This window comes from Amyelois transitella, chromosome Z (genome assembly GCF_032362555.1).
Source record: "Amyelois transitella isolate CPQ chromosome Z, ilAmyTran1.1, whole genome shotgun sequence".
In the NCBI taxonomy this organism is placed as follows: Eukaryota; Metazoa; Arthropoda; class Insecta; order Lepidoptera; family Pyralidae; genus Amyelois; species Amyelois transitella.
In genome coordinates this window covers 9,000,486-9,072,574 of record NC_083535.1, presented here as the reverse complement: position 1 = coordinate 9,072,574, position 72,089 = coordinate 9,000,486, and the positions used below count along the sequence as shown (strand labels likewise).

At 34.3% G+C, this 72,089-nt stretch overlaps 1 protein-coding gene across 2 annotated transcripts; it reads left to right on the top strand.

The window, feature by feature from the left end:
* The first annotated feature begins 16,125 nt into the window (after positions 1-16,125).
* LOC106134059 (homeobox protein caupolican) lies at positions 16,126-58,872 on the top strand. 2 transcript variants are annotated; one of them, XM_060953726.1, is made up of 5 exons: positions 16,126-16,571; positions 31,222-31,538; positions 35,273-35,382; positions 55,910-56,208; positions 56,337-58,872. In XM_060953726.1, exons 2-5 carry the CDS (start codon positions 31,254-31,256, stop codon positions 56,849-56,851), a joined length of 1,209 nt encoding a protein of 402 aa, XP_060809709.1. In that variant the 5' UTR covers positions 16,126-16,571; positions 31,222-31,253; the 3' UTR covers positions 56,852-58,872. The 2 variants fall into 2 exon arrangements, with proteins under 2 accessions (XP_060809709.1, XP_013189469.1); XM_013334015.2 differs by having other exon boundaries at positions 16,127-16,571; positions 31,206-31,538.
* The last annotated feature ends 13,217 nt before the right edge of the window (positions 58,873-72,089 follow it).

Sequence of the window (72,089 nt, the reverse complement as noted above, 5' to 3'; positions counted from 1 at the left end):
TTCGAATTCAGTGAATTTCTGTCAGGAGCTCAAAAAGTAGTAAGTAAATCAAGCAACTTCCTAAATGCTATTTCAAATATCTGAATTACTTACTGAAAGATCAAAAATAAGTATTTGAATTTTCCAAAGATGTTATCCAAATACGGGATTTGTAAGAATGGAACTTGTCACTGTTGCACTTTCATTTGTACTGTCTTAAAATATTAGGGCATCGTTTTGTATCCAGATACGAGTATTACCGGATTCCGTCTGGCCTATAAACTATTTTGAAATTAGTTTGTAGCCAGTTGAGAGTGCCTAAATATAAATACTAGACTTCATACTGTACCTTCGTAACTTCCTCTAACGGTTTATATTGAATAAATACAATCATTACCCGGAGAGGTAGACAGAAACTACAACTTTCCATTTGCGACGATCCCTGCATACTCCTTTTACTTCATACACAATCATCAGTATTTTCATTAACGCCATTTTTAATTGAATAAAATATTAAAATCAATTTTATTTTTCTTCCGTTTTCAAGTACAAAAGATGACATTAACATACCTTTGGTTTTATATTTTAACGCTTAATACAAAAACTCACTTCAGTAACATTATCATAACGATTCAAGTAATTATTTAAATAGGAAGTTGAACGCGTCGTATGATTTCTTTTTCGGGCCACACAAGAGAACAGTAGGAGCGTAGTTATCTCAAACTGATGGGGCCAATCTCAGAACGATACTTTGCCGTGTGTCACTAGATGAATTGACTTTTGTTAGAGGCAGATAACAGCTATAGAAAGTTACGTGCATTTAAGTCGTAAGATACCGTTGTTTTAATAGTTGATATTTATGGATCTCAAAACGTAAATTAATTTGCGTTTTTACGTTCCGATCCGAGTTGGGAACGTCATAATTTCAGTTCGAGTTCGCAACTACCCTATTTTCCTGTGACATTATGTTTCCTTGTCATTTACTTCGCGTGACACGGAAAAGTAAGTCAGCCGAAGTTTGACTTGTTGCCCTAATTTCAGTGTATTTTTTGTACTAAATGTGAATAGCGTTTTTGATTTTTACTGGATTAGCATCTCGGCTGTAGAATGTTTCCAACATAATATCACTATTAGTAAACTTTGAAAGATTGCATGTAAACTAAGTTCACTAGAAAGATAATATACATGCAATCTTTCAAATCACCTAATTTATTCAATTTTTTACTTTTTACATTAAGTTAAGCTAATAAGTATTTTCTTTTATTATTTTAATTTTTACCATTTTCTCATCAATTATTATTAATTACTCAGTAGTTATCATATTAGATGATATACAAACAAAACTAATAACTACATTTCAAAACATTTACCGTGTCAAACTAATCAGTGTAATACAATATCGTCTAAAAGCTGTCATTGAAAATAATGAAGGGTATCTTTAAAATCAGTGGTTGGGATCGCCTATAAACATTCTACCACTATAATGTCCAAAAGTGGCTGTTAAATTTCTTGCTGTTGCCATTTTATTATGCTGCCAACTCCCAAGTTTAATATGTGGCCAAAAAATGTCGACAAAAAACAGGCGCCACCTTAGATTCAGCAGGCCCATTCTTATAAATAGTGTGTATTATTTTTTACATGTACCTTGTGGACTTTCGGGTTTTGTGTTAAAATACACACCTAAGTATCATTAGCTATAAACACAGTTCTTTGTGCCTACCTTCGGAAGAAATAAGGGCTATAAAGTGGAAAGATTGAGGTACTGACCTAACTTTGGTTCGATATGGAGTCGGTTTCCTTAAAGAATTTTCTGCTTATATGTAGGTTACTTGGCTTTATTTAATGCAACCTTAAAGTAATAAGTAATAAAAAAGTCACTTTTATTAAATAGTTGTTATGACTAAATCAAACCCTTTTTAGAAAATTATTTAAGATTGAAATAGAGAAGAGATGTCTATCTTTAAAATAAAATGAAAGAAAAATCATCTTTACTAAATATTAAGAATAGAGTCTTGCTTCTAGCCAACCAATAGGTACCCAAGTGACGGTCAGACTTGTAGGTACCTATATATAAAACCTACGATCATCTGTTCAATTTTACAACAAATTTTCAGGAAAGCCTCCTCCACACCAAGTTAGCTTATGAATCCTTTGAGCGACAAAGGAGTTGCGCCTACGCAGCCGGTAGAGGCAGTGACCCTCCCCCCACTCCTCTCAAGTCGACTCTGGCGCCTTATTATGTTACCTTTGTTTTCAAATTTAATTGGCCTCTCGCAGATAACGTATCTTGATAATAGACGACCAATAAACCGGAGGTTGGAAACAGTTGACTGTTCCTTAAGATAAGATTGTCGTTAGACGTTTATAAGTAGCTGAGTACATTTGGATGTCAGTAACATGTGGTACAGACTCGGGTACAATATGCTCTGATCAAAAAAAAAGATATGACGCCAGTAACCGTTGTGTATCATATCAGTAATTTGTAGGACAAATATCCTATCCGATTTGAATTTCCTATTTAAAGAATCATTAATATTAGGTCAAAAATTAAGCATTGCCATTAATTGTTGCAATGCGACCAGCCTTCTGGGCACGTACTGTCAAACGATTTATAGGGATTACGCAATTTATAAATTATAAGGAGTTTTTTTCCTCCTTATATTTATTATAATTAATAATGGTTTATAGCTAAAAATATGTAAATTAGTTAAATTTCGTATTTTAATATGAGTATCATTAGATACTTAAAATAATAACTCTGTTAGATAAAATACACAGATAAATGTCAGTGGCTTCTAAAATAATAGAATGGAACTATTTCTTACAATTCAAAGAAGAATAATCCTTTATATTCGAAGTTCAATTTTGGTCACACGTTTAAGTTCATGCACACACAAGAAATGATAAAAAAGAACGTTTCTTTTCCACGGATATTGAATATAAGTATGTAGTTAAAATATCAAAGACTTTCAGGAAATTAAAACGGGAGCGAAACTGCGGAAAGTATTACTTTAACCGAAATTCCTGTAAACCTATAAAAAAAAACATATTAACTTAGTTTTTAATAAAAATTAATACATCAACCGCAAACACCTGTCAAAGAAAACATCACATTTAACAACATTTCATAACCTACACCGAAACCCACTCATTCGAATATATTTTAGGTCATCTAGGTACCTATTTAATTTTGGCACAGCGGATTTAGTTTTCCAATTTAAAACACCAAACTGAAAGTTTTCATTTAACATGACCCAATTCATCCCAAATAACTTGTTTGAATATTCATGGTGACCTACTGAAGTTGATAGATCTGTAAACCTATTTTAAATTAAAGGAACAGCAAAAGGTTCAAAGTTATATCATGTAAATGGAAGCAAAGATTAAAGCAATAATGTATAGGAAAAAAAAGGTACTCGGATAAAATTTCTTGTAAATATTAATGTAATCAAAACAATTTGTTATTGGCAGCAGGATAAAGAAAAGAAGAAATATTAAAGATGAAGGCGAAATTAAAGAAGAAAAAAACATCACCATCAACATATCCTTATCATATCAAATGCTCTTCATCTAGAAAACTAACGCTAAAATGGAGCTTTAAAATAAAAACAAAGAGACAGAGAGACATGAGAAAGTAGATTCAAAGCGAGTATAAATGAGATAGATTCGGTGAGTATTCCTAATGTGGACCTGCGGATCCAAAGTATGAAATGAGACATTTTCCCCTGTATTTTCAACCACAACGTATCTAAATCAGTTTGTTAATTACGGTTATTACGAGCAATCAGGTGTCGGACACCAACAACAGAGGTCGCATACGTTAACCTCCCGGCTGTTCATTGTGTTTAAATTAGTTATACCAATATTTTAATATTCATAAACTTGTCGTTCGGTTTTGTAAATGTGTTTTTCGATAGTAATTGAATTCGACACGAACAATGTCAAACCTTATACAGCCGCGTCATTGTTGTTTTACAAATGTAAGTGATGTATTGTAATTAAACACGATAGTTACAGGTTTTGATCAGATTTGCGAATGAAGTCTGAAATTTCCTTTTTAATTATAACGTAAAGACTATTTCCAATTTCTATCTATATGTAATCTAAAACAAAATTAAGGAAATTTCAAATAAGTACCTCTACTTATAACAAAATTAATTTCACAGACTGAAAAATTGCACACATAACGATTAAATCTTGGATTTGTCTTTTATCGATAAATCTTTACTTTTCATCTGTCATTCTCAACAAACTGACACAGCACAATCAAATGATCCATAATATGTCTCGCTATTAAAATCAGTAAAAAATAAGTATAGACGGACAGAAAGTGATAAAACGTCAAACCCAAAAAAAAGTAACAAAAAACAATGTTCTGGCAATTTATTACCGCTTTTAGCAAAAGGTTTGTTGTTTACAAGACGTCTTTTATTTAAACCTTAATTTACGATTTCTCATTCAACAACATAAAGATAAGCTGGGTTTAGAACCCTAATAGTTGGGAACAAAATAAAAAGGTTGATTAACGAACGGAAATTGTATAAAGTTAATATCTGCTATTAATTGAAATAGTGTATGTAATTTACTTAACGCATATATTTGAAGATAAAGTTTTATTTTCTTGTTACATTATCTAGAGATATCAGTTAAGATCTCGTGTGTGATTTATTCATATTTAATACCGATTTTATAAGATGGGTTATGTTTTTGGAGCCAATTTCCTATTTATTATTACCTACTATGAATAGGAATATAGACATTTTTATTATTTTGTACCAAAGGCAATCGTTTAAATTACTATATGATTTTATTTGTTAAGAGTTTAGTGTCCTATGTTTCTTATAAATTGACATTTTAGTATTTACACATCCCTAACAAAATGGCAGGCAGACATCGATTTATATTCCGTTTACTTCTAGTTGCCTTAGAGGCTGATAGGCTGCCAAAATATAGGATGCTGATAATTTTAGCCTAGTTATAATAAGCTATCGTCAATAAAACAAACAACGAAGTATGCAAGTATAAGAAAATTCTTAAATACAATTTGCAGAAGTGCATAGACAATAATGGTCCTAACTTTGATTAAATAAATATATTATTATAAAAAATATTCCACTTCCTGTTTCTCTTATACCAAACGCCAATTTCATATGTAAGGACCTAATATAATAACGTCTTAATCGCAAGACTTGAAGGCCAATTTTAGCAAAAATAGTAGGAAATATTTCACTAAAGACATGAAATTAAAGCGTAGTTTACATACTTATTTCTATCTTTAATATATACTTATATCATTTGCAGGTTGACTAAGCATATATACAAGGAGAGTGTGGAGGGAAAGGACGAAGTGGGAAGACCTAGACGAACGTATCTTGATTAAATTAAGGACGTCCTGGTAAAGGGTCAGGTCAAAAGTACCCGAAACCGCCGAGCTTGTATGAAGAGAGTTATGAATGTGGATGAAGCGAAGGAAGTATGCAGAGATCGTGGCAAGTGGAAAGAGGTAGTCTCTGCCTAACCCTCCGGGAAAGAGGCGTGATTTTATGTATGTATGTATGTTGTATCATTTGCTTTAGAAGTAGGGTTTACCAAATAATGACTTGGTCATTACTGAAGTTCTGTAAAAAAAGTAATGGTACGGGTGTCTATTCAGTCTTAGCAATGCATCTTCATTTCTTAGCTTTTATTTCGCACATAAACAAATTACCATAACATTATAGAAAGAGTCCGAATCGCCATGAAGAAAAGGGAGGCCTGATTTTATAGGCGCTATGCGATCCGCGGCAAATTCTTGTTTGGCTGTGCAAAGATATCGCTCCTTATCTACTACATTGAAACTTAATTTGTGGAGATTTTTAGATTATTTCAAGTAACATGACCATAAATTTTTAAAGTGGACCGATTTTGATGAAGCTTTATAATGTTTAACGGCGGTAAACAAGGCGATTGGTGACAATTTTAAGAATATCAGTTCAGTACTTTCGGAGACAAGGGTAATACATACCTACAGACAGACGGATAAAAATTTTAAAATAAGTAAGTTTATTTTTTTTACTCATTTTTACGTACTTATATCCATTTCAGTCAAAAATAGGTAGGTACTACATTTAGGTACCTTACAGACAAAATGTTGAGTGACATTTAGAATTTATAGTTTTATAAAAAATCTAACTATAATAGTCCAATAATAACGTCGGTGGTCGAATCGGTGGTGTCCGGATCAAATGCGTGATGCGCAAAAAAGGCACAGGTTCAAATCTCATCTCGGCCATGAACCAATGATTATTTTTGAAGTTATGTACCTACATTAGTTTGAATACTAACCGATACTCTTACGGTAAGGGAAAACATCGTGAGGTAACCTGCATATTCGGGCAACTAGATGTGTAACCATGATCGATCCAATACGGGGTTAGGTTCTACTGCAAAGGTTGCGGAGGTGAGATGGAAGTCACTTCGTGTAGAAAGCTGACTCACCCAATCTAAGATCCATGGTCAAAGGCATACCCCAGGCTCCTCTCCAAAAAGGTAAGGTAAGGTATTTTTTTTGTTACAGAAGTATAATTAAGCGAAATAATTATATTTACTAATGAATGACATACAAACGCACAAATCATGTTTATTTATTTATAAATTTCAATGTTTTTACGGTTTAAGTATTAACAAAACAATAGACTGTAACCTTGTGATTGTTAACGACCGTTTCGTAAATTAAGATTATGCGTTTTTTCAGTAAAAGCCTACTATTTTACTATCAAAATAACGTTAGTTTGTCTAGAAATTTGTCTACATAGTGTATTTACATGAGTATCTCTGTAAGTTGTGGACTTTAGTTAGTTTTACATACATTTAATCACATCTATATCTCCTTCAGGGTAGACAGAACCAACGGTCTTGAAAAGACCTATTGGCTACGTTCAGCTATTTGGTTTAATGATAGAATTGAGATTTAAATAGTGCCAGCCCATTGCCTAAAAGAAGAATCCGAAGTTTATTATATAGTTAGTTTTCTTTTTAATAACACAGAAGCAATGGTAAGGTATGGTGAACAAAGACAACGCGAGGAAACTTGCACATTTGACAGAAATTTAATGTGTGAGTAACTATCTCGTCGCTTAGGGTAGGGTACTTTGTAAATGTCAATAAAGACGTAAATAAATAAATAATATGAAAAAAAAAATGCTACAAATTTGTATCGTCAATCTAGATTTTAATAATACATTCAAAGTAGATTACACAAAGGTATGTTAATAAAATGATAATTTAAACAATCAGTTAAATGGCTAACACATACACAGGTACCTAACTAAAACATGACATCACCCCGTTATACTTTGAACCGTATCGACGATGGCACAACAAAGTTAGCAATAGCGACCGTTTAATCAGTCTGCACAGACACGGTGTACACAGAACAGCTAAAGTACGACAAAACATAAATAATTTTAGTCCTTACGACGTTGACTTAAGGACTGGAAATACGTAGTACTTTTAGTGCCGACTGTACTTTCCACTAAATGACCATCCCTAGTCTGTACCGCATCCGCAAACAGTTGAGTCGGTGAGTGTGGCAAACAACATAGTATTTAGTAGCAAACAGAGGTGCCACATTATAATTTATTTACTTTTATGAATAAAGTTTATGATATACAAATAATTGAATGTAGTTATAACTTCCTATTATTCTTTAGCTATACTTACTATTACCTCTTCCTTATCTTTAAGAATTTTTACAATTTTACTTTCCTTAGGGATTTGGTCCAATTTCCGACATTTCATATTACACTTTGTCTGGTCTTCGACGTCCTCAGTAAATTTTTAGTCCACTGCCTTAAATATCAAGTCAGGATTTATACTCACTGTTTCTATTGGATTGAATATATTGTTGATACTTCTAACAATTCATCTCATCTGAAATTGTGAACCATGGCCATTCTATAAGTTGTTCGGTCTGCGGCCCGCCTCCCGTGTTGTTCCCGCGCCCTCTCCCGCCGGGGCCAGCGGAAGTACTCCGCCGACCGGATTCATTTCTGGTTTTCGCTTCTCTTTTGTCTTAAACTGTTTTTGCAACTTGTCTTCTCCCTCTTCGAGAAAATGTTTACCTACTTATTGCTCCAATTCAATCCCCGTCCCTAAGCCAAGTTCGCCGACAGCGGCGAAATTAAAAAGGTAGACTGTCATATTGCCGCAACTCCAAGTCTGCATTAGTATTTTCTGTCTCGAGCAGTCGCAGTATTAGATTTTCGTATTTCAGTCGCGAGTTAAACTTTTCAGGTATATTATTACCTACTTGTTTATATGTATTGCATACATTTCTTATTTTAGAAAAATTGGAATAGCTTTATTCCCACAGGGTATTCACATTTTTATTGATTTATGGATTACAAATTTCAAATTAAATGGTAATATACTCTATATACTTGTAAATTAACACACAATTAGGCTTCACCAATAATCAACCGAGATATTATTTACTAATTGTCCAATATACCATGACCAAAAGATATACCTCACCTCATGCAATTTCGCATGTTTGGCCCATGAGACTTCATGGCATTTAGTCGAAAACTGAAAAGAAATAATCAGTCAAAACCCAATTAGAAATAGGTAGGTAATATTTAAATAAAATAAAACACGCTTCTGGAAATAAACACAGTAACAAGTGAAAAATATCGGTAGTTCGTAGGTAAATTTCGAAATCGGATGGTAGTTTTCAGACCAATTAACATCGATACGACAATCCGGTAAACTTGTGTACTAGTGGAGTTTCACACTTTTACAAAACTATTTCGTCAATGTGTTTTAATGGAAAACTGAATGTTCGAACAACGTCCGATACTTGTACAAATTGATACGTTGTCAGTTGTTTCCATTAAAATTTGTTTGTGGAAAAATCAGTCTCTATAAATCTACTAAAATTTCCGTTTTTCCGTTCCTGTAGCAATTCGTACGAAAATAACCTACGTAATTTTCCAACCTATAAACTGTGCCAAATTTGGTTTATGATTCATCAAAATCAATATCATGGTTTTACATTAAAGAAGGTAAAGGTAAAAGTTTGCGCCAAATTTAATTTTGTCTGTAAAATAATGGTGTTAAAATAGTATGAAGAATTAACGTAGTACAATACAAATGTCACTCTACCCAGTATTAACCGCTATCAATTGTTTATATCTGTGGGTGTAGTTAAAACACAGACTTTCTTAATACTACTAATACTAGTATTATATGGGCGTGGGCGCATTTTAAAAGCTGACTTTACTGTGGTCAATCGAGTGATTCTTCATATGTATAAGTCTTTGAACTAATAAATTAGAAAAGCAGATATTAATACGATGCCGGATTTATAATTTAAGTTCCTAATCTACAGAGACCTCTGAAACGGCGAATAGAATTTGAGAAAAAATTGTAGGTAATAGCAATCGCGGGAAGTATCTATAAAGAATAATTTTACCTGAGAAAATCTGACTTACAAATTTGTTATTAGGTATATTAATATTAAGCAACATATTTGAGAATTGAGAATCTGCACAACTACTTCCTAAGAGGAAGTGCTAGCAAACATTATTAGGAAAATGTCTAATATCGCATGCTAAAAATGACGTTCATCAGTAAAGTATCTTTTGAACAAGCTGCCCAGTCTTCTCTTTGGAATTTTATACTTCGTGGATTATTACTTAATTATAAATTCTAATGTTTGCCTGAAGCTTATTTTTCTTCATAATCACAATAATTTTTAATTATTTAAAATTAAAATATTTAAACCATTCTATGCTCAAGGCAATTTGAGCCAAAGATCGATGTCATTCAACCAAATTTTTCATAATGTCCCAATTGGAAACCCATGGAAACGCCGCTCGCGAGGTCTCCCAAAATCAAATGCGAGGCTCAAGTTTGGCGTATTCACAGGGGCATATCAGCATCTATCTATATTCTATACTAGCCAAGTATTTACCGGCAATAATCCCGCTTGCACCCCCTTCCGCGCCCCGCTCAAACAACCTACACCCACGGACTCCATCTACTCATTTCGTATGCAATTTTATTCATTATTTGTAATCTACTTCAATCGAATAGGGTCTCAGTATAAATCACTTTTAGGATTCGCTAGGTAGGACGTATGTAGATTGACGCTTTTAGTGTGATATTTAAATGCGATGTGTCTTTGAGCGGTTAGGCACGGCTAATAAAGATCTTCCACGGAGTATGCATGAGGCGCGACCTAAGAAACTCATTTGACTTAAGCAAATAACACTCGCATTCCTTTTATTTTCCTACGCACGCCTTTTAAAAAGCCGCATATTGCGGATTGTTTTGATCTGCTGTCTGTGTGATGCCGACTCGTGTGTAGGTACTCTTATTTCCACCGGCATATGGTGAGCTGGTGATATATAAATGTATATATTTTTTATATTGACGGTGAATCATTGAACTCTATCGGTGTATAGCCGCCCATCTGGAATCTTTGCACATATGTGTTTCTGAAAACGCGTTTTATTTTTTAACAAAAATTCATTCAAAACTATGAAATAATCTCTAATGATGACAACATCAAACGAAAAACTTTTGAAGCTTTAATTTTTTACAAACTTAACTTTTGCTTCTTGTTACGAACACCACTATCAATATACTACCCTTGTGATAAGGTCCCTAGAAGTCCTTAAGTATAAATAAGTACTTAAAGTAGGTACTTAAGTAACTATCAAGCAAACATCGCGTAAAATATATGATTTTACGCGATGTTTGCTGGTAACCTTGATAGTTACTTAAGTGATAGTTACTCAAAGGCATTTCATTGCTTGACTTTTACAATCTGAAAATCGCAGGTCTATAGAAACATTTCTTCGCTACCTACAGTAGGAATTAAAAAATACAATAATACATTAATTAGTTACTAATTTAGTAGAAGCTAGGTATATTTAATTCAATGTTTATAGTTAACAACTGTTGTTATTTATTATAAACCTTAAACGGTATTTTCCTTATCTCGTCACGCTTTCTCCAAGAACAATGGCAAAGACCAATATCGAACACCGATACTGTGACATATTAAAATAAATGAAAATTTCGCATGAAAATCTGGAATTCTAACAAACAATACAGCAGTAAATGGCGTTTACAGATCATTTAGTATGAAACGCGCAAAATTATGGTTTATTCCTTTTGACACTAATTAAATAATGCTTTGCTTGAATAAAAAAAATGATACTCAAAAGTTTTTTTGGAAAATATAGATAATTTTACGAAAATAAAATAACATACTAATTAGGGACAAATAAGCAAGCGATTAACTTGGACTAAGTTATTTTAGTAGTGATGGTTTGATTAAAGCTTTAGTGTTAAGTAAAGCTTAATGATTGATTTTGATTGCTAAAAACATACCAAAATATGATTTTTTTTTCTAATTCACAGCCTCATGATAGAAATGTCTAGCCTAAAATCTGATCGTGCGGGACTAGTTTAAGACGGTATTTAATCGATGACTTTTTTGAGTTCTTAGGTATATTTTGTCAATAATAAACTTTCCTTTAATTTCAATTAACTTATGATCAATATTAGTGATAGTAAAATTATACATCGGATGATAGATACATTTTTCATCTCCATTACCTTAAAACTATTTTTAAAGAAGAAATAGATCTTAAAGATGTCTAAATTAATTGAAAAATTGTACTTACGAGTATAAGTTGCCACAGTTGTTATTATTGGTTTATATCAAATGGTCGGAGATATGCCACCGTACAAGATATTTGCTGTAGGCATAGTGTACTTCATAACAAGTAGGTAAGAACTTATTAATGTCTACATAATCAAAATCCCACTATATAAAAGACTAGCGACCCGCCCCGGCTTCGCACGGATGCACAGCCGATACTAAATATATATATCTCTATTAGAACTAACTAAAGGACCGCCCGCAAAGCGGCTAACTAAGTCTTGCTCACTTCGCAACGGGCCGTGCAGCAGAAATCGTAATATTTTAATTTCACCACAACTTCAAAACCAAACGTCCAATTTTAATCATTCAAAGACCAAATATTATCTACATAAACTGTACTTATTGATGAAATTAAATATAGATATTTATTTTGATAAGGATTAATAACATGAGTAAAAAAACGCGTTTAAATGTAGACCAAAAGAAAATCAAGATTTTTAAATAAAAATGTGGTTGTTGTGCCTCACTCGACATAGATAGGTATAGTGTGTCGCGGACTTTTTTGTAGATATTTATAAGATCTAAAATTAATTAAAACATTTTATGGTTCTATCTTTTGTAGTTTAGGCAGCGTACGCAAAATAAGTAACTTTTTGGTTGTTTTTTTTTTCAGTTTGTGTCCGAAAAATCCAAATATATTACGGAACCCTATTTTTTTCCAAAATGAAATATAGTCTATGTTACTTGTGGATAATGTAGCTTTCGAATGGTGAAAGAATTTTTAAAATCGGTCCAGTAGTTTTTGAGCCTAATCATTACAACCAAACAAACAAACAAACAAAGTTTTCCTCTTTATAATATTAGTGTAGATACAGTCATACCTATGTCATAGACAGTTCAAATCATATGCTCACTGAAGAAGAGTGACTAAATCCTGATCACAATGATACAGAGGACGATATAAATGAGAGAAATGTCGGATTAAGTTATCAAATTGATTGATGATAAGATAAGATGAAATAATATAGACTTGATTTTTATTAATATTCTACAGAAATTTCTCTTATTAAGCTTTAAACCGAGTCTTGGGTTAGATTTTTGAATGAAAGGGGGAACTTTCTGCTTCTGCCAAAAACAGATCAACTGACACTCATGTTAAATTCAAAATTAGGCATCTTACATTAGCTAAGAACTTAGATGGACCAATTGTACAAGTGCAATTAAGGATTTTTAAGGAAAATTAACGTTTTTTGCCACTTAGTGCAAGTGGAAAGTCCAAAGGACAACATTGGTTCCCTGTGTTAACGTAAGAACTTAAAGAAAATTGAATTTGTTTACGTTTTAAATTATTTATCGATGTGGTCATTATACTACCTACATATATAGACCACTGACTAAATAGAAAATGATTGAAAGCTTTCTATTCAGTGCGTTCTTTTGTAATTCAAAATTATAGTGTTCTAGATCTGCGTATAATGAAAATTATAATTGTAGAAATAACCAATTTCATTGAACCAACGAGAATGCATCAAAATTATCTAAGCGTAAAATTTCAAACAATAGTCTGATTTGATGGAGCGTGAAGGATAACGCGGCCATGGGGAGTGGCACCTTTGCCGAGTCTACTTGTTGGAAACGGTAGCAATTCAAACTTGACAGCATTACTTTGATCTTACATGAAAAATTCAACATAAACTCTCAGAGTGAGAAAATAGTCAAAAGATTTTGCTCAGATACCGAATTTTTTTAAGTCTTTCATCTATGGAAAATTGGTTTCTAAAACTGAGAATTTTAGTGTGAATACTAATATAACTTACTTATTAGTTTACATTTGATTTAGTTAGTACCTGGTTGTCCGAGCGGTGCCCGATGAATGTTACAAATACCAAAATAAGTAATAAATAAGGCTCGTAATACAAATTCAAGCTTACTTAAGCTTGAATATCTAATACGATTCTAACTTTATTTTATGATATACTATACTTATATTTTATAATAAAAACTAATATAGATAAACATCCAAGACCCAAAATAATAAAAATAATAAATAAAAGTACCTAAGTACCTATCCGTTGCTGGGGTTCGAACTCGGGTCCTCCAACTGAACGCTCTGACTACTACTACTCCAGTAACGCGCTCGCGCGCGGCGAAATTATCGTAATACCTACCTTAGTAGGTACCCATCATACCTATATGGAAAAATTATTTTGGGTGAAAATATAGGAAAAACTAATTTTCCCAGACATAGGACCCTGCTAAATCATATTTATTTTAACATTAAATGCTCCTAATTATTTCAACTACGAAATATTTAGATATCATTTAATTTTGCTTTAAGCATATTTTTGCAAATTACACAGAAAAATATTTATTATAGGTACCTTAAGTTAATCTTATGAACGTCTAGTCAATATAGGTATTATGTGTGCAGCAAAAGTCAAAATTTAAAAAAAAATCTAGTGTCATGAAATTATTTTTACTTAATTTCGATCAAACGTAGAGTGGAATAGTACCTAATAATAATCTATGCGTAGATAGATCACTTATACAATATTTTTTGATTTGACTATAAAAATAGATAAGTAAAATTATTCAAATTTTTTTTGCAAATTTATTATTTTTTAATTCCATCTAAGTAAATGCTATTCAATATTATCTGGCATTCCATATACAATAACATTTCAACAAATAGATAAATAAATGATAATCTAATCAAATCCTGAAGTAAATATTTGAACCTTAGCTTTGTGACCATTATTTAAATTACTTACAAATAAAAACTAAATAAGTACCTATACTCAGACCAGGAATATATGTATATCCAGAGGAAAATAAGTTATCGTAAAATTAAATAATAAGTAAGTATACCTATGTTTTATAAAAAAAAATATTTATTTTCAAAATAATTTAACCTAAATTAGGTAATATCAAATTGGTAAGTTACAAAGTATTAGGGGGTAGTAATATTTTTTTCCTCTAAAGACAGAAAAACTGAAACAAGAATAAATTTTTTATGTGATTGTTTATTTTTTATGTGATTAGTAACTCAGATTAAATAAAACAATGCTAGAACAAAAGCCTATAAATAACTGCATTATATCACAAACACTACTTAGGAAGCGATTTAAGTGTAGGTGAGCAAGTAATGAGATAAGTGATTAAGGTCAGAGCATTGTAATGGCGGGCAGTATCGCTAATCGCGTGAGCGAAGCGTGCGGCCACGGCAAGAGCGAAGCGGCGATTGAGAACACGAGAGCTCGCCGCCGCGCGCCGCCATACCCAATTGGTCGGTCGCTCGCGGCCCGCCCAGGGGAGGGGGCAACGCACACACGCTCGCACTCACCTAAGATAATTTATTTTATGTTATACCGTTTGAATATTTTATATCTGTGTGAGTTTTTTCGGTCGGTATGCGTTCAGTGTGAAATATTCGCGCGATAAGAAAGAAGAGGGGAACAGATCGATCGGGACGTTGCGCTTTTTATTTCGATACTTGCCGGTTATTGTCATAGCTTAATTGTACTCAGTTGCGATGGCTTCGGTGTAAGTACTTCGTTTTACAATCAGGTTTCATGACAAAGTTTAAACTTCTAACAAATAAGATATAATAATCTTGTAGACTTTGTTAAGTATCTTCTTAACTATTAAAATAAAAAAATAAAAAACAATTTGTATTTTTAAGCAGGTATGTAAGTAAAACGTTGAACAACTTTTGTAAATTAATTAATTCACATTTTCAAAAGATTTTTAAATAATTTAGGTTATGCTTAGCTTGTACCTATTTGTCAATTAAAAAATTCAGGTAGACAAGACAACATTTTAATATGGGTCTGAGTACCTATAGATATAGGTAGTTACTTAACTACCCAAGTCTAAAATTTTTCCAAATTTCTGTTTACCTACTAAATATATTGAACTTCAAAAATCTCCTTATTTCTCTAGCGCTCATCAAATACAGGTATTTGGACTTTGCCTACAGATACAGCTGCAACACATTCAAAGAGCATTTCAAACTGTCACCGCTAACATGTTTCAACCACTAAAGCAACCCCAGGAATATTTGCTATCGAGTCCACAACAGGCCAAAGTCGTATAGGTAGGCACTACACTGTCAGGCATCTAGCATAGACGACTACTTACCCACGTTCATTCTCTGTTGTAGGAAAATAAAAATTACAAATGTCGTGGTTACCTTTAATCAAATGCAAAGCTATCATTAAGTCGACGCTTCGGCAAACTCGCTCGTCGTGCGCAGCGTCACTGTTAATTATCACAATATATATGTATAATAAAATAAAATAAAAGAGACCGCTTCGTACCAATACTAACATAAAAAATACGAGAAAAGAAAGAGAAGCTTTAAAAAAGAAAGGAGTGCATCTACCCCCACCTCCAGTCGCCCCCACCGCGTCGTGCCGCCCCTGCGGCGGCGCCACCCACCGTACCGCAAAAATCGAGAGCGTCGACGACGGCGCGGGGTCAAACGGCGACGCGAGCGTGAAAAGAAGGAGCGGTGTGCGAGAACCACGCACACAAGTACGGCCGTGCGTGCGCGAGAGGGAGACGACCGCGCGGGAAGGAGACGGCGGCGCCAATTACTATCACCTGGCGGGCTGCTACCGCATTACCCACTGCCGCCGCGCGCGCGACCACGCGCCCGCTGCAACTCGCGGCCCGCTCCTCTTGTCACGGATAATACCCGAGTCTGCACTTCAATCGATATTCGCTGGCTACCGTCGCGAGTGCACCCCGAGCTACCCTGATCGCGATGCTCCCCGCCTGGGACCAGTGACTAGTACACAACATGAAACTGTGAAGTGTGTGCGGGCAGTGACAAAGACCTCATCGACGTGCTTATTTACAAGTTTTCCGACAAGTTACACTGTGAAAAATGACGTCCCAATTCGCCTTTAGAGGATCTCCCCCAAATCAGGTAAATATACTCTTTAAAAAGGCCAAATGACTTTAGACTTATAACTTTCAACTCTACATTCATATAACTTGCAGCGCGATAGTTATGTTATACATGTGTAATAATATATTTTTGAATTTGTTACACTCACGTGGTTACATTAAAATAAAAAAGAAAATGAAATTTAAAGTTAACATAACCAATTGAATAAAGCTTTAGCTTTAACAAATTTACGACTGCTTAAACATTTCAATAAACAGCTTTGTAAATAACATTGCTTATAAGTCTTACTTACCTACAATACTTAATTTTGTTTATAAGTTTTCATCATAAGTAATTAAATAAACATTCAATTTAATACCTACCTCATAAAACCTACCTATATTTAAAGTGCCTGTGACAACAACATCACTGAGCGACTCTACCAATTGAAGATTTTATTTTATCAAAAGAAAAAAAAATCAATTTAATTCAAGTAGAATTAAAGCTAATAAATAAACAACATTGTGATAGCTTTTGAAGAAATTTGAATATAACTTATAATGTATGATAGGTATCTACAATGAGCCTCATTAGATACCTACTTTTATTTTTATGGTTCGTTCACAACTTATAGTTTATGATTTTTATACATTACCTACTATCGATGCTTTTGTAAAATTTTGGCAACAGAGTAAACAAAATTGTATTTCTAATTAAATGATATTTTATTAGCGCACTGCATGAATGAACGAAGTTTTAAGTAGGTATGTGATGATAACTCAAAACAAGTGGGTTTATTAGGAAGAAGTAGTATAACTAATATATTAACTCTTAAATACATATATTCAGATATATAACCTACATAGTCTTATCATAAATAAAATTTAATTAATAAGTTTTGCCTTATTTATTTTATTATATTTCATATTAGCGGTTCCAATTAGAACAAGACAACAATTCATGAAGTAGATTCCAATTAAGACTTTTCATTACTATTACAACAAAACAAAACTGAATTTTGTTTGAGAACAGAATAATAATTAAGTAGGTATAGCTTATTGTTCGGTATACTTTTGTGAGATTTGAAAGCTGTGAGTGCGAATAACATCATAAAATGAGAAGTTTATAGCAAACAAAAGTTGGTAAATTTTAATTATCATTGTAAAAATACAGTCCCACAGACGATCGTTGAACGAATAGATTGAACGACTGATGTCAAATTTTTGTTTTATGAATTAAGTTTCACATCAACTAAATCATTGGTGAAATAATCGTATCAATTAACAAAAATCGGCCTGAGACATTATTTGGACCCCTCTTACAAAACGCTAATTAACTTACTTACCTATGACGTCACACATGAGTTTCATGTTCGCGTTATAAACTTATTTTTATATTACAGCTACCAACTGGCATAGTTGTTATTAACGTTATAATTTTGAACTTTAAAAATGGACTTTCCCATCGTATTTTGAATGAATATAAAACATTTATGGCGTCAAAATTAAAACTAATAATTCATTAAACTTAAACTAACGTTATATTAATTTATGTAATATCGTGTATTCTATCATGTAAATTATTGGCTAATTTAAGTATATTGTTTTAAGACCCTGTTATCATCCCTATTCGATGCAACGCAGGTAACCCTTACTGTTCCCATTAAATTTAGAGTCGGACGGATTCGGCGTTCAATGAATTTACGTGCATGTGCGTGCATCCAGCCAGCGTACTCTTAATAGGATAAATCGATGTGAAATTTGCAGTCTGTAATAAATTAACTGATTCTTTTATTTATACATACATAAAATCACGCCTCTTTCTCGGAGGAGTAGGCAGAGACTACCTCTTTCCACTTGCCACAATCTCTGCATACTTCATTCGCTTCATCCACATTCATAACTCTCTTCATGCAAGCTCGGCGGTTTCGGATACTTTTGACCTGACCCTTTACCAGGACGTCCTTAATTTGATAATCTTTTATTTATTTTTGAATAAAAATATTGATCTGTGTCAACTATTATATCAACCTTTGTTGTAACTTATAATTAATATTAAATTTAAAACCTCGGCACAAATTTTACATCTCATTCTTGCACCGGGGTTTAAGCTAAGAACATTTTCGATTAAATCATGATTCTTTACCAATGCACTGTCATTCGAGTATTCTTATTCGCCGACATTCGGCCTTCCTTCAACTTTTAACCGGCTCAACTGATTTTGATTAAACATGTCTATGACCACGTAAATCAAATTTTATAAACAAATAAAAAAAACTTGATATCACTTCATTCGTTTGTGAGCTATGATGCCGCAGACAGACAGACACGTCCAGTCCAACTTATAACACCCACTTTTTCCGTCGGGGGTTGAAAATAAATCCTGGTTGCACAATTATTTTTAAGTATAGATGGAGATTTATAAAACTTTTTGTGTGTTATAAAAAGGGTTTCACTGTATGTTGCCTTATATATCTAATTAACTTTAGATATATAGGTAGTACGAGTATCTAACAGCGTACAAATTGTTCACATTGATTACAAGATACCTATGTAAATAGGTACACAAAATTAGTTTACTTCGAAATATTATGTGGCGTTTTCATTATTTTAGTCTATCATGATTTTTCCAGTGTTAAACTTTTGCATATGAAGAATAAAAATTTCATTATGAAAAAAAAATGAACAGCTTTAAGACTAAGTAACATTAATTAACAAAATGGAAGCTCGATCCAGTAAATTTAATAAGATTCATGTTGATTCTCTATAACACATGGTGTATTAAATTTATTTTATTATAAAAGCAAAAAAAAATTTCAAATAGAATAACGACAATTGTAGTTACTTTTCTATCGAAGGTAGTTTGACTAATTTACAAATAAACAATAACATTATTAGGTATAGACTTTACTTAGGTTGATAACATGTGAAAACATGAAATTTTTTTAATATAATTTTACCATTTACCATTTGTCCACATGAAAAAATATTCTTGTGGTCAAAAGTCAATACTAATTAAAGTTTCTCTTGAAATGAAAAATGATTATAAACGTTCATGTGTTAGTTAAGTTAACCCATAACTTAACTAATATGTAATTAATTAGAAAAAGAAATAATAAAAGAAAAATACCTACATTAAACTGATTAATATTATTATTTTAAATTATATTATTTTTTTCTTATTTATATAAGTAAATACAAAAAAATACGGGATAAATCATACAGATTGTGTTAGCCCCAAAGTAGTTCGAGACTTGTATTAAAGTAACTTTACTAACTTAACGATTCTTACATAGGTACCTACTTACCTACCGCCCTACCTAGATACTTACTTTAGATTCAAAACCCAGGCCAATCAGGAGAAGTTTCTTTCTTCTCACTCTCGAAAGTATCAAAATAAAAGCAAATAAGTTGAAATACATGAAGAGGGCATTTTAGCATTTCTCTTACAACTTAAGTGCATACACAGGAACAAACATACCTAACATCTGTCGCATCTTCACTAAGCATAGGAACCAAGTTATGTCATTAAAAACAATACCTATGTTTTTATTAATTGAATTTCTTTAAGTATTTAATAGAGCATGGATATAATCAATACAGCCTGTTATTAACTCCAATGTACTAAATCTAACATTATCTGTGAAGTGCATGTTCGCTAATATATTAGTTTCGGCGACACCCTTCCTTTATCAGATATCACTTTATTAAACCATGCCTATGTTAATATTGGAACATACTTATCTGCCAATTCAGTAAGTAAGCCATAATTAAAATGGTGAAAAGTAGTTAATAAAGATAATACTAGAAATATATCAACCAACAGACGTATGCGTGCTGAACGATCTACTCCTGCTATCTATAAGATAAGACCAACATTAAGGGGAGGGGAAGTCCCCGATAAGGGGGATTATACGCATTACTTCTTAATTTCGGAGCCTTTTCACTTTCGTTAATTCCATCTACAACAGCACTCATTTTACCAATCTTTATTCCATATTAAAAGTAACATTAAATTCGTTTAAATACTTAGTTAATAGGAATGCAAAGTTTTTTAATGCCATGCCGGGTCCCATTGCCTTCATGGTACGTTTTTATTTAAATAGCAATTAAGTACCACAAGAATGGGCTGTAAACGTTTATATTGCGTTGTATCGTGCGCTTTAAGAGCTCGGCTCTGGCCGGCAAGCCTCTGTGGCATCATTTTTCCTCTTCAAAATGCTTTATTTAGCCCGAGTGACTTCTTGCAACTGAAACTTCTTATAACAAATTATGTAGCTTCAACAATCTTTTGAAACATGACTTGGGAAGTGGCGTGTCTTTTGTGTAACATTCGAGTTACAAAACAAAAATAAAAGTAGGTGTTCTTCTTAGAACCTGTCCAAGCAAAATTAAAAACTTTAAACATCACTAATAAGTTGTTGTACTATCAAATGCTTACGTCTGTAAACTGTGTCTTCTTATCTGAATATAATACATCCATCGGGTATAGGTATCCCCGAAGTATATGTAAAATCGACCCTCTTTCCTTTCTTAGGCTTTCTGCTCGCTCACTGAATTATTATGATCTTATAAAATTCATGTACGAATTTCGAGCAAGCGTGAAGGGTCCAAATTGAATGCGTTAGGAAGTCATTCTATATGAAACACCGCCATGCCAAGCCATTATACATAATGTAGCGAAGGGTTGGTCGGCTCTGTAAACAGTGGTTTAACTGTACCATCTCGCACCCTAAAGTTGCGAAGATTGTACAAAAGTAGCAAATAGCGTCTCAGCTTACAAAAACATCGTGTGATTTGTGATAATTATTGTGCCAATAAAAATAAACTTGTTTTCACCTTTAAAATATGTGTCTTTGACAGCATGAACATAAATATTATCTGTCCAGCTGTGTACATTACTTAAGTTAGCATTTCACAAACAAGATGGAACAAAAGGCTACAAAGTTGTTTTTATTTAGGTCATGCGATTCGCGCGGGGCGCGCATACGAGTGTCAGCTTTCAGATTAATATTTTGTCGTACCTTAATATGCCTGAAGCAAGGGGATTGCCTAAAGCGAGCTCGTTACCGTACCGTATCTAATTGTTTATTTTTATTTTAGTCGTGTGCATTTGTTTTTATGTCTTTTTATGCATAATAATATTTGTTAATCATGATTTTTTTGGAGTCTTAATTAATGTTAGTGAACTTCAAACCTTCTGAAATTAAAGAAACATGCGTACACGGTCTCTGGAACCATAAACCGAAAAGCAAAACCTTCTTCATTCATTTAAGTTCGTAATGAGCCATGAACAATTCTCGTCATTTCTGCAAATACAGCCGTGCGCTCTGACCCCTTTTCTCTGGACTCATAATTTAACGTTTCATACCTTTTTTTAACTTCAATAAAGCATCATAAAGAGCCGTGATCAAGTAAATGTTGCTCTGGTAAGCTATTGTTCTTGATAAAGCGCCAAATGTAACGAAAGTATACGTTAATGTTATGGGATAACCTGAAACTTAAAACTTTACCTTTGTTCGACAGTCCTTATAGATGTCGTTGTTTTGATTTGACACAGGAGTCAGAGACAGTAATGATAAAGAATACGGGATTATTTGCAAATCGACTGTTTGTTTGTTTTTTTTTTCAACAATAGAGTTATTATTTGCATATTATGTACATATATATAATTGGCAATTCAAAAAATGTGCTTCGTCAAATGACAGTTTTTAATCATCTATCTCAAAGGCAAGATTTTGAAAGCCGTAATCGACACCTTAACGCCGCGTGGCGCTTACCTCTTTGGCTTAACTCAGTTCCAGTTTCCAAACCCAGTGGACTCTTCCTAATCAGATAGGTGAATGAAACGACCGCTTCCCAGAAGACTCAAATAATTTCTCCGAAATCAAGGAACTTCACGTTATAATAAATTTCGAAGTCTCGTTACGGCCGCCGACGAATTTCTGATAGTGATGTCCATACAAGCCAGCACAACCGGATTTTTGTGTGTGTGTGTGCGTTCGTTTGCAAAGAACTTTGATCGGCTCTCTCCGCCATTTTAATTATGATTCTTCGATCATCGCAATAAGGCATTATTTGCTTTACCTTCACATCTTCTCAAGTTATTTTTTCTTTCTTAAACGGGATTGCTTTGGTGATTTACTTTGAGATTAAAAGGAAATATTGCAGTGCTTATTGATGTTAAAGATGTAATGTTATACGAAGGTATATAGTAACGTCAGTTTATATTTCAGACAATTGAGTCGTGGTAATAAAGGAATCCATAAAACATAACTAAACAGAACGATTAATCGAGATTTTGATGTTAATAAAGAATTCTAATAATATTTGAAACAGATTGAAATTCTTATAAGAATCCGTGTGTAAGATCACTTCACAGATTCGTATAACGTCGAGTAACATGTGTAGGAGTGAGGTAATTATCTCGAAATACAGAAAAAGGGCATAACACAGTCATCGGGGCTGTAAACACGGGGACGACCGTTTCAGGCGTCGCGCCGCGCATCCACGAATCTGTCATTAGCTGTCCTAATCAGTGGGAATTGCCATAGAATGGAAGTTTATTGCTTCGTGAACTTAAAATACACATGTATGACGATTACAGAGTCTCGCCTACACTGTCGGATGAGGTGTTCACATATCATTAGTTCACACATCGTCGCGGGAATCGGGAGAGACGTTACGGCGCAGTGACACACGGCTGGGAAAAACGATTAGCAAAAATTGTTGTACTTACTTAATAATGTTCCTTTTAAATATTTAATGTAGTATTCCATCCCTCTTATTTCATTATTATACTGCACAACAATTCTGTAAGAGAGTAGAAGCTATTTTACTATTATTGAGAATGAGTTAAGATATTGGTAATGAGATTCTAATACCCATTGACTACTTTTTGATCTTTAGATTTATCCTTACATTTTTATCATTAAATAATTCATCTATGAATGTACTTAGATAATTTTAAAATTACCCAAATTTTATACAACGTACTCTGAACGATGGCAACTTCGAATTTAATTATATATACTCGCTAATCCAGCCGTCCGTGTGTAGCTCGTGTCACTTGAAATATCCTGTACTTTCTGTAGCGGCAACCGCGGGCTAATGAATGCCATTTGCCAAAATATCTTTGTAGAAATTATATTTAACACAAGCCGTTTGTTTACATCTTATTTACCTGAATATTTTCCGGTAGTTGGAACTGTGCGATAAATTAATAAGCAGGTAGTGAGATTACATTTAATTTTGATTCATTATTGAATATAGAAAAATTTATATTAAACAAATTTAATAAATTAAGTATCATAATCTCAAATATAATCTCAAACTCTCTTGACTTCAGTGAAGATCGCAAAACATTATGTAAGTTGTGAACCTGTCAAATCATCTAAATTATTCTTGTTCGACGACATTCTAATAAGACATTTTCACATTTATAAAAATAATTTTTACTCCAATGTTAGAGAAAACAAATGTCATAAAATCGGATCGAAATAAAATTTATTTTCATACGTACACGGGGGTTATTCTGGTAATAATACAGTCGTCGATTAGTGAGTAACGACAGGGCAACGGCAATAAAGGTCCGCCGAGAGCCGCGCGGGATGTTTTGAATCGCCACCGCTTTATGGCATCTGTATTAACCGATAATTCAAATATCGAACCGCACCGTTCTAAAATCAACATGGCACAACACTAGATAGCCATTTATGATACATGTTTAAGGGAGTGTTATGGGGGCGCGCAACAACTGTGGTGTCCGAGAGTTAGGAGGCCTGGATGGGGCACGGATTGATATAAATTGCTTTATGTAAAATGTGTGTAATGTGGCAAATTAGTGCCCTATCCGTACCACTTATCCCGCAATCGTGGCCATGCCCCATACATCAGAGACGTGGCCGAATCGTGGTTGAATCGCTCGTCCGGAGCCTAAAATAACATTTTAATACATTGTCTATAAAGGCGAAAACAGTCGTCCGTACCCATGCCATCAACGAAGATTCAGTGTCAATCCCAGGAAAATTGTTTGCGGTGTGGGATAGACATTGCACGGTCCATACCTTAAACCACCTACTCTAAAGAAAATATGTATAATATAGAAAAAACATAATTTAAATAAATCGAACCGTTATAAAATTAACATGGCACAACACTTGATAGCCAGGTTGTTACATTATACATACTTACATGCTTCACGGATGGCCAGGGGGAGATGCGTGTACAAATTTTGCAAAATTCTAATTAAATTTGTAAGAAAATCATATACCTACCCATTTTTGATATCAAAAAAACATAGATTTATTTTGAATTATAAGGCATTCCGTTCAAAATTATTCTGGCATCTCTTATTTAGAAATATTGGGTGCTTCCATTATCAATTAGTTTAAGAAAAATGCTTTTAGTTTTATTTCACAAAAAATTATTTGATATCTAAAGTGAAATTATTTTTGGACATCCTTTTTAAAAATAAATACTTTTATATAAAAAGAGGCCCTTTATCCAGCAGTAGGTCTCGATAAGGTCTAGAAACAAAATTTTCATTACTAATACTAAGGCTAATAAAACAAGGTATGTATTTAATAATGCCGAATAATATTGTACTTTCCGGAGCCTTATAAAATATTCCTTCCTGATGATTACAAAGAGTTACGAGTTACCGACTGGTCGCTTGTCGTCGCCTCTGTGACTTGAATTCGAATCCAAGGAATTTCGTCGACGATGACTATAAACGCTTAAAACAATGGACTTAACGTATAAATCGTTCATTTTGAATACGAATGATTAATATCCTTTTTCGTAAAGCGACGTTTAAAATGTATTTTTTTATATTTTAGTGGGAACAGAATGGTCGATAAAAAGTTTAAATTATAGTGTTATTAATTTATGGTAGATATTATGGGTTGATATACGTTTTCGTAAGATCCCTTTGACATCTGACATTCTTGTAGACTAGACTTTATAGTAGTTAAAATTCTTCCTCGTTGCGAATTTTGACTAAAATTTCTTTCTCAGAAATTAACCACTAATGTGCTGTTTAATAACAATGATAAAAGTACCTATATTCGTCGAAATTATAATTCGCGTCTTTCAATTCGGTTCATTCGCAGAAAAAGATAAAAGTGTCAAAACTGTTGTTACAGTTAATATCAGAACACAGTAGGTACTCAATAAAATGTTATCTATTCTTCTCTGGGGCATATCAGTCAAGCTAATTATGACTACGGGTATAAATTATGATACAAAAATATCTAAGTGAAAAAAGCCAACCTTTAAACATGACATGACGTCACTTATTTTTTATTGATAACCCATAGAAGTTTGATTTCTCTAACAAAGTAAAAATTGGCAGTAGACAAGTTAAAATTTATTTTCGCAAACACTGTACTGAACAGAAAAATAATGTTTATTTATAGACTCATAATCTTAGTGCAATGTTTCCCTTCACTATGCATTTTATGGCATGCCAACATACCCACAAAGCAGTTACGATTGCATCAATCTAATTTCAGATTTGATGTAGGAATGTGCTCCGGTCTCATAGGAGCATTAAGCATAATGATCGTGGTTAATATTAGACTGAAATCAAAACAAGCATAATGTATCCAAATCCACCAACTTGCGACAACTTCATTAGTGGAGTACTTAAAGCCATTTATCGTTCGTACTTTTATCGATTATTATACGAATAAAAAAATACAATCGCGCGCACATTTGTGGGTTCGATGGAGTGTGTCGAACGGGTCTCCAATTCCTTTCGAAGCAGTTGCAATTTTATGAATGAGTTGCTTGAATGAAGAATAACGATTCGGTTTAAGTCGGGTTATACGGTGACTGGACGTGTAAAAATGTGTGCTTCCGTTGCTGGAACATGGGCAATATAACAACTATTTTCCCCATATATTCATTAATAGTGACTCTCCTGTAAAAATTTAATACTTAATAGAAACACAAAAGCATTTAAATTTTTTGATAACATTTGATACAAATACTTTTTTTTTATTTTTAACATTTATAGCAAGAATCGAAATAGTTTTAGCTTTACAGATAGAATATTTTTCGAGTTATGTGGTAATAGGTTTTTCCAATTAAATATTTGTTATATAATTTATATTTGCAGCCATTTTCCTAATTATATATGTAGTTAGATACGAGCCTCTTATAGTGTATAATACGCTTATGTGAAGTTTATTTCTAGCTCAATTTAAATGGTGATGTTAGGTACTTCGTTATAGCTCGGAAAGTTTAATTGCTCCTTGCTTCACTGTAAAGTGCTCACAATGGTCAAGTCATTATTTTCTATTTTTTAAGCGGAGAATAGCTTACATCTAAACTATACCTAGAACTCATAGTTGACGTTCGGGCAAAGGTCAAAGCAAAGGGAATGACTTCTACCAATCAAATTTGAGATATTAATAAGTTTAACTAGTATTTATTGCTATTCAAACTACCATTACAGGCATTAATTTACCTACATTACACCATTACTATGTATTATCTATTCATTAGTTCGCTTTGTTGAATATTAGAACTCCCCGACGTTTATTTTCAATATTTATTCTTCCCTAATTCACCCTAATTAGGAAGGTGTGAGTGTGAATTTCAATGGCGTGATGCATTTCGAGGGTGGACCAATTTCGTTTGTTATCTATAAAGATATCTTGATACGGGACGTGGCCGAAATAGACACCTAACGCAGCCATATAATTGTCCAATTTAACAATTTTATGTAAATAACCCAAAATGATAGCAACATTTGAATTATGTTTTGGGAAAAGGTGTTTTCTCGGGGTTAGTGACCGCGCGATCGGGATAAGCTGGAGAAAGCCACATGTCGGACATATTCATGCTATACCGAGCACACTTAATCACTATATCTTAGATCATTGAAAACCAACTGCAAAAAAGTAGAAGCATGGGCGTTTATTAATTATAGTTTTCCTATTCACGCGAACAGTTGCGCGTCCGTAATTAAGACCGGATCACACGATGCGACTCCTGATAATAACAAGTGATCATAAAATGACAATGTGGAGAGGACTAAAATTGAAACACAATTCACACTCGCATCATATATCGTAATAAAAACTTAATACTGTTGGCAGTCCATGTAAATTTCGTTTTTGTTTTGTTTATTAAAATTTTAATGGCACTGGAATAAAAAACTTAATGTTAATTAAATTATAGTATTCAATTACTGTTTGTGAAACAGCATGCACGGCTGGGCTACACGTTGCTTTGTCACCCGCAAGTAGTGAGGTCGAATCCCACGAGAAATGAAAAACTTCATGTCTTTTCCACTTTAGTTCTAAAATATCTTTTACATTTTCATTTCCTTTGAACTTGTATTCTGACTAATTGTCTTCTTTCAAAAATATACCACTAATAACACTTAAATATGCATTATTGACTTTAATACATATATTTGTAATAATATATAATAGACATACATATAGTTGGAAAAGCTTTAAATTTCTGAATGTTACTTAGCTAGAGCTAAACAGTAAATCCAAGCGATCGTTCCTCTTCAGATTAAGTTAAATCACCGATCACTATTAAACTTAACCCGTCCACTTTTTACTAGGAGCGTCCCACCTACAAAATACGACAGAAAAGATCGATAACCCTGAACAGGAAATAATAAAACAAAAAAGCACAAGTCAGAAAACGCAAGCGCTTTAGCCAATTTTATACAGAGTTTTGTGTTGTGGATCTTGTTAAAACAACGAATACAAGTAAATCAGATTGTAAAATCAATGAAACCGTAACATTAACAATGCAAGTTTGCAACGTCAATCTAGATAAATGTATTAACATATTTATATAATAATATTACTTATATTGTTTCACGTTAATCCCCTGAGCAACCTGTGAGTACACGCACGAAAGTATCTTGTGACTGTTATACAAATGATTTTTTAATAGATACTGATCTGTAGTAATTAACCTGATGTTAAGAAGAGTAAAAAATGTGCTAGATTGAAATAATTCGCACACGCTTTTCTCAAGACTAAGAATGTTCTGAGCGAGTAGCGTGACGCACGGCTGGCTTATCATCGACTATTATCAAATCATGATACTTTTTCTCGCCCGATTATGTGCGAAAAAGGATTATGGGCTCCAAGCTCGAACAATTCTATCACGTCTCGCGTTTTGCGAGTAGGTAACAGCACAATGCTGTGCTCGTAATCATTCAAGCAGAGTACACGATGTCGACAACGATCCGCCATAGACTAGGCGCAGACTGTAAACATGGGGCCTAATACGTCGGTTGTGCTCCACCAATTGTCCAATGCTACAAGATGCACACTCGTTCTCTACCCTGTCGAGAGAATAACGAATTTCCACAAATTAAACATTGGCAAATACCACATCCAATGAAGCATACGATGTCTTATCGTAAATTTAATACTTTAATGATGTCTCCAAAGGACCGACTTTAATAAAAAAGGCCAGTACCTGAGGCGTCGGTTGGATGCACCGGCTACATGTCATCGATATTTTTTGCCGGACTGATGTCTTTAACGAAATTCGTGTCATTTGGTTCGATTTCTCTAAGATTACCTTTTTTACATATTAAACAAATAGATCGGACCCTTATACGCTCGAATATTCAGTTACATGGTTTAACACTTAAAAGGGCTTAACGACTCTAACACATCCTGCGGGTTACGATAAAAAATACAACAAAAAGAGAATACTTCTCATGTTTGTTTTTTAAAAGATGTCTGCTAAAGATAAGACACAGCGGCACTTTAATCCTGCGCCGTCCGATATTTGAAAAGGATATGATGACAACTTTTTTGTCTTCTTTATCTAATAAGCACATAATATAACCGATACTTAAGGGTGTACATTTACTGATTGTCGACATTGCCAAAGATTACATCTATTTCTACTCAAATTTAATTTCTGAATAGGTTCATAAATTATTCTTGAATGCCACCGTGATTTTATTATTTTGAAGTTTTCTAGAATTTAACCAAGTTGTACCTGTTGAGTCGGAGTAAGCTAATTTCACATATTAATTATGTTCACTTTGGAGCGTCTCAGCTAGATGCGTTATCATATACATTCTTGTAATCATATATCAATTTCAATAATCATTTTCTACAGTGAATTTGTTTCTATTCTATGCGCTACTTTCTTTAATTAATAATTTTATATATGTTATTTATCCATCCAAGTGAATCTGATACCAACATGGATTTCAAAGGGAAGACGTACGATTCACAATTGCACATACACAAACGCATACACAAACACACATAATGAAACCTCAATGAACACAGTAGTGTAGTGACATCGAAATGGCCGACCGAAAGGGGGTATGCTAAACTATAATCCAAATACCCTATCGCCTGAACAGATTGAATCCCATTTAAGTACTTCGGCGATTTCAGACCCACCTCGACCAAATCAATATAATCTTTACTGTCATACACTTTAAGTTGAATGACGTGAATTGCCTGTAGAGAACTCCTATTGCTATACTATGTACAATGTTAGCAAGCAAGGATTAAATAACTATGCAGGGTATGTAATGTAGGTAATACAGGGATTCGACGTTTAACGGCTTCGGGATTACCTCAGTAATACCCTTAACACAACAAATGTTTTTAGCCCGCCGCGAACGGGTGTGTGCGTACCGAATTATTGGATATCGATACGTTAACACACGGGTGGTATACTCGTATGTGCGGAGGATAGTGTTTGGGCGAATGAAGCCCTACCAGTGTCAGACGGGTCACAGCGGCTTATACCGCAGTCAACCGCGCACTGACTTACCAGGCTTATGTAGACAACACCACCTCTTTACATAATTAAAGGTTAAAGGAAGGTCTCTTCTATTATCTTACTTGAAATAACGCGAACCGCAATTTTGCTCTAAATCAAATAACTGATATGTCACAACGGCTTCCTACCAAAAAGATTAATGTCATCTATCTATCGGGAGTATTCTCGTTCTATATTATGATTTTTTTCCGGAAATATCCTATAATAACACGAAAAGGACACAATAGGGGAATTAATTATGATTTTCTTTCAAAATGTGACACATGGTTGTATCATAAGCGGTCGGGTGGCATTTCTCGGTTTCTAATCCCATACAGGACACAATGCGCGCTGGACGGTTGGGGACCATTTTTCATTCGCCTGACAAATATTTAGAAAGTTATTTATCCGCGTATGTTCAATTAAAAAGGTCGTACGTGCCGAGTCCGTCTACACGATCGAAAACAGCGGATGTTTATTCTGCTACGACTCATCGATTCAGGTAGTCCATTGGATAAATCCATTATAACATCGAACCCCCATTGTCATTTGATTCAAATCTTTCAATCGTATTAATCTTAGACTGCATGACTATTCACAGTTCACACAATTAATAAAGAGAGTTTCTGGAGCGTTTCGAATTTGCGTACTGACGACGTCGCAGGCACGCCCAGCACACCCCTTTCACACATTAAACGCTCATTTATTATCCATCAGTTTGATTTTATGCTAATGCTCTATTCATTTGTCGTTTATTATCAGTAACCACGTAAGCGTAAAAATACTTGTTTGCTAAGCGATTGTGCTATGCGTCGGAGGCCTCCCTATTTGTCTTCTGCTGCAAAGCGAATGTGGAAACGTGCCATAAAGGCATTTCAAAATTTACAACTTACAGAGCACCATATCGACAGCCTCAAACAGTCCGCCGCCGGCGCAAGCGGGAATGAGCAGCGGAGGAGGGGCGAGCGGCGCGGGTCGGGCGAGTTCTCCGGCGGCGGCGGCCCCGCGGTGCTGCGACACCGGCCGCCCGATATTCCAGGACCCGATCACTGGCCAGACGGTCTGCTCGTGCCAGTACGAGTTCCTCAACTACCAGAGGCTGGCGTCGGGGGTACCGCTGTCCATGTACAGCGCCCCGTACTCCGACGCTGCCGCCGCCACCGCCGCGGGCATGGCCGCCTACTTCCCGGCGCTCGCCGCTGACCAGCCCCCATTTTACACAAATGCTGTTAGTATAGTTTTATTTCTTTCAAATTTGAGGTAAGTACGGAACATTTTAATTAGCAACCAACACTGGGTACTTATTATATTTTTATTTGATTGGGTATGATAGGTATATGATGACTACTGACGTAATGAGTTTCTCCTCTTCGTTGCTAAAATAAAATTCATTGATATGTCAGAATCACAAACATAAATCACTACTAAAGGTTTCGTACGTAGGTCTTTTAAAAGGCTAAACCATTTGAGAACAAAAACGTAAATTCATATTCTAGATGAAATCTAGTCTAATCGTAAAGTATTAAGGAAGTAACAAAATATAAGTTATATAAAAACTAACTGATTGCATTACTAACAAGATATTTTATAGATCAAATATTCGATTTGAAAAGCCTATTTCTCTTTCGTTTTTTTTATTTCAACTCTTTTTACAAAAGGTATTACCTTAAAATAATTAGGATCTGATGTCAAAATAGTCCCTCAGAGGTAGCCACGACCTCTTGTTAACGAATCACAAAGACTTTACGAGGTAAAAAACACACATAAATTAGAATCATAATCCGATGATGTATGTTCTTTTGTCCATCAATTCAAAAAAGTTGTTCCAGCCTTGGTCCGATTTAATAACTTAATAAGTTTAACAATTCCATTCTTGGAGATTAAAATTTATCTCCTGGAGCCCATATTGCTTGCGCAGCGGGTTTATATTTTTATCCCATTGTCACTTATGTTTTGACACGTAAATTTTATTATTTGGACATATTGGTTATACAGTTTTTTCCTGTGATTGCTTTATTAAATGTTAATACATAGGAATTCATTCGTTTAACTTTGTGTTATTATTGGTATTTGAATTCATCAATATTAGCAAGAATTCAATACGTCTACAAAATTTTCGGAAATTCTAGTAATTTTCTTGCAAATAATGAATAAAATAATACACATAGGTAAAATTATTGTAAAAACAAGCTCCGTGTAGATTTTTCTTAGAGATTAGATAATTCTTTGTTGGAAATGTAAATGATACATCTAATTTATACCATTTAAAAGTCGGCGAATCCATTGTGACAAAAAACATTGAGTGTAATATAGCGAGCCCCATGGCAAGCCATGTGTGTGGGTAGTGACTTTGAATGATAATGATCATAACAACATAAAAGTAGCCACGGCGCGTAATATATGACGTGTAGTAAAACTTTTGGAGGAAGGTGTTAAAAGGTGGGCCCCTGAACGTGTCTCGGCAGATGATTCAATCATTCATAGAGATATGATCATATATCATCGGCGAAAGTGTGAACTCACCGCCCGCAGTCTCGCCTTCAATGGGATCCTCACTCGTATTTTTTACGCCTTTTATTTTGTCTACAATTCATAATTTTGTTTTGACTCTTAAAGGTAGCGTCTACAATATACATTATTATTGTTCCCTGTTAAATTTAGTGAAGAGATTATGTTTTGTTTTCTTAAGGCTGTGGAAAATTTAATTTTATTAAACAACTCTTATTGCTTCATTCGCACATGTGGCCAACAGGAAACGGAGGTTATTATTAAAAAAAATATATTATTTTATAGTTCGACCAGTTTGATATAAATCATCGTCTTCACTGTGTAACAGCTCATTAATAGATTTGTGTTTAATGTCTGTCGTAACTCATGATAATAATAACATCAATGAGGATTCGTCCCAACTCACTTCCAAACTATATTTTGATTCGGAAATAACAGCCCACGGACCGAGTTGCGAGAATTAAGGTGGAGTTTATTTTGATTGTAATAGGTATGATTATCTCGGAATATTATAGCTACTATACGAGTAACATTGCAATTGTGACACATAAACCTCTTGAATAAAACCAGACAATCGATCATTATAGGTAGGTAATATTTCCTACTAAATCATATCAATTAATTTAAATAAAGATATTAAAATATTAGTCCCACAAAAATCCATTTGTACAATACGTATCACATTTTGAATCATATAACTTTACCTGAGGTTCCGTGCCCACTACCTCACTTGAAGGATTAAAAGATTCCAGAAGATATTCCTAGTTCAACTTGTTAAATGTAAAAGGATTAAAGATAAGTTCCATTAAACTTATGATGTTGATACAAAAAAAGATGTGCTTTTTTAGTCGTTTGAAATATTTTAATACCTGTCATCGTGTTGGGACTTTGTAAGATGGAATAGAGGAGTGTGTTTTTATCACTTCTTTGTAAAATATTGTATAGATTGGATAGTACCCATTAGAATAGTAACGCACTAATTTTTTATATTACATTTTGTGTAAAATATATATTTAACTCGCATGAAGACTAAAATAATCTCTTTAGTGTTTTAATCTTCATAAGAGTTAAACATACGAGTATTCGTAATAATAAAAGAAATGCCTGAAGTAATGAAATCAAAAATTCCTAGAAAGGGTTGTTTTCATGCAACACCCTTGATATCTTTTCCAAATATTCTCTCATGATGTAAACATATAGTATAAATACTAGTAAATATATATATATATATATATATAATTACGTTGAAATAAACATTTATTTAAAATTTCAAAGCATGAGTACGATGAAAAATGTGACATTCTGCATTATGAAACTGTAAGCACAATTTAATACTATTACCATTTTAGCCAATAAGTTTCAAGCTGCATTTTATAGGCAAATGTCGTTAACGGCATTAATAAATCGAAGTGCATATTTGCGTTACGACTTAGTAAGATTATTGGAGGTAACAGAAAACTGGAATTATAGCTATCAGAAAGGTCGAAGCAACAAAGAGCGACAGCGCGACTGGATTACGCTGTCGTACTTGAGTAAAATTTATGATCGGATTTTCGATTCGGCCACCAATGAAGTTGTTGGACAACAAAATCTTTTGATAGATTTATCCTGGTTGACCGCATTAAGACTCGCTCCCAAGTTATTTTTAATGCGTCGCTATAAATTTTTGGACCTACAGTCCGTTAGTTCGGCTGACTTTTTATGCCAGTTTTTGCCACTTACAAATGCAATGAGAAATTCAAGCGGCGACATAGAATTTAAAGTGAGTCGCTTACCTACCGGTAAGTTATTAATCATAATAGTGAACATACAAATCGTGGTAATAAATTTAGCTGTTTATCTCGACGACATAAAAGAAAGCAAAGTTCAACAATCTTGAGAGACAAAAAAAGATACATTTGTCGACCGAAAGATGATTGATGCGTGTGGCTGGTATCTTCGCCCATTAAATAATAATAGTTAGAACGAAACTCTAAAGCGATCGATCAAGAAATCAATCCGACGAGCATCATTGTCGTAATGGATAGGGTTAAAGCTACCGGAAACGTTGAAGGAAAATTTGAAGATATTTATTTTATAATAGCCATGTTTAACGAGATTATGATGGCCTTATATTATATTGTTAGAGTGAGATAAATTAAAATTTCGATGAACTAAATTGTGGCTCCGACAAGCTAGCTTCAGATATGATTAATTGTTGTAGTGTGATCCTCATTAAGGTTATCATTCTATGTATGTGTCTGATTTTTATCTCTTTTACTGTAAAATGTGAGATAAGCGCTTTGGTTGAACATTTTCTTTTTAATTTTGCATTTATTTTAGGGGCTTTCTTTGTTCTTTTTTCTATATTAGTCACTTCTTTTATTTCTATGTCTGTTAGAATTATTTTATGTTTCGTTTGGGTCGAAAGATCAGTGTTAACTTTGATTTCTCATTAATTATTATTTACTGCAGGCTGCAGGCATCGAGCTGAAAGAGAACCTGGCAGCGAGCGCAGCCAGCTGGCCTTATCCCACTGTTTATCACCCCTACGACGCGGCCTTCGCGGGATACCCTTTTAATGGGTAAGTTTTACCTTTATAACACTTTATTTATACGCAGAATGCAAAAAAAAAACAAGATCTACAGACTTTTGTACTAATAAGAAATTTACAAAAATAAGTTGTGGTAATTTAAAAGTTGATTGTTTTCAAGGGTTTAATAACCAATATAAATTCAACAGTAATTTTATAATCACAAGGATTGTGTAATTAATATAAATTCAACAGTAATTTTATAATCAATGTATTTATATTATCCAAAAATTCACAATCAAAGGACAACCTCAAAATATCTTCTTCAGATTCAGTAAATCCTTAAAAATAAAATGTACTTAGCACTTAACACATACGGTTACAATGGTAAGGAAACTAAAACGGGTCGGAAATGGTCCAGTTTATCTAAAATTCAGTGGTGTCCGGGCCGCAGTGACGGCATTGGGGAGTTAGGAGGCATAATTAATTTTTGAGCAAGTCGCTCCGAGCACTGACAGGACACAGCTACGTCGACAGATAAGTCCCCACGGCTACCGGTTCGACAGGCGGATGTACGTATCTCTGAAAGAGGTAGGCTTTTACTGTCACAATGTCTATCGCCCGATGGGCGTTTTGGCACTGGGTTGTGCGACAAGTCTCAAATGGAAATTCTAAATTAAATAATTATAAAGCACGTAACAAGTTAGTGTGGCCATCGGAGCGATACGGTTTAAAGTAAACTAAATGTACGTACATATAATCACGTCTCAGTACCTTCTAGGGTAGACAGAGCCAAGATTCCCGATAAGACTTAAAGGAAACATTGAACTGGATGAATTTATGATGCTAAAGATTCCAATAGTGAATAGGCTTCTTGACCATCACCTTATAAAATAACCCTAAGTTTTATCAGCTTTTCTCTTGATTGATTATAAATTTATTTAATAAAACATGTTTAAGGATACAATTACGAATAAAACGATGACTAATTTATGAATGATCGTTATCCGCTTGGGTTGAAAGTACTTATTATGTTGTATCACTAGTATAGCAAAATTTTTGTATGCCCCATTACATTTTACGGAAAATATATTAAAGTTACCTTTTATCTACATTACCTAATCTTGATGTTAGAACAGATTCTTTTTTAACTCAGACACGTATTATTGTGGTTAGCTACATAAAACTATAAACATAAAGTCTAAAGAATCCTGGTTATTTCGTAGATTATTTTCGTTGATTTTGACGGTAGAGTTAATTGCGTTTGATATCAACCTCCTTTCGTTGGTCATCCTCCAGGATGCAAGCGTTTACAAGTAGAACCACAATATGGGGAGTCTTGAATAAAAAAGAAAAACACAATTTAGTTTCAGAAAGTTTTCCTCCTACTGCTTAACTCGTCTAACGTAACACAAATTTTGATTTCTTTGCAAGTATTATCGAAACTAATTTCATGTTTACGGATACATACACAGCGATATCAACGAAACTATCGACACATAGCCTTATCGTTATCAGCTATGTAAAATGGATTCGGTACAGACAAGATGATAGCGGCGATTTGTAAAGGACAAAACATGGGTTTACTAGATAATTATAAATGTAAAATTTATCGATCGGAGGCGTTTGACGGTAAACTGACATGGATAAAACTCGGCGACATCGTTCAATATGGATCATCGAAACATTTAAAAATATTATCGTAATCCGTATCGAAAAAAATATATTTTGTTCATGTTAAATTAAGCAACATCAAAATGTAGAACAGCTTATTTATGAAGGAGGATTTAGTACTAAACATAATAACTACAGGAAAATGTATTCACAATTTTTTTTAACACATTTGGTCTTAAACGATCATGAAGACTTGTAAAATCATCCTAGACTCAATTTATTTCAAGCAGGTGTATGGACTTCTTCACCATAGAACTGTAAAACGTTTATTGCTGGTAACCTCGTGATAAGACGTGTACTTCGAGCGTAGTTTTGAAAGAATTTTGAAAAAATCTTTAGATAAGTGAAAGATACGTTCTTGATCAAATTAAGGACGTCTTGGTAAAGGGTCAGGTCAAAAGTACCCAAAACCGCCGAGCTTGTATGAAGAGAGTTATGAATGTGGATGAAGCGAAGGAAGTATGCAGAGATCGTGGCAAGTGGAAAGAGGTAGTCTATGCCTACCCCTCCGGGAAAGAGGCATGATTTTATGTATGTATGTATGTATAAGTGAAAGATGAAATAATTGATTAGGGGCTTCATGCTTAATACAATCGCATTTAAGTCAGAGTCGTAGTGACTTAGACTTAAATGGATCCTTCTCCTCTTGTTTATCACCAAGAATTAGTTACCATCGTCATTGTCCTGCATTGTCCCGGTTTACCTCTGACCACGGTCAACCAACTGCCGTCTGATTTCATATGATCCTCCCATAGTTCATGGGACACTTGAAGCTTCAATCTTAAAAAGCTTTCTGTCTAGTTAGAGCAACGGTTAGTTTAATAAAATGTTAGTCAGATAAAAATCATTTGTTCGAAGTACGTGGCTCTTGAAGGTATATAACTTGGATCCTTACCTGTGCCACCAAATAAAATATGCAAAAAAATTTTTCGATAAAATTTTGTATCATAAGATTTCCACTGATAAACTAGCAATATGATCTTTAAAAATACATTCCTACAAATAAGGACATGCTGTATTTGGCCAACTTTGAAAACAACAAGGTGATAAGCTTGACATGAATCATTGATCGAACGATAGCTATTACAGCAATCAAGATTAGAATAACCGTATTTACGCAAATAAAATGTGACAGTACATACTTACTGAATCATGAAATGATTTGCAAATGAACTTATGGTACTGAAAATGTACTTTAGTCTCTTAAATTTAGGATATTTCGAAAAGAACCATTTATGACAACACTAGTATTTTCCCGCACCTTCGCTCACGTAAGCTGTCGTTTATCATACCGGTATCATATTACGAGATGAAAAATACATAATCCGCCTTGTTTGTGTGAAATTGTAAAAATATTATTTAAGTGTCAAATTAAATTAAGTTAAATTAACTAACAATATTAAACATTTAAAAGCACATACTCATCATAGAATTCAAGTGTTGAATTAAACCAACACTTAATAAACGCAAAACAAAGTAAAAAGAAAGAAACTTTTTATTTTATACATTTACGCAGGCAATTCACAATCAAGTAACTAATGCTTACTTGATATGTTCATAAAAAGCACTACATGCTACGCAAGTTAACACATTATCTATTTACTATTAGTAATAAAAAGAAATCTCAATGTACTTACACGATAGGAAGAAAGCACAATTTTTTACAATATCATTGAAACACATCATTAAGTAACAAGTGCAAGAGGAATTTACAAGATTTTTATTGTTATTTGAACGTCATAATGTTTCTATTGAACGTTAATGAAGGAAAGAACCCAAGTCACACGCTTAGTTAATGTATGTAGTTTAGCTATTTTACCACGCTCAACTTAGCCTTTTTTACGTGTTTTTCAAAGTATTTTAACTTAGCATCTAATTCAGCTAGTCTACCAAACTGGTAGCGAAAACGGAACGTAGTGTGAGCCAACTGCTTCTCTTTTGGCGAAGATAAAGGGTTAAATTTGTCTTTAACACTATGGGCTAGTTACCTGAAACTATATCTAAATCTCAATTCTGTCACAAAGCCATCTTGTTAAACACTGCGTTAGAGATAGAATCGATATCACTAGGCACTAGGAGTGATATCGATTCTATCTATCCCGTAAGCGATATAGACGTGAATGACACGAGATGAATGTGCTAATTATCTTAGTCGCCGCTTTGACATCCATGGGAAAGAGATGGAATAATCATGATGTATGTGGGTTGATCATACAAGAAGTTAAGTAATATATTCATTCAATAAGTTTCCTTCAATCGCAAAGAATAGACATTAAAGCCGATTAATTTAAGTAATCGTATCGTAGGTCGTATAATGGTCCATATTATTATACAGTAGACTTAGTACAACAATATGAAGTGAAGGGAAAGTTTCTTATAGCTTAGTTGGGGTCGTGAAGTTAGCTGGAGTAGAGCTAGATCAGTTTACGTAATAACCATATTATGACGATATACGCTGTGCTGCAGATGATTAAGTTAATACTGTCAATTTAGTAGTAATTAAAAATAAAATTCTATAATAATGACAATAACTTTAGAATGTAAACAGTTATATACGTCGGGAGTATGCAAGTGGGGTATTATACCTTTTGATGTGATCCTATGTACAATCAAAACATCATATGGTGTTCACATTTCTCTCCCGACCGTACATGCTCTCTTCAAAACCTTACCAAGTCAATTTACAGAACAGTTCAAGAAGAAAATAGGTATATGTCATACCTAAAAAATAACTGTATATTAACTAGTGTTAAAAATAAAATCATGTGAATAGAGTACTTACTAAACTACTCACTTTGCCTTACTCGGCTTTGAAAAAGTACTGAGTTCGATGACGCTTTTTTGCAGTAGCTATTGTTCGATGCATCGTAATTAAATAATGAAATGCGAGATAGAAAAAACGTGTTGGAAACCTGTTCCACAGCTAATAGCTGATACATTAACGCTATTTGCAATGGTAGTCAGTATATAATAAGTATATAGGAGAGACTAGAAGAATAACTTTGAAATAGTATCATCAGATGCATGCTCCACTGCATTATTTCAGAGCCCAGTATCCGCCTTCGGCATTTCTTGCAACACTTTGTCTTGGGCGTCTTCAGTTGAGACTTAATATCAGTTACATTTTGTCTATATGTCTGATGAACGAGGAATTCTGATAATCTAGACACTTTTACTACGTTCATATTGAAAAAACTGAGTATAAAGTCTATTTTATTATACCGTATTTAAAGCTTGTATCTTTAAAGTTATTATTAAAATCAGTTATAATTAATATGCTTAGAAATAATTTGAAAGTTTTTAGGATAACTTAATGCTCTTAAAGAGATAGAGTAGTGTTCCATTTTTGCGGAAACTTCAGATAAAACAATACGATGGTGGGCAAATATAAGTTCTCCTTTTGCGTCCTCTTTAATTTAAGCCTTGTGGGAAAATATCTTGATTTATACGAATTTAATTGCAGCGTCGCAGCATCAGTGGCGCTAACTTTGCTAAATGAATATAGATTCAAGCTCCCAACTTCGCTTTTTAATTATTCCCATAAATTATTTTCAGTTACTAATAGACGGAATATGATCCGATAGTTATTATTTTAGTGAATCAACCGTGTTGTTCCTGGTACACGATCATATTTCATCATCTCTTTGAAAGACGAAAGAGGCAATTTAAGATAGATGAAAGCAATAAAGGAGTGCTTTTTGTAAAAACTTGACTTACCTAATCCAAAGTCATGGTAAAAGGCGCACTAAAGGCTCCTTCTTTAGTGAGCAGTGAGAATTTACCGAGACTAAATCTAGGAGGAAGGAAATAACAATAAAAGAGATGGGCACTTTAGAACCTGCGTATTTTAGTGAATTAATTATGATAATTAATACTTATGCTAAGTTCAACAACGATTCTTGTAATCAAATCAAAATTTCGTTCTTAGATGTTTTCGTAATTTTGAAAATATTATTATACAAAAAAAGAGGTGGTAACAAGTGTCAAAACAATTATCCTGTTATAAAATGGTTCTTACACATAATAGCCGGGTTGAGCCCGAGGCAGGTGCAAAATCAGATAAGTATCAGACTGTAATCACTCACGTCGACAATCGTAGGTAATATTTACTAAATAAACACGAAAACACACCGTAATTAAGTGCAATTAACTACGTAACAGTGTAAGGAAATTATGCGGCTTTAGAGCCGGGAAGTCATCGTTCAAACGTGAAGGCTTTGTTTAAAAGACAGGGGTTGGGTGCAACTTGTTAAGGGGTGAAATCTCTGAAGATACTTTCATTTTGGCTTGTCATGGTTAAAACATGGCTTTCAGAAAATTTTATATTCAGTATTGTAGGAAAATTTGGATTTTGCTTTCAAACTACCTTCCGTTTTATGTCGTTAGATAAAGATCGCCTAGGTGATATGTGAGGTTTGATTATGTCTATTGAACTTCTGATGCCTACATCGCTCAACGCAGATTAGATATTAATGTTTTGATTAAGTTACTTGTTTTTAACGACTTACTTCCGCAACTCATGTGAAACAAACAGCAAGGTCTTTTTCAATATCTACTTATCACGACAAAGTTTGCTGTGACTTACTCGTAAATGTTATTTTTAGCGGACCTTAATCTTTAGAGTCAAAATCTATGAATATAATTGGAGATGCGATATAATTAACCAGTGAAGAAAGCGCCGTATATTCTTGTCATTTATATTCCAAAATCTGCGAAGTGACAGAACAAGTTTAAAACTCTCTTATGTCTCCGGAATAAAGTCGAGAATTCTCACTAGCAAATTAAGCTAAGGGAAGCTGGAATGAAGAGTGACAACGCTCCCGTTTCGGAATTACGTGAACAAACAAACCCTCTTTGCTGACCCCTTGGTCACTTAGATCGGGGAGTAATGATTAATTCATCTTACGCCTGCCAGCTAAGTGGTGACCACCTCAAACCTCTGTCAACTCTATTGTCAGGTGTTTTGTGTTTCTCAATATCTGTAGGTAGTTTTATGGAATAAGAACTAAAAATGGATCCTTCGATTTTAAGTTTTGATGAAATTTTAAAATTGTTGTACTAGCGCAGACGAACAACAAAAAGGTCATTTTAAAATCAATTGTAATTGGCCAGATTTAAACTCTAATACGATTATTTAGCAATCTTATGAATAGCGCTGTAGTAGAAGCTCTATGTGACCCATTAAGGATAAAGATTAATAAATAAAATAAAAATAGTATCGAAAACCCAAAGACAGACATGGTTTACAATGATGAATCACGCCAACTAAAACAGAAGAAAAGTAATCATGCAATTGAAACACGTAAGATTATTAGCATGAAACATAATTACCAATGGTTGAAGGTGCCGAGTCGTGTCCCTTGCGTCGCCGCGCGCTCCTTAAAAGCAGCACCGTTATTTGACGACCGGTCGTCAGCCGCCCTGGCCGTGACCAGTATAGCAATACCATACAATACCAACCAACACTTCCGTTCCGATATAATTACAAACGGAAAATTCAACTACACCATAAAGTAGATTAATTTCGACGAACCGAACAACGATTCGAATCACGTAGCCATCTATTTGGATGCTCTGATATTGCACACAAAGTGGTGGTTACTCATACCCCGTCGAAGCGAATTTACGACAGGAAGAAATTGCGATTGTGTTCTCTTAATGGTTATAACTTCCCAATAAGAGGCGCCGCCGGTTCGTATTTGAACAAATGTTATGTGATGAACACCACGTAGGCTTGCGGTGGACATTTTGAATGCAAAAATTATGACGGTATGACAAGTGAAGGCCACTAATAGGATAATATTTCAAACGGATGTTCATACGCGGAATATTCGCATTGATTCAGACATCTTCAATTCTCATCTCAATAATTAGCGAGATTTCATCGGATGCTGTTTTCATATGCAGTTGTAATTATTTTATACTTATCTGCATTTTCCGGATTCTGTAGCCCCGTTTACTGTTTATGTTGGTACCCTTATTGTTAGGATAAGTTCCTAGGTTCGATCTGTGGTTAGGTCGAGATGAAATCTATATCTGATTCATTTGATTCCTCGCTTGTTTATGTATAATTATAAGAATTCCTTTTATTTACTTTTGGGTGTGCAAGTAGGTAAATAAAATTCCAAAAAGAAAAATTGCTGTGATTAATTGATGATGTGAAAAATTATATTTACTCACTTCATTTGGTACTGAACAAAGGAACAAAGTTGAATTTTTTGGATTTTACCTTCTCTACACTTTCAAAAGATAAATTGAGCTACAATACTATAGCAAATTTTAATGTTAAATATTTTACCCGTGTATTAAAAAAAATAGGCGTGATAATATTTTAGTCCTGTTATTGATGATATCTATTTTTCCTTGTTTCATAATGGTTACGAAACCTAACATTTTTGTCTATGATTATGTCCCAAACAATGCAATAGTGTCCGCAAAATCCCTTGAATTTTTCTCACTCACCAAGAGATTAGGGGACAGCCAAGGTTGGGGTGACCACGAGCTTAGCTCTGTCAATTTGTCAATCAGCTCCCACGGGAAATGACTAAGACTACCACTTTTTCCACTGATCATTGTGATTTATATGTTGAAATGTCTAACAAGTATGTTGGATTATAGGAAATGGAAATAAATTGGCCGTCGACAAAACAAAATGGAAATGAAAACTTATTGGTCATTCTCACAGCAAATGATGAATGACAAAACTTTTCAAGATAGTTTTAAATATCAACAATCTACCTTTATTTTAAAATTCATAATACAGTTTAAGTTGGAAGAAAAGCAGCAAATAGGCATTTTGTTTTATCAAAGCTCAAATGATTTCTACAGTCACAAGTTATTCGGCCAACATATAAACGAAATAGCCAAATAAGTATTTACATAAATAAACTTCAGTAAAGACCAACGGTAGGAGACAATACAATTTGTCAATGACATATTGTGGTAGCGATATCGCGTTCCTTTTCAATTCGACTATAAATTAAAATAAATATACATCATAGTATGAGAATGTTAACTAGAATTACTACTTTTTGTCCACTGCGTAGTTTGTCAATTGACACTTCGTATATTGATGTCGCTATCAGCAATCGGATACTGCAGAATGTTTTTCGTCCCAAAGCGAATGATTTATATGGATAGAAAGTAAAGTTGTATACAACTGGTATTTATTTGCTTTGTCAGTGCGTTCGTAGTACTTATCACTACTACAAAGATTGAAAATTGATGAGTATTTTGAGTTGAAATTAGTCCTTTTTTGGAAACCATAGAAAATTGATAGAACGTCAACCTATGTCACAGCTATTTTATTAAGTACAGTGTGCTCAGGAGATAGCTGTGCCCCGTAGACTTGATATAAACAAATCTCTGTTATTAACGAGAGAGGGCCTCTCTGCCATACATCCAATCAACAAATTGACTTGACGATTGAAGGGCTATGCGTCACCCGCGGAACTCTGTGGTACGTGCGACGATAATAAGAGCCCGTCGACACGTACCCCACGTTTTGTGTGGCCGGCCATATTCCGGACGTGATGTCACCACACTTGTTCCAGTACCACAGCCCGTGCCTTAGAAGGATAAAGGTCTATCCCCACATACCAGGGCCAAAATGAAAGGCAGTACAGAACTGAAGGGACAATTAAGATATTTGGTAGGGAGTCAAGAAAAGGTGTGTCCAGTCCTCAAATGATTCGGCTCGTATATTCGGACGTTGGTGGAGCAACGGTTGATAGTGGTAATAGTACATCAGAGTCGTGGTCAAGATGTGTATTGTCCGAAGTGCACAAAAAGAAATCAATATATTTTGTATGGATTTTACGGCACGGGCATATATGTGTGATCAAATGCCATGCAATGACATTTTTTAGGTTCCGGACATAGCCCTGGTGTGTGAACATAGACCTTAATGCAGTACCAGCACACAGTCAATCAAACAGACGTGTATGTGCGATTTACAGCACAAAATGCCAGTCCTCCCGTGTATTACCAATCTATAGAACAATAAAGAGAACGCGCAAAGGCATATAAATGAGCGGTGCCGTATGCAGGGAACGCCGCCCGTGCCATTAGTAGGCTACAGTTGGTCCGGAGTAATTGACCGCCCGTCTAATTTCATTCTAGACGCATTGGACGCTTCCTCTTTCCTTTTTCCTATCGGTCACCGGCCACGAGGCATTTTGTACCCCTGTAACACTGTTATCGACTATCTTGATCGTTTCGTCAGATCAATTTCAACTCCAAATAGTACAGTGGCACAGATTTTTATTTAGACTTCATTAACATGCAGTAACAAATTATTTTCCTAGTCATACAGTATTTTGTTAACTCTATTTCTGTGGCTACCATTTCATACAGTTTAAAAAGCGATTAAAATAAGGTCTTTAATGGTAACGTTTAAATGTTCAAAGCTGTTTTGGGCTATACTCTGAAGTAAAAATGATGTATTCCGTTTAAAGTCACAACGCCAATTAAATTTGGATCTCTCCTCTGATATTATCACGTTTTCGTTCTTGACGAGTAGTGGTGTGAGTGAGATGCAAATAATAAGTTCAGATAGTCTAAATATCACCAAGGCAATGGCGTAGTGTCGTTACAAGTACGGTAATTTGCGGTAAAGGTGGAACCTGCTTGTAGTCAGTTTGTAGTACAGATTGTGTTCTGGTCAAGGCAATGTAGACACGCTTCAATAGTAAGTTTGTTGCTGCTCGTGTTTTCATTTGTTGTATTGCGGATTGGGCAATGTTATTGTTGCTTCAATGCCCTGTTTATTAGGTAAATTAATATAATAATTTATCTCCATACAAAAAAGTTGATCCTACATCAAAAGTTGCAAAAACTAGTAACTGATATGGGAAACAATATGTAAATTTTGCCAGTTTGCTTACTGATAAAATATATTAGTGTATCGATAATATTTTTATGTAGGTAATAAAAACGATTATATGCATCAAAAATTGCAATAACGTGTAACTAATATTAAAAATAATATGTTTATGTTGCCAACCCTAAATATCAGATACAACAATGCAAATAGAAATAAATAATAATGTATGGTCTGATCAATTACCCTTATCAATATAAAAATACATCGAGACATTTAATAATGTCCAACCGTGCAGTTGCACAATTCACTTTTGTAGCGTTTCGAAATTATCGCTGCTTCTAATTCAATACTCGGTATTGAGTTAACACTGATATAGAGACAACAAATTGGTCTTGTTTTTGATGAAAGAGTTTTGAAAAATTTCAATTAATTTGCTTTTTAGTATTAACATTTTTGGAGATATGTAAAAACCTACAATATTGGCAATGAACAGTAATAATAAGTAATCATAAATATAAAAATTAAAATATGTAATAATTGCAGTTTCAGCTTTAGATCCCAGGTAATCTTTTACGTTTTAAGTTCAGTTTCGAGCCCATTAACTAACGTAAGTTTCTTTTACTTATCTCCGGTAGAGATCTGGACCTATCGTAGACAGCATACAATTTTAATATAAATGTTCAATTAGTTATACTCGTATGCTAGTCAAACTTTTTAATGCAATGCCACTTCCTGTAGTTTAACGTCACATTGGATCGATGTTATTAATATGTCAATAGCTGTCCTGACCCCAGATAGCGTGTGAACCATGGTCGCAACACTCAATTTTCACTACTTTATATGTTCCACATACTACTTCTTGTGAGGTCTTCGTATCTGTGGCGCCAAGCCATCGCTCTCAACATATTATTCGCTCGACGCCGCGATAGCGTCCGACATATAGAAACTGATTGTCTTTGGGAGGTCAACGACAAATCGTTAGTTGATATACAAATTGAATATCTTGTTCGTCACCTATTTTTAGGTCATTAAAAGGTGTGAATTAGAATTTGAATGTTAAGGAAATTATAATTAGGAATTTATGTCTTTCAATCCTTTCGAAGGATGCCCGTAAAATATTGTGTCACTGTTGTGCCGAGGGAACCCCTTCTTCTTTCAAGTTGTCAATATTTAATTTTATGTTTCTTTTACAATATAAAAAAATACTTATATCACTTTTTAATTCTCTGTACACATATGTATAGGTACTTAACAAATTGTTTTTCACAGACTAATTGCTATCGTTTAATTGCATCCAGTGTCATACAAGGATTGAAATAAATATACAAATCATTCAGACTTGTTTGTTGAGACAAAGAACCTACAGTCTTTTATTTATTAATTAAAAGTGTAGATAAGCGAATATGGGTTTTTTAAGTTCATATTTCACTTGCCATTTAGAAGATCTGTGTCACAAGAAAACACAATAATGTAATTTAAAGAATGAAATAAGTATCATGATTATATCACAGTGAATGGAAGTACAGAAAATTGTAAAGTTAATTCTAATGTGTGTCTAGTCCGTGTGGTTCCCGGCAACAATAGAAAAAATAATAAGATCACTCCATCTCTATATATGAGGGATGTCGCAAAAGGCGACTAAGGGGTAGGCTTATAAACTTGGGATTCTTCTTTTAGGCGACGGGCTTGCAAAATAATGTGTGTTATAAGTTTGACTTGACTATTTAAGTGTCTGTGGCATCATAGCTCACAAACGGATAAAGCGATTTTAATGTAGTTATTTGATCAAAGGTGCGTTAAAAAAGTGAAAATTAACCGATTGTCTGTGGGAAAAATAACTCGAATAAAAGTGCACTGATAGGGAATATTGATGATTTTATCGAAAGCGTTCTTACTCGTAGCTTGACCTCCGATGCAAAATAAAGATGTGTTATACATATGAGGTCTTTGTCTGTTTTCTAAGTACCCTTCAAAAGTAGTAATTATTAAAAGAAACTCAATCTTAAAGTACCTTGTGTATGGTGTGTGTAAAAACCGATTCAAATAAATGCATTATATATCAAGTTTTAAACTTCGTATTGAAGATTTCTTTTTTTTTACTTTTTTGTGAAAATCTTAATTCAAGTATGTTGGTTATAGTTTGCCATATTTTCATAACTTTTGTAAGAACTGTGTAAAACTTTGAACAGAAACGGATGCTTGTATTGTCATCTTGTGCAGCTTTTTTTTAAGTAGGTACTTACTTACATTTATCATTAAAAAAAAGTTTCACATCACAAAGGCACTCCGATTACAAAATATTTCCACTAATTGAAATGGTATGGAAAACATGTTAAGTAAACATGTTTATTTAAAGTTTATATGAGAAAATAAATGTCAATTTTAGATAAACTAGTCAATTAAACTAGTGAGAATAAAGATAACAATATACTTACATTTTTTTGTTAAGTGAATGATGAACAAAGATTTAATAGATTAGATCGAATTATTCATTGTGCACGGCTTTCAAAGAGATTGTAGTATAGATTATTTGCACCGATTAATTACACTTTCATGACTGTAAAGTTTTTTCAAAATAAAAACTACTTATATGCGCTACGAACGACTTGTGATAATATCAATTATATTTTTATTACATGGAAAGGCATTATTTATACTAAACAAGAATTCTTACATTCGATCTTGCGTAACTCAAATTGGATAAGGTTTCTGTGTGTTACCAAAAGGTATAACAGAAGTATCATGACTGGATAACGTTTATTATAATTTTCTTTGTAGTAATTCTTAGAAACTCGTTCTCAAACTTCAAATCCTCTGTTACCTTTTTTATTTAAGTACCTGACCAATTTCAGTTTTACCTTAGGACCTTTTGAGGTTTCATATCAAATATGTACCTCCCTGAATGACGACTAATAGGCGTCTAGCGCACAAAGACATCTTAGTACACGATATTGTAGCCAAGCTTTTGTAAAGAAATGGATTTATCTTCACGACAATACCGAAAACTTGAAAACTAAAAGTAACCCCAATTTCACCAATTTTAATGCAGTAATATATATAGGTATATATATTGTTTGAAGTCATTGACACGATAGAAAAAGTTTAAGTTAGTGAATTTACAGACAATCCAATAGTCGTACCATTTTAAAATGAAAATTGCTTAGTATTCCTAAAACATATATAGCCTAAAATATATATAAACAAAAATATCGTGCCACAAGATAAGGCGAACCTTGATCGAATCTGGAACGTCCTGACGAAAGGTCAGGTCAAGAGTACCCAGAACCGACTAGGTTGCATGAAGATGTGTACACCGAAATCGGATCGATTTGATGGATTTTTTGTGGATGACTGATGTGGCGTGTATGAAGCGAATGAAATATACAAAGTTTGTGGTAAGTGTTAAGATATAGTAAATTAGGATATAGACAATAATTTATGTAAATATGTTTGTAAGATTTTTTTAAGCTAGTGTGTCACTATCTAAATCTCAATTCCATCAATTGGTCATGCAGCTGAGCAGGGCCTTCGAGGCGTTTCGAGACTGATAACTGTGTCAGGTATAAAGGCGTGATGTATATACCTAAGTATATCCAAATCCTGACTTGTTATTATGATGTCAAATATATTAAAGAAATGAGACTGACATCGTTATCATTATATGCTGCAAGTGAGGTCACATCATTGAACAGAAAAATAATTTGCCACTGATAAGCCGGACAATTTGAACCTTGTTTTTCACTTGATACGAATACAATAAAGCTGTTCACAGATTTTGGATCCATTTTAAATGTTTGATTAATTATTATTTTTTAAACACTGATATCTTGTTTATTGTAAACTACATCACCACAAAAACATCGTTTCAGTTTTAAGTACAGTTCTTTCATGAATATTACGACGAATAAACGTCATCTGTTTAGGTAAGGTCTCTCTAACCTTAGTATAATGATATGTTAGATCATTTGAACAACAACAACATACATATAGGTACATAACATACCAATTTAATTTTAATCATAACAAATATCGTTTAATTAAGTAAATTTTTGGTGTTATCATTATTTAATTCAATTTATCTGCGAGTTAATTGAGTCTATTGCAGCCAGGGTGGTCCGGAGTGATAACAACTCGCAAATGTCATAACTGAGTAACAAATGTAATTACAATTCGATCAGAATTCTATTATTGTTGAATGGCTTTGAAAATGTTACATACAACCAAACAAAATTATTACATAATGCTATAGGTATCTAATAATGCGTGTACAAATTAAGGTGAAATGAATACTAGATTTTCATTAACATTAAGAAAAAAACTGGAAGCTAGAACCAAATTCAAAAACTTAATAGATTTTGCGTGATGCACACACACACACAAATAAACCATCGTCTCGCCTCCCTTTTGCCCTCGAAGAAACAATATCAATTCTATTTCAAATGTTTCCTTTGTACACAGTTACAATTTTATTTCTCACAAAATTTAACACGTCGGCTTTCTTCGTTTAAAAAAATTTAATAAATAATGCCTTTTAAGTATGTAACCCTACCTATGCCACAGCCGTCCTTACCTTAATCCTTATATAAGTGCTGGCCCTTTTTTACCGAGGTGGATGAAACCACGTAACCCGAAACTAAAAATTAGCTAGCCCCAAATAAAGATGGCGACTTGGTCACCTGTCCTGCCATGCGCCGCCCAGTTTAGTGTATAACACGCCCTTACACTTTGTTAACGATCGGTGTAGCCCTACTTTAAAAAGGGTCAACCAACGGACGTAAAACCTCATCAAGCTCATTGATGTTATAACAGGATGTAATTTACGTTGAAGGACTTGCAAAATCGGCTTGTTGGCGACTATTCGAAAACAAAGATACATACACACACACACATAAGATACTTGATGCACGATGATGCCCTATAAATAGAAGAAATGTCCTAGAACTTTCAGGCTTATCTATCAATGTGCAAGATAAGGTTACTAGCCTTTCACATACCTATGTAATTTTTTGCGAAAACACGTTTAAACACACTAGATTTTAGATTATTTAATTTAAAGTAACTGCTATTGATCAAAACATGATTTTTCAATTGCAGTGCTTATAATTATTAAACTAATCAATAGCATCTTCAATTAATATGATTTATATTAAACCTTAACAATAGTGACGGTACGGTAACGGTTAGTGAAAATAATGAAGTACCTATGGGACTATCATGCCTAACTTTAAACAAAAACAAATAACAAATTTAACGGCTTTATAATGTAAAAGCACACCATCTTGTAACTAAAGTCAACACGAAAACTGCTGTATCATTCAACACACACAAACAAAACCTACATTCTACGGGGCGTAATGTAAACCAGTTTGTGAATTATTTACACCGATATAACCTCCCTCGTTTTGGGGGTTTTTTGTGCATGGAGCTGACCAATTAGTTAGCATATAGCATGTTTGGGTGGTAGCTATCGGTTTCCCAACGCGTGTGGTTCGCCCTAACAGTCACTCGTTTGCCGGTAATGCCTTTTTAGCGTGTCACACCCCGAACCTATCTCGCCAATATACCAACTGTACCTTTAAAATTCGTCCACCCGAGATTGGACATTGCGTGCGACCATTTCTATATTACTACGAATAATTAGCTCCATCTGATATCATTTTACGAACAGTAATTTACTTGTAGCATGAAAGGCGATGTTTGTTGGAAACGTTTCTTTTTGTACAATGTTTTTGGTATTTATGGTCGATGAAATAAAACTCGAAATTAATGTTGCTCTTCTTAGGTGTCATTGTTATTTCAAATACTTTTAAAAGAAAAATGTTCAAATGTACTTATTATTTTTCTAATAAGCAAAGCATAGCTATTACGTGAACGAAACTTAAAAAACCATATTCATCAATAATAATGAAGAGATAGCAGTACTAATTGTACCTAAATGAATCTACCTTTCCACTAAGATTAGCGGACAAGTTCTGTTAATAGTTACGAATAATATGGGCTAAAATCTCTGTCATAAAACTTGATAATAACATTATTTTGGTCGAACGGTCGCCTAAAAAAGCTAGATTACTTTTTTATTTATACTCTGGCCATGTACTAATATTTATTTTCTGAGTTACATATGTACATTATGAGGCATAACCGTACAATGAAAATTGGATGTATAATGATGATTCACTTAATGGATTACGTTTCCAACAAACGGTTGCAAAAGTCAGCCAAGGATAGCTTCATATAAAAACAAGACTTATCCAAATTGTGGTTATAAAAGATACTCACTCTCACACAAAAAGCTCTCGACAGAAATGACTATGGAATTAACACCAGCAGGATCAGGATTCAAACCATAAAAAAGATAAGACCGTACTGATGATCATGTAGATAACATAAATTGATAGGCCTGAAGTCTTACTTTCATACAATTTGATAACAACATATTTCATACATAAAACGTAACACTATCCCCAGTTTTGTTTGAGTGATCAAGTCAAGCCGCTTCGACTACATGAAGCAACCGAGATATAATGTTTCCCTACAATTTGTACTAGTGACATCCAGAATATAAAATTACGCTGTCTGATATTTTGTAAGGTAATAGACGTACACCTACTTCTTACGCCTCGTCGAATTAAAAGGATATACTATGAAATTTAAAGAGGCCCTTATACTACGGTGACAGCTTTTTGTGTGAAATGCTTTAAAGATTGTGTGCCATGTAACGGATCGAGTTACAAGTGTCATCGTAATCGCATTTTACATTTAACTCGACGTAAGAAAAACTTGTATGCTTTGTAATTTCGTAAAATATTTTTAAATTTAACGCCGAATTCTCGGTCTTGTGGTCAGGGTTTGGTATTGCGAATTTTTCTTCGTTAAACTCTATTTTGCAATATAGATATCGTTTATCTTTAAAAAAAAAGTCGATAAATTGCCACATCTGCTTTCACCATAATTCAATTTCTCTTTTCATTCAAAATTTTACAAAAACCTAATTTTCGATACACAAATTTTATGCATCACCAAGATTCAATCACTCCATGACTTGAGTAGAGTTAACAAAAATACCCTTTCGCATGTTTTGAATTTAAATTTAATTGACATTAAATATAGAATATCTTATTTAGTGTGTACCATTATTCTGGAACGAAGACCACTCCGTCTGTTCCAAGAGATGTTGTCTACAGGTATTTCTTTATAATTGAAGAATGTAGGTAAAATTTTTTGTATTTAAACGACTGAAGTTTATCCTCTAAAAGATGATTAAAGTAAAAAACCAGGTCACCCTCTTTCCTACCTGCAAACCTTTCTTGCATCAATTCAGCCTCCGGCAATACAAAACAATTGAGTACGACAAGAATCTAGATCCGTCTATTTTAATGTAAAAATCCTGTCCACTTCGTTCCCACTTACCTATTTGTCCATGGTTAACATAAATAATATTTTCAATAGTTTCAGCATCTGTATAATTGATGTCATTGATAAGCACCGAAACATTACATTGTATCTGCAATTTAGTCTGATTTTATGAATCTTTGATGGCTATCTTGGCAAACTTGAACTTTACTTGAATTTATATTTAACCCAACTATTTGTAGATATAATTTTAATATGTAATTTGGTACACGAGAAGATCTGATTTCTCAATTTCCAGATAGTTCAATTTTTAAAAGACAGTTAGCAAAAACCATAGCTATTAACCATTTAACAACGAAGACGATACAAAAAAGTTGCACAATATTTACTATTATAGGCAATTGGTGTAATGGAATCATTAATGTAAATTCGCTCGGTTATTAGTCCAATCTGACCGCATTATCGCAAACCATGCCATATTCCATACATCCAATAATTAACTGTTACACTAACCAGATTAGAGGTTTCAAACCTATCGACATATTAGTAGGACACTTTAACAATATGTATATTAAAAATATGTGAGCTATTGTTACATCCCGATGCTGAATCGAAATATACTAGAGATTAAATGCTTTTTTTCTCTCTAATTTTCCTCTTGGTAATAATCCCCATTATATCCTTACCTCTCTGTAGAAGAGCCTGCAGGTGAGTCTTTTGACCAAAATGATAGATTCAGCATCATGGTCAAAAGTCGCACCTCACAGGTTAGTCAGGTTTTACACGAAGTCAAGTCACTTCTTTGCAGTAGTTACCTAGTGCGACATTTATCATGCAGAGCAGGCAAATTAATGTGCATAACTGTACAAGATGCTCTTATATTCAGTTTTATTAACACCGTACCGAAAAAGGTAACTATAATTTGCTTCTATTCCTACTAATTAAATCACAAGGCGGATAATAAGCCATAATAATATTATCAAGCTTTTGACCGTAATTCGTTTTATCTTCATTACTTAATCTGTTCACCCAGAATCGCCCGCTTTTACTGCCCAAAGTCGAATGTTAACGTAACGAGCTTTTACCAGACAACACCCCTTTAGCATTAGATTATAAATAATTATTCATCAGGCACAATCACAACCAACAAAATTCAAATCGAATGGCCGAATTAACCGTTGCGGCATTGGCTTACTTTAATAACAACGACAGCGGTTACCAGCAATATTTTTATGTTTATCTCATTTTTATGAGTTTAAGTAGGAAGCATGAGGTGGCGCAAAAGATAGGGATTTAATTGAAGGCGAGGTGGCGATGGGTTGGGGGGAACTGCGCCGGCGGACCGCGGGGGAAGCGAAATAATAAAAAAATGAAGCCGAGCTATCCCCGCGAGCGCGGATACTGTGAAAGTGGCACGCTGTGGATAAATGAAGCTTTTTTGTTTGTGGAATACGCCTAAGCCTGGAGTCGCTCCACTTTCGTATTGTCGCTTCAATTCTATGGATGTTAGTTCATTCATAGAGCCGAGACGCGCGCGTCATTAAATTTATGTCGCTTTTAAGCGGCGTTATATCCACAAATTATCATATAGAAGGCGCGGTCGTTTCATCGGCGAGTATCGAGAATCATACAGAATTCCTGACACGTTGCTATTTAAATGAAACAAAATAAAAGGAGTTCGCTTCATATTTATTTACGAGGTCTCATCCGATCGTGGGGCGAGAAGAATTAAGTCAACAACGAACCCAACAATGGAGAGATCGTCCGTTCGCTGAGAATTGCATTATAGGAATTGTAACCATATCCGTTGCATTTAAGATACAATATCGAGTGCAACTCGCGTCTATAAGGGGTGCTGCCCGTCACTTCTGCGATTTAAGTGACAGTTTTATTAATTTCCCATACTACTCATCCCTATTTTCCACCCTCAGTTTCCGACGGTTACGGTGGCATATGGAGCCAGCACAATTCTTGTTACGTAAAACCAAACAAAAAGTTGGAAATATATTTACTTTTTTACAGAACTTACTAACGATATTGCAGTTTTTTTGACACTGTGTTCAGTGCCATTACATAATTACTGTTCTATAAAAATAATGCATGTAACCCCTATCTTTTGTTTTAGCAAAATAGTAATTTAATGTTGTAGAGCATTTTCAAATTTTTTATATTTTTTTAGTAATCGAGCTTAATTGTTAAATCTTGATCCAAATACAGTAAAAAGTTATGAAAATATATTACATCACCGCATCTTAAATCAAAAATTATCATATCAAACTCCTATTTCAATCTTGATGAATTGACTTGTTTGATCTCAACATAAACAATCAACTGTATATTACCAACTAAAACAAACTGAGCTCAGCAAACGTGATGCGGGTGCCGAATCTAATAAAGATAGGACAATTCAAATAAGTGTGCGTGGTCGGCCGGCAAAGCGTACGGCGTCTGAGATAAGCTGCAGCTTAACGCTGGCGCAGCAGCCGATGGTTTATCTCGATTTCAATTATTATGCTGCCGCTTTCATTGGCTCGGCGTCGGCCGACACGAATCGCGGGGGCGCCGCGGATTGGGGCGGTCTCGATCCCCGTTATCTCCAATCTCGCCCAAATCACATTCGACCATTTACGCCTGATTGTACTTTTTAAATTCAACAGTTCTAGGAAAGCTCGCTTTTATTTTGCACTTACTATTGACTTTGTTTCTAATATCCCTTTTTTCACACAGGTACGGAATGGACCTAAATGGAGCTAGGAGAAAAAACGCCACACGGGAAACGACCAGCACACTGAAAGCGTGGCTCAATGAACATAAGAAAAACCCGTATCCGACGAAAGGAGAGAAAATTATGCTCGCGATAATCACCAAGATGACGCTGACGCAGGTATCGACGTGGTTTGCGAACGCGCGCCGGCGACTAAAGAAGGAGAACAAGATGACGTGGGAGCCGAGAAACAGGGTCGACGATGATGACAATAACAATGACGATGATGATCACAAAAGCAATGATGGAAAAGACGCTTTAGGTGTGTATACTATACTCATCAGTACTTAGTCTATAAGCTATAGGTCACCATGACTAAACATAATGCGTTGCGCCCTGACGATTGACAACTGAAGATATTTTATAAATATACCTTGTATTTTGTTGTAGATGGGAAAGACTCCGGCACAGGATCGAGTGAAGACGGGGACCGGCCACAGCAAAGACTAGACTTGCTCGGACAAAGAACGGAATCGGAATGGTCAGAGTCTCGGGCTGATAGTGGTCCTGAGTCACCAGAGCCATACGAGAGGCCGATACATCCTGCTTACCAGCATTTGCCGTCGCGTGCGCCACCAGGTAGCACTCCCGCTTCTACTAAACCCAGAATATGGTCCCTCGCAGACATGGCCAGCAAAGATGGCGAGTCGCCGGCACCGCCTTCGTCTGCTTCAGCATTCTATCAGTCGGCAGCGGCGGCGGCGGCGGCGCGGCTCGCTCATCCTTATAGCAGACCGGATTTGTACCGAGGCTTGTATCCCCCGACACACCCCGCTGACGTGGCTCTTTTAGAATACTCCCGCTCACTAGCAATGCAGGCCGCACCAGCGCCGGCGCCGCCAGCACCCTCGCCGTCCTCGTCGTCCACCTCCTCGTTGGCCGAGCCTCCCCCCTCCCGCGCCTGACCCCCTGCCCCTCGCCCGCCACTGGCGCATCGACAATAACTGCGATCTCGCCCCACGAGTGCCACGAGGGCCTTCTCACCTGTAAATAGTGATAGAATAAATATAAATATGTATACATACGTATATATACGTGATAATAATTATGCACCGGTAGAGAAGCTTAGATTTGTGATAGTGGACACAGGCGACGCCGCGCCGTGAGGTTGACAACTCGCAAACGACGTCGGAGCGAAGTCGCGCCGACTGACCGACAATACTAGGTGCTATACAAGTTGGACCTTGCGACATGTTGCTGTAGTTATTACGGAGGTGGTTTAATGAAGTGATTTTTAAATCAAAAATAGGTATTAATATGTGTTACGTTTCTAATAGGTAACAAACACTGTTCTAGACTATTATTTTGTATGTAGAGTGTAAATTATTTTGAAAATATTCTCCTTATATTTAGTGCCTAATTACGTCCAGTGTTTCTATTGTTTGATAGTTTCTTGAATATCTAACATTCGAATTTTAATATTTATTGATACGAGGTCAGTAGTTATATCAAACTTTATTGTAAGTTTTTAAATCTACAAATTATTCAATAGACACTGTTGAGGATTTTGAAAAATCTGTATAAATAATTTCTAGTCAAAAGACTATGATTGTCTATGTTTAACATTAATAAATTACAATAAAGATGTTTCATTTTCATAAGAATCATGTACATTGTAGTTTTTTAGTAATGAAAAGGCAGGGTTGTCATATACATATATATATTTTCTTGTCTACATTATACATGCCTGTTTGCCGAAGTACAAAGGAAAACCGAGAGAAAAACTATTCTACTTTTATTTATTTTATTTTACTTTCAAAAACTGATCTTTTTGTACTCGTCATATTTTGAAAATAAAGTCCCTTCGAACTACTTATTTCATCCCAGCAAAAAGTATCTTCGGGACCAATGAAATAAATAATTATAGTAACTAATAAAATTTATTTTTTAAAAATTCATCTCTATTGCTTAAACATTAACGTTTTCATTTACAAATTTTGAATGTTTCTCTTTCGATAAATGACAAGCTCTGTAATTAAAACATTCTACAAATTTTAGAACTGTTTTTATATTATTTATAAAAAGACAACCGCGTCACTAAATATTAATTTATTTTTAATGTCCAAGGGCATGATACAGGCCACCCAAAAAACACAAGCTTTCCTTCTAATAAATCATCATGAAAAATCCAACCACCATTGCAACGCCCATAAACTTAATTTGTAATAATTCCAGTGATGAAAACTCAACAAACTGAATCTCTACTAGATACAAAAAACAACGAACTGACAACCCTGCCGTAAAAGTAGTATTCCGTTGGAAATGTTTGCCTAAGACTTAATCTCTTCGAAGAATTATAAAATTTGTAAGTCTCAAATGGCCTTGTATATTGTAAAAGTATAATAAATGTAAAGTTAATATTCTCAATTTGTTTTTCAACCTGTAAAATGTTTTTATTTCAATATTGTAGAGACTGAAAGTCCAAAATTGAGTCTATAGTTTTGTACATACGTCACTGTTGTAAGTATATATTGTAATAATAACGTGAATATTTAAGAGAGGTAAATGCAATAAATTTTCTGTATTAGCAGTCCTTTTGATGTAAATAAAAGCTGTGTTGAGAGACGGAAACCTTCGATGTAGACAGTGAACAACGAATATTCCTCAAAGACGAATGAAAAATAAATAGACATTGTTTATGTTCTTTAAAATGTTTTATATTATTGGAGTAATAGCAGATTATATTGTGAGCTATATTGCAAGTATATACATCATCGGTTAATTTTCAAGTGACCTGTTGTCATTCACACTTTATCATTGTAACAATACTTCATGTCATGCACGATAAACTTATCGTTTATGTTTCAACAACCCAGTTTTTTTAATATAAACATATATTTATTTTCTTTTGATAGCTTCAAACGTCTTAACAGTACCCCAGGAAGGTGTGTGAATAGATGCAATAAAATTTAATACAGAAATCATATTTATGAATTTTATTTACTTGACCTACTACCTTTTTTTAATTTAAGACTATAAGTGTCAAATAGCAAGAACTTGGGAGCTTTATTACTTATCTATATAATAGAGATTGATTAAAGATAAAAGAAAATTTAAGAAGAATCTCTTTCCCATAGATGTCGCAAAATATCAAAAAATAGTGTGTATTAATGCTAGCTGCTTTTCTTAATTTTAATTAACTTGATTTTTTTCTATCCAAAGGCTATGGTAGGAAATGGGCTAGCAACCTATCACTATTTGAATTTCAATTGCATCATCGGCACAGCTGAACGTAGCCTTTCAGTCTTTCTAGCAGTCCCCGTAAGGAAAAAAGACGTGCTTATGTAAGTATTTATAAATAGCTAAGAATGCAGCAGCACGCTGCACGCTGAGATAAGGGAGAGATTTCGTATCAGGAAAACAAGAGAACTTGTTTTTTATTATTGACACTCAAAAATATCTAAAAAATTGCGCGTGAGAATGTAAAGTACCACGTACTTATCGATTTCACACAACAAATGGAGTAGTAGATATCAGTAAATAAATACTAGGTTTTCTAAGATCTAAGTTCTACTTGAATTTCATTCATTAGTATAATATTTCGCACGAGTCTAATGGCAACATGCGCTTTTGCAATCTGATCTCGATAGTAGAACCTGAAGATAGGTATGCAATTACAGACATCTCGCCGCTAATAATAACCTTAGGAAAAGCCGCCAGAGACATCACGAGAACCGAGTGAATATAAAAGTAAACTTATACTTACTTACTCTACACTAGATCATTTCTCTATTCAATCACCTTTGTCATAAAAATAAAAGCGTTTCCCACAAATCTCAATGCTAAATGACATAAAAAAAATCGCATTTCAACACTTTTCTTTTGTAAATTCCGCACGCAGGTACCAATGCCAATTATTATACACATCATCCACTTGTTATAAATCTTGTCAAAAATAATCTAGTCTTACAATCTGTTGACTATACCTCGCGTCTTGCCTCCTAATTAGACATCAAAGTACTTACTTAGAATGCACAAATTTCCACGCGCATAATTAGGTCGAAAACAAAATACAGTAAATCATCGAAGCCGCTTTGAAGTCCACGTGTCAGTGATGACGTCAACATGCAGTGATACGCCTTACATTCATTATTTGCTCACGTATAGATGAAAGACCTTAATATAAATAAACAAATCGTGTGAAGCACAGCCTATGACAACGTTGAAAGGACGCGGGAGGGTTGCTCGCGGGAAGAGCGAAAGCGGGAGCGGACGCGGAGACTGAAAACTGTAATAAAATAAAGGTAATTTTAGTTATTTTTTGTATAACTCATTACAGAAATCCTAAGCAATAACGAAGAAGATACATACAGTAAGGCATTTAAATAATAGTAATAGATTTAAAAACTCATCTTTCAACCGAGTATAAACTAAAGTAACCATAGACCGATTTGAACAAAAAATAGATATATCTTTATATAAAATCCGTAGAAAAAATAATAAAAATAAAAATATATTTATGACTGGTTACTAAAGCGTTGATCGAATGTTCCGATACAGTCTCATTGTGGCCGCCCAGAGGCAGCGTAATAAGAATCCTGGGTACGTTGATTTACAGACGTTTTTAATGTCATGTTTTATATGAACTTCTTCAGCACAGTGTATGATGATGATGATTTAATTTTATCCAATTTAAAACTTATTATTTTGTTTTATTTAAAACTTTGTTCTTTTTTACTAAATCTTCACGAACATCTACACTAATCTCCTAAGAAACAATTGGACAATACGCTTTCGTGCCCGCTTCCATCTCCCCTATAGTTGTAGCTTGTCTCTGTATAGTCGAGTTATAATATTGGAATTCAAGAGAACTACTCAATTGCTTTCATCCATCCTGTGAAAAACCGCCGCGGTTTATGAGTTCAAGAGTAATGACTGATTTATCACTTCTTTATGCTTTGGATTTTAATCTTATAAAAATCAACGGAAACAATTATTGCTGTGTATATTAGTAACTATTTAATATACGTACCGACATTATATTGGAACAAAAATCTTGTTCTTATTAAATTATGAAAGATATATGTATGTACATTGCAAAAAGTTTAAATATATATTTAAACTTCAATTATAGTTGTAATCACCATACCACCAATATTGTATATTTATACGTTACCAATGATTTAATTTTAAACTAAATTTTGTATAAAAAATCTAATACCTCCAATATGAAAGTTTTTTTTTAAATCGGAGAAGTCTGAATAAGATATCAGAGCTTCTCTGATATCTTTAAAAATATTCTGATATCTTCTAAAGAGAGAGAGCAGATTTGTGACAGTAAGATGGTAAGTGATAAAACACACTGAATAAAACTTGCATAATATGGCGATCCCACGTAAAAAGTGAGTAAAGGTAAAGAGAGGTACTGCAGAGTACAAAGAATAATTGTGTAAGTGAGTGATTTTGCTTACTTACTATATGTGCGTTAACACAGTTATAATTTTTATAAGGAAGATAGAATTTCACATATACTTACATAATGGGAAATTCAACCTTACAATCATTGAATTTTGAACAACAATACCTAATCCTATCCTACTACTATTATAAAGGCGAAAGTTTGTATGGATGTTTGTTACTCTTTCACGCAAAAACTACTGAACCGATTACTATGAAATTTGGTATGTAGGTAGCTGAAGACCCAGAATAACACATAGGCTACTTTTTATCCCAGAGTTCCCGCGGGATTGATAGGGTTTCCATGCGGACGAAGTCGCGGGCGGCCTCTAGTGCTTTATAAAATCTTAATCTTGATCTTTGCTGGTACTTGGTACTTTCACTGCGCACCAGTAGGCATCGTGAATTATGAGCGGTGGTGACAGTCCCACTTCCTGCATAGAGGCCGTAACGTCCCAAGGCCAATCAACATTTTTATCCAATGAGTCAGATCCAACTGTTTAGCTTCACAATTCAATTACAAACTCTCACGGACCAATCACGTCTCATTGTCAACTCAAGATCCCTTCTTTGTTACATCTTTACCAATCTATAACGCCATCACTCAACCCGCATTATAAACTTATCGAAGCGATTCGTATTGAAAGCAAATTCTAACGTCACATCGCTAAGTGACTTGAATATTTCATTCAAAATCATGAGAACGATATGTGTTCATCCATAACACCAGACAGAAAAACTCTCAATAAGCCGTTCAGAGCAACGTGTTGTGTAAATAGTCCAACATGTTTCTATAACAAAGAAATCTTAATAGCCGATGACGGGCAAAAGTCAACATAACAATCTACAAGCTGATTGCTCATAATTTCATACGCACACTTGGCCGTCACTTGTAATACCGACTTCCTTGTGACTAAACACAAAATTTTCGAAAGCCCTCGAAAATTTGTAGTTATGTTTTTGTTTATAGGATTAGCATAAAACATGGTTATCTATTGCATACCTGGTTACTAAAGCGTTGTTCGAATGTTCCGATACAGTCTCATTGTGGCCGTCCAGCGGCAGCGTAATAAGAACCCTGGGTACGTTGATTTACAGACGTTTTTAATGTCATGTTTGCTGGGAATCCGCGAGTCAAGAATGCCGATTTCTTAGCGGCGACTGCTATGCCATCTAAAATATTGGACATCTCCATCTTGGTTGGTGTTTTGCTCTTTCTTTGGCCGCGAACAATGAGTCGGGACCGTCAAGGGAATGTATGCATACTTCGAAATAAGTTAAACTGTTCTCTCACGTGGTTATAATTTCCTAAGCAAATGTTTATAATCTAAGTAAAATGCTGCTATGAATACTATAAAATAAACGTTAAAAAAACTTTTATCGGTATATTATATTAAAATACAATATTGCAGTTTATTATACTCATTTTCTTACATATGATGTTAGTACACTATTAAATGTTAATAGTACTTACCTACTTGATACATTTTAAGACACTAGTTACCAACTATTAAATATCGATAAATTTTCTGACGATAAAATTTATGACTAGGCTCAAGTATATCACAACCCAAAACGATATTGTTCATTTTGTCAAAATATGTCTGCAACCCTCATTTAATATTATTTTGAAATGTCAATACAATAGATAGATAAATTAGGAACAAGTTGTCATATTAACATTCAACATAAACTTGCCCTTTGCTGCGTTTGGACAGAGCCAGTCATGGTTGGCAAAAACACGATTGAGTACAACATTAATTATTTTCAAATGTAAAATGATTTTGTCTTTTTTTTTAAGATAAGCATGTTATAATAATTAAAGGCATTTCTTTTCAAGAGGACTTTCGAGGAGAATATTAAGTAAACTTCTAACATACGTACAATGTCTCTAATTCTGATGGAACAGACAGCCAATTGTCACTCGAAGACCATGATTACCTGAATGGTTTATTAATGAAATTTCGTCTCCACGTTTATTTTTAGCTACCTAAATAAATGTTCAAAAATAAAAATACAAAACATAAATGAAAACAATTTCTTCAATACGAAGTATGAAAATGCCTTTCCCTTGATTCCGCGGTAGAGAAGCCACAGACGTCTCTCCATCACTACCCGACCAGCATGCCATGTATAATATGCGCTTAATAATGAACCGTTTATCAAACTTTTTCCTCATCAAAGTATATCTCTATTACAGTGTCAGTTATTGCCATCAAAGTCCCCTAAAAGCAGAAAGTAAATGATACTTCTGCCTGCTGTAAATAATCGTCCCGCCCTGAAATTTTCCTGCACTAACGTCCCAAGTTACCTGCTTCGTCATCCACAAAATTACTGAGTTCACTAATTATCATCTTGTTGAATTTATGTATATACTTCCTAGCATAGTTTTTTCATTTCATTTCCACGAATAATGCTCTTTCTTGTAATGCCACATTATAACCGTAGATGAATTTTATTTCGTCATCTGAGTATGTATATATCTTCGACCATTTTTCTTCAGACTTTATACCTATAATCTCTGTAATTTTTTTAAATGCTTTATCAGCTTTTTTGATAAAATTGGTTTCGGATTATAATTTGAACTACTTAATAATAAATAGCTTACGAGGTTACCGCCATGTGGGAAGTGGATTCCACGCTCATTGTCCCGATAGTCGTATCTGCGAATGGTCTAATAGCGAAGAATCTCAACTCGACCAACATCTATAGACGCTCTCGCTAGACGGCTGGATCAAAGGTCAGAGGCAGAAGGCAGTTCTTCTGGACACGGCACGCATCGTCAGAAGATTTCGTCCTCTGCAGGCCTAACTACCGGTAGCTTGACTCCAATCAGCTGCTGGATTAACTGGAGGAACTTAATATTTTTTTTAATATTTATAAATATTATGAAATTTGAATTCAAGAAATTTAAATAAAAAATGAAAAATGTCTCAAATACCTACTAGCTAAAATTGGAATCCGCATAAAGTTGTCCTTTACCTCATACCTAATAGAATTTTATTCTTTATTTTATATGATTCCCATTCGACAGTGTCCTAAAGAACTTTAGTACCTTACCATTTAAATTTATAATTTCCTTCTTGCTTTGTGTAACTCCTAACAAATTTGAGAAATTTTTTTTTGTATAATACATTACGGACGTACGGTACGGTACGACGACGGTCACGTAGATGGTTCGAATCCCGGCCAAGGCATGACAAGAAGTATATTTATCTATATTTGCCTCAAGTATTTATAATAACACAAGTCTCGAACTTACTCTTTACTTATTCGATCTGCTTAATTAACCCTATTTATATTTATTATGACATCACAAAATTTTATAGTTCCAACCCTAGAGTAGAGTTGGGCTCCCACCCAATTCTACGGAGCATCCGAACGATAGCCAGCATTTATTTTTTGTAGGCATACCATGTCATCGGAACGATTGTGGCCGTTCCCTATGATTTATCGATACACATATTACAAATACGACACAGATTATGCGATTCTTCATTTCTTCTTTAAGCCATATTAGTATTCCAACAATCCTGTTCTGAGGTTTTGTAATACCAAATACATGTTATTTTATTGGAATTGTTAAGATACTTTTTTCTTATGATTTATTCATTCATAATTTAGGTAGCAGAGTCGGGGTCCTCAATCAGTGCAATCCGCTTGTTGATAAGTTATGTCTTGTTTGACAGATTATAACAGTTAATTTTTTTTGTAAAAGCTTTTATATATATATATATTGTAGAGGCCTGCTAGGTGTTATTCTTTAAGATGATGATCTAGCAGTCTTGTAACTATCTCAGTTCCACCATAAAGCCATACAAATCAGTGTGGATTTCGTTTTTCGAGGCATGAAGACGTGAATAAGTATTTAATACAGTTGCATCAGCTTTTTGTAATTACACTTTCAGTGAAAGAAGTCGCGTGCAACAGCTAGTAATATCATAGTAATTAGTACAATTAAATTTATTACCGATTGATATTAAAATACATTTATTGCAATTAGCTTAAATAATCTTCTGATCTAGTACATAGAAGTCGTTAAGAGCATTATAGGCAATCGATCAGTAGGTTGTGTCAAGGAAACCCCGCAAGTGGCCGTGATTAATCTTTTTCATCACGCACGGAAATTAATTGCCACTAGTAGTAGCCGCGACGACCTGAATGTTCACAGATAAAATTAATCTATCCTGTATACAGATCACACCGTTTATAACAATAGACTAGATACTACGCTGGTAGAAGATAAATAAATATGCATACCTTCTAGCTACTACGAGTCGAAAAAAAATACACAATAAAATAGAGCGGAAAATTAATGATGTCTTCATAGCACCTTTACCATTTATAGTAGTTATTACATCTTGCGTAGGTGTTTAAAAGTTAGCCGTTTCATTGAACACCACCATTTTCCGTATCATTTTATGTCCAACACTACAGCTGAGCGTCACTCAGACTACTGGTTAAATGCTTATACAACTACAAGTATATAGTTATATAAGCATTATATATCTAGATTGCTCAGCCAGTTGAACTTTTAAAAAAATATGGTGACTAGCTCTTGCTTTTGCTATAGATACCACGTCACGTCTGAACTTAATATGTGAAATGATTTGATCTATCAGCAAATCTATCTACAAACCAAAATGCCATGTATTAAGATTAGGTTGTATTATTACCTTTTACCCTGGGTTGTCAACCGTGTCACAGAGGTCAGAAAGAAGTCACTTAAATCACCCTTAAATATACGAGCTCAAACTTCTACATTATGAAGGATAATGAATACTACTTATCACTTAATATAAACCGAAAAATTACACTTCGTTGGTTTTAAATAATCCGTCGCCGGCAATAAACAGTTTTATGTTTTACTTTATAGTCCACTGGAATTAACTAAGCACTGTAACACATTATTAAAATTTTAAGTTCGTTAGATGTAACATTGCGCGTCACGAGTTTCACGCGTAAAATATGTTAATGTATGTATAACGCGATAAACTAATATGCAATAAAAAAATATAATTATGCTAATTCTCTAAGCATGTATGCAAACAGGGCATGAAGTTTCAATTTTCATTTGGCTCAGTTTTCGTTATTTGAAAGTGACCCTTAATCCACGGGTCCTCTGCGCAGATAACTCTTAATTTGCATATTAACGAGAAACTTTGCATCGGCAACGAAAAATTCCAGGACAGTGGGAAAGAGCAGGTGGCGGGCTAATACCCGAATATTTTTCAAATCCTCTGGCTTTCCGCCGCGCGCCGCTTTCGGATATTACTCGGCGGTGTATTGGCGCCCTCTGCCCATTTAGATGCAATTTGGGGGCATTTGTTGAAATTGATTGTTATTTGTTTATTATTAAGTGCCTACGCTTCGGCGGGTTGCGTGCACTTTGACATTCGTTATTCTAGTAATATAATAAGGAAATAATATACTACATCAATTCTTTATTCCGTAAGAGACAGACAGAGTCTTCAAAAGATTGAAAGGCCACGTTGAATTAGATAGCTACTAAGAAGTATAAAAAAATCGTTACTAATTATTTGTATACTGATTGGTTCACTATTTTTAGAGCATTTTTAAGATTAAAAGTGAAATGGGAAAATAATATGTGGTAAATAAAAAGGAAGTGAAGAATTTTGTACAGGGACATATCTAAATATTACCTAAATAAGAACATCTTCTACAATGTTTCCATTTAAACAGTGGATGAACGTATTCAAGTGGCGTTTAACGTATGAGACGACGCCGCTCCGGGCGGTGTGGGTAGTAATTACGTGAGCAAACAGGGACCAAATAGGGACTATACGATATTAGAAACGGCTCATTACGTCTTTAAACTGAGGTGACAGCTCTATAAATACTCAGCGGTGTGTATTAAATTGTTTATTTTTAACAGAAAAGTCGAAGACAAAACATCTGTTGCGTAGCCGCGGTTTGGACTAATAGGCCGCAATTCCACAGCAGCGTAAGACATGCGAACAGTCTGCCACGCTTCGCTACAGTCGTATATTAGCTGCATAGCACAGCAAAAGTATGCAGGGTATGGCTACGACGAAACAACACATGCCGCACTCAAGTAAAGAGCCGGACTTCAACATAATAACTTTTCAATACAAGATTTCACATGCACTGCATTATGTTAATTGTTAATTTACGCGTGCATAGATAGAGGTATCTCTTAATTGTTGGAAACTGATATAGCGGAAGGATCTCAACCAAGTGAATTGTGAAGAAACATAATTATATCGCATCAGTTTTGACGCGGCACGCGTGATGGCAGGCATTACAGCTGTGGACCGGTACCTTTATTCATTTACAGCAACACCCAGTAAACGATCCGAATGCGATCGTCGATGACAAATATAATCTTTGCTCTAAGGCGAGTTGACTTGACACTGTTGTTATTCCGAGAAGCGGAAAGATTTATTTTTACTCAAAGAGCTATATTCAGGTGAAAGATATCTGTGAGGCGTTGTTTGGCCGTTAAATCTGTCGCCGCCGCGTCTCTGTAATCTGGCCGATGATACCGAAAAATCTGCCGGATCTCACAGCTTTGATATGCGTCTCAAAGAAGGAAAAACATTTATTTATAACCTCGTCGCTTATTGGCAATTAACAAAACATTTTAAACTTTTATTTATGCTATATATCACATCTTTGTGAGCTTAAACGTCAGTGGCAAGTGACTTGTTATGACTCCAGAGGGGTACGTTTCCGAATCACACTAAGTATATGTTCAATCAGAATTACGCACATAAATATTTGAAAGCTAACCCAAGCTAGCGAAAATATTATATGGAAATCTGCATATTCAGATAGTCAGGTTACCGAATGTGCTAGAACAAAGAGTTAGAACGGTTGCACATTCAACAAACTGTAGTACTAGGATAAAGGTGCATCCTATAAATCTAGTACTTATAAATGCAAATAATATCAAATGAATTTCCACATCATATTTTCGATCATCAATACATTTAACACATTTGTCAGAATAAGATATTAAGTAAGTATCATTGAAAAAATCTTCGTTTATACACCTTACAACGGTCCAAAAATTTTAATACAATAGTGTCATTATACAGCAAGCTACAATAATGATATAAATTCATTTTTATTTTTTGTAAAATCAAAATATGATGTAAGCTTTAGTCAAAACCAAATTAATACAAGACTCCCTATTGTTTCTAGCTGTATCTCATTCAAGTTAACAGCTGCTTTATAGCAATTAATACGACGCTCACTCGCTTAGTCGTACACATAAAGAAATCTCTAGTTTCATTATTATAACAATCTTGCTTACATTATTTCCTTATTATCACGTTTTAGACATTATATTTAATATACAGCGCTAATTATGGCTGAGTTCTTTATTATAGTGAGAGAAGGCCCCGTTCAGAAATATTTTAGGTGAGGTTAATCGCCATTGTTGTATTTTTTTTCTTTTAGGGTTCGCGCGTAAACAAGCGTAAGATAATCGCTTGTGCTGATGTCCATTCTGACCAATGAACCGTTTGTCTGTAGGTGGTAAGTGGTATATACACATTCGCATTTTACTCTTAACGAGGTAGTCCTGTGAACAAAAAGAAATTAAAGTAAATACCTAATTTAATAAATCGTTTGAAGTTCTGATTTCAAATTCAATAAAATCTCAATATTTTTTATCAAGATCGCGTAATACAATTATCTTGTACTTAATTGTATGTACTTTATGCAGTTAACGTTACTTTAAAAACTGAAAAAGAAAGATTTCTTACAAAAAATTTTAAAGACATTATCATTATAAATTGATTGAACTTGAAATGTATATTTCATACAAACATCATTAAAACTCCCATTCAATATTCCTTTACTTATTCATACGTTGATTAAATACTAAACCTATAATATTAAAAATATTATGACGTCTCACAAAAACAATGAGATCGAAAATTAAATACGATGAAATTGTACGCGGAACCTTTCATTATAACGAAATATTCTTTATTGCCACTTATAAACTAATTTAATTAGCATAAGTTATGATGCCGAATAAATGTACTTAAACATGTTATTTTTTTCGCCAGGTTAAATGAGATGTGCGTGTTGTCTTCTTGATGTTATTTGCAATACACACAAATACAAAATCATACATTATTTTTTGTGGCCTTGTCGAGCTAGCGGGAGATTGGAAGGCATTTTTTTCGGTTAATTAATTATTTCGTACGCTGATTATTGTCATGTACCAATGATTATGGATTGAACTTTCCACCACAGCTAAGCTTTTGGTGGCATTTCTGGCTGCTAGTTAATTCCCACTTTCATTAATTCCCAGCTTCTTATACTTTGGCTGTAACTGCTAGACTAACACTGTTAACCGCGTAGACAGCATGACAAACTGTCACTTTTTATATAAGTAAACTGTACGTACACCTTGAGAAAGTACTTTCTTCAAGTCGGGTCGTCCTGTCGAGTCAAACTCATGTATAATGTGATTTTTGCACCGAACGAACCAAAGTTCAATATCTACTTATACAAGAGTGAATGTTTTTCAAGAAGTGTGATAGATTTTGTGATTGTAGATGCAAGACTGAAGATAAAAGTAGGATTAATCGGATCGGATACCCGTGCTCATAGTAATGTCGGCATCGATATGGACCACTTCCTGGTGATATGCTTGATAATTATAAAGGTAAGGAGCATACAATTACTTCAGACAGAGTGAATCTAGAAAATTATCAAAATAAGTACATATATAAGTAAGAATTGAATCAACAGACTGAGAGATAAATTTGAAAATCTAGATGATACCTAAATATGTGCGACTTGCAGTATATTTGAAGATAGTGTTGTGTGGGGGTTAAAGTGTGAAGTCTTGGTAAAAGGATAAAAGATAAAAAAGAAAAGTGCTTGATTAAGTAATGTGTAAAAAAGTTGAGAAGAACTTGCAGCAAAAGTAAACCTGACAATGCAAAAATTCTAAGATGTATTTAATTATTTAGACTTCCATAGAAGAATGAAATTCCTTGTTATCTTGTCGACTCTCTTGTAAAAATGGGTGTGGAGATAAATCCAACACCATGATCATGAAAACTACATCCAAATCTCCCTTTAAAGGGAGCCCCAACTATCCTACTAATATTATAAATGCGAAAGTTTGTGAGTATGTCAGTATGGATGTTTATTACTCTTTCACACAAAAACTACTGAACCGATTACGATGAATTTGGTATGTAGGTAGCCGAAGACCCAGAATAACATATAGGCTACTTTTTATCCCGGAGTTCCCGCAAGATTGATAGGGTTTCCATGCGGGCGAAGTCGCGGGCGGCCTCTAGTACAATATAATTACAATACATCTAGAAGCCTGGTATTCTAGTCATTATTCTTTGTTCAACAGCACACAAGTTTTGTTACGAAGCTAGTCACATGTTAATGTAATTAATTTACAGTTACCAAGTTTGTTTTTCAATTACAAGCAATATATTACGAGTTAACTCATCATGACCGAGTCGTAAAAGAGCAAGTGCCCACTACGCACTAAAAACTTAATGTACTGTTTAACTGGCATATTTATCAAAACATATTCGCCGATAACGGATTATAAGTTTTTAGAAGTGGCTTTTTTAATTTAACAGCCCTTTCTTTAATAGTTGTTACCTAGTTCCATTTTGATTACCCCATTTAGGCTAAGCTTGCCAGCTGCCTCTCTTCTCACTCAATCAATTAAGAAGAAGAAGACCTATAGACGCGCGAAGAGTTAATCAGTCCACTGGATTATGCTATGCTATGCACTATCGGTTTTCAGACTCTTTTGACAAGAAAGAAGGGTCAACAGCTGTTTAAAGGCATTTAAAGTTCTTAATATTATTTAAAGTTCTATGATCTGGAGACTGTATTTAAAAATGTTTAATTGTGTTCAGTTTAACGATTACAACCTTTTTCTTTTGTCAAAAGATAACGTTACAAAGACGAACAAAATCGAGAGGGTCGCATCAAATCACTATTCAAAGATTAAGGCTATAGATTTTATAAAGTTTTTAGGCATAATATACCTAAATTGGAACATTTTTGCGCATAGAATATACCGTAAAAAAGAATCCGTGTCTCTCTAAAGATTACGACTGAGGTTACGGACCTGACCAGACCTGCGAAGCCTTTACCATGTTTCCTATGTCGCCGCACTATGGCTTCCTGCACAGCCGTTCTTGTGAATATTACAAGGAATCTGCATCCATAAATAATAAACAGTCAATAGTACCTACGTGTTACTAAGAAGTGTGTAGGTTCTATGTGCGAGAGATATGTAAGTTCTGCTATGGAATTGAATACCTTTTTCTCAACATACATATATATCACGTCTTTATCTAGCTTTAGAACTAACAGTGTTTCAAAGGCTGATAGTTAAGTGATGAAATCATATTTAATTGTTTATCTATTGGTTAGATCTTTCTACGGTCTCCACGGAAGACTTATCATTATTTTCTTATAGATTTCTAATATTATTTATAAGTGCTTATACATAATATATTAAAGATAAACTATAGCTAAACAGTGATGAATTTAAGATTCAAATAGTGACAGGTTGCTAGCACTGCGCCAGAAAAGAGAGTATCAAGTTTACACGCCTTAACTTACTTTGATAATCTGCACAGCCTTCGAAGCATAACAGCCGCGACGCCGTTCTTATAGCAAGAAAAACTGTCACTGTCCCGTTTCCCGCAACAATAAAAAGTGAAACAGCGATAGTTTTTCGCGCGATAAAAAAGT

Bases quoted from the DNA above. Each gene is read 5' to 3' on its own strand.
- LOC106134059 (XM_013334015.2), top strand. From the start codon at position 16,530: ATGACGTCCCAATTCGCCTTTAGAGGATCTCCCCCAAATCAG. The intron at 31,539-35,272 runs GTTAGTATAGTT...TATTTACTGCAG, and splicing joins CCCCATTTTACACAAATGCT to GCTGCAGGCATCGAGCTGAA. The intron at 35,383-55,909 runs GTAAGTTTTACC...TTTTTCACACAG, and splicing joins GCGGGATACCCTTTTAATGG to GTACGGAATGGACCTAAATG.